The sequence below is a fragment of the Miniopterus natalensis genome, chromosome 7 (assembly GCF_054644295.1).
Source record: "Miniopterus natalensis isolate mMinNat1 chromosome 7, mMinNat1.hap1, whole genome shotgun sequence".
Lineage (NCBI taxonomy): Eukaryota > Metazoa > Chordata > Mammalia > Chiroptera > Miniopteridae > Miniopterus > Miniopterus natalensis.
In genome coordinates this window covers 74,816,250-74,887,026 of record NC_142087.1, presented here as the reverse complement: position 1 = coordinate 74,887,026, position 70,777 = coordinate 74,816,250, and the positions used below count along the sequence as shown (strand labels likewise).

The 70,777-nt window shown below is 47.6% G+C and overlaps 2 protein-coding genes across 3 annotated transcripts in view; both read left to right on the top strand.

Moving 5' to 3' along the window:
• Positions 1 to 9,039, top strand: part of PEDS1 (plasmanylethanolamine desaturase 1) — a 23,152-nt gene extending 14,113 nt beyond the window's left edge. The window contains exons 3-6 of the mRNA XM_016217399.2: positions 3,125 to 3,216; positions 4,324 to 4,468; positions 5,808 to 6,020; positions 8,046 to 9,039. Of these exons, the coding sequence (XP_016072885.2) occupies positions 3,125 to 3,216; positions 4,324 to 4,468; positions 5,808 to 6,020; positions 8,046 to 8,167 (572 nt within the window). The 3' untranslated portion in view covers positions 8,168 to 9,039. The remainder of the gene's footprint in view (positions 1 to 3,124; positions 3,217 to 4,323; positions 4,469 to 5,807; positions 6,021 to 8,045) is intronic.
• Positions 9,040 to 17,963: 8,924 nt separating this feature from the next.
• UBE2V1 (ubiquitin conjugating enzyme E2 V1) lies at positions 17,964 to 46,775 on the top strand. Of its 2 annotated transcripts, XM_016217401.2 has the most exons (4): positions 17,964 to 18,020; positions 33,625 to 33,773; positions 43,726 to 43,851; positions 45,055 to 46,775. In XM_016217401.2, the coding sequence occupies exons 1-4, from the start codon at positions 17,999 to 18,001 to the stop codon at positions 45,199 to 45,201; spliced, it is 444 nt and encodes a 147-aa protein (XP_016072887.1). In that variant the 5' UTR covers positions 17,964 to 17,998; the 3' UTR covers positions 45,202 to 46,775. The 2 variants fall into 2 exon arrangements, with proteins under 2 accessions (XP_016072887.1, XP_016072888.1); XM_016217402.2 differs by lacking the exon at positions 43,726 to 43,851.
• The last annotated feature ends 24,002 nt before the right edge of the window (positions 46,776 to 70,777 follow it).

Sequence of the window (70,777 nt, the reverse complement as noted above, 5' to 3'; positions counted from 1 at the left end):
TATGCAAGTGAAGATGCTGAGGCCCAGAGGGGGCAAGGGACTTGCCCAGGGTCATGAAGCAATATGGTAGCAAGAGCTGAGGCCCCCGATTCTTGATCTGGATTCATCTTAGCTCTTGGCCACATAGCCTCTTGTCCCTCCTAGGTATAGTGTGTATAGAGTATCCTGTAGTACGCAGTAGGAGCTCTATCCATGCCCCTGGACCTACTGAGGTGTAGTTTAAGGGCATGAAAGGGTGCTGGTTTTAAAAGCAGGTAGACCCGCCTCTTCCCATCCCATGGCTGCCACTTCTATGCCATGGGACTGGCGGGGAGGAATCAACTTCTCAGAGCCCCTTTACTCATCTAAGAAGTGGAGATAAAATGATACCATCTCAGGTGGTGACAAGTGCCATGATAGAAATAAAGCACAGATGCTCTACTGCTGCCTTGCTGCATGTCACTCTTCTCTGCTCTTAAGGAAAATACTCCCAGACAGTGTCACTTTCCAGTGTAACCTTAGCCTGCTTAGCCTGAGACAGAACCCAGTGGAAACGATGCTTCAGTAGCTGTTTCTGGTCCAGGTGCATCACCGTGCTGCAGTGGGACCAGGTCCTGTCTCTTAGCCAGCTGCCCATTCCGACGTCAGAAAAATCTCAGCAGCTGGCTAGTTTCCCCCTTGTTCACTCCCTACCCCCAATTGTTTTCATGTAAAAGACAAATAAATTATGACTCTTCCCTCTGCCCCCCCCTCAAAAGAAAGAAAGAAAGCACAGAGACATGACCTAGAGCACCTGCCTGAGAGGTTGGCTTTCACCAGGGGAGTTGGGTGATGTTTGCCCTGACTAGAAGGCTGAGGAGGAGCCAGCCACTCAGGGATCTTTAGGGAGGGGTGGGGTGCCAGCTGGAGGAACAGCAAGTGCAAAAGCCCTTGGCTTCCGTCTCCCTGGCCTCCCAGACTTTTGCCGGGTCCACCCTCCCAGCATTGTTACTGAAGTGCAGGACTGCCCAGCCTTGGGTGACACCCTGAGTACACAGGCCCAGAGGGCCCTGCTGAGCCCTGACCTCTTCCCAACCCAGCCACCTGTGTAGTGTTACCCTATGGCTTATCTTTCAGCTTTCGCATGCCAGGAGGTGGTGCTTGTCCCCACCTGTCCTTGTCACCAAGAACTTGCAGGTGCTTGCATAGAGCTGTGTGTCTCCCCTACCTCACCATCCATGGGGTGGAGGCTCCGTGCCTGTGGAAAGTCTTCATTCATGGCTACCCCTTAAATTGGGCCCAGGCATCAGAACTGCATATCCAGTGACCCGCCTGCCCACTCTTGCCCCCTCATGCATGACTCTCATTCTCCAGGGAGGCCTCCGGGGACTTTTCTGCAGCCTCCACAGTGGCCCTGATCTCTTGTCACCAAGGGACTGAGGACCCTAACAGAACTCAAAGAGCTCTTAAATGGCCTAGCTGGGCCTTGAACAAATTCACAAAGAGAAACTGAATCGGGGGGGGGGGGGGAATCACATGACCCAGTGGACTATACTTATCACTGAAAACGGCATTCATTCCCCGCCACATTTTATAGCTGTTCCTGCCTCGTGTCTCTGCCCCAGAGACGGTGAGCTCAATGCCTGATACACCTTTGGCTCCAGAGCTTGGTGCACAGCACAGGGTATCGAGGGCTTACAGTGTGCCAAGTACCATACTTAGTGTTTACATTGACTAATTCAATGAGTACTTACTGAACCCCTGGTAAGTGCCAGGAACCAGGATACAGCTATAAACAAAAGACTAAAATCCCTGCCTTTGTGGGGCTACCTTTCTTGTGAGGGACACAGTAAACAAAGAAAACTGAAGTCCAAGGTAACAGGTGCTTGGAAAAAAGGAGACAGGAAATAGGAAATGCTGGGAGGTGAGAGTAGGTACAATTTTAGATCAGGTGTCCCTGGAGGACTTTGAGTAAAGAACTGAAGGAAGTGAAGGAGTGAGATGTGTTACATCTTGGGAATGTTCCAGGAGAGGGGAAAGCAAGTGTGAAGACCCAGAGACATGCAAGGTTGTGCAAAGGAAAGGGCATACACCAAGAGGGTTGAGGTGCAGTGAGGGGAGTGTGATGGAGGTGGCTCTGGGGTATTACCTTGGACAGGTGGTTGCCTCTCTGCCTCAGTTTCCCCATGTGTACAATGGTGATGGTTCATCCTGCTGTGTTAGATTTGGACCTCAAGGCTGGTTAAGAGCCCAACCCTGCCACCTATGCCACCTCAGTCTAGTTACTTCCATTCTCCTAACCTCAGTTCCTATCTCTATAAAGTGAGAGAAAAAATGTACCAGCTTCTAACAAATTATGAGAATTTATTAAAATAAAGCATGTAAAGCACTTGTGTCTGACACCAAGAAAGTGCTCAATAAATGGTAGCTGCTATTTTTAAAACTCATCATCATTCCCATCCATCTAGAGGAAACTGGGGCACAGAGAGGTTAAGTAACATGCCCACTGTCACACAGCTAGTGAGCGACAGCTGGAATTTGAGTCCAGATCTAACAGCTCTTTACCTCTGTGTCATACTGAACCCTCAAGTGAGTGAATGGTGTTGGGGTCTCTAAGGGGACACCACTCCAGTTCTGAACAAATTGAAAACAAAGATAAGGCAAAGGCTGCTGGATGCCAAATTACCACGTTTATTGTTGATAAAAGCTAGGTCGGATTGGGGAGCATGGTATCTATCTGCACCTAAGGTAGTTCTTGACACCAAACTCCAGAAGGACATTTCCATCTAGTCACCGGCAACACTGTAGCAGAATGGGCTGCCCTCTGTGGGGTGATTGCAGGTTGGAGACAGGGGGACAGTCAGCTCCTAATAGGGAAAGGTTGCCTGATCTGAGCATGCCCAGTTTATTCTCTCCAGTCCCCGAATCTCCCCTGGGGCAGAACAAGTAAAGGGAAAGACCGAGACTGAGACCAGGAGTATTATGCCTGAGGCTCCATTCACAGGAAAGAAAGCTGCCAAGTAGAGAAGGCTCCCCCCTAACAAATGAGTGAGCCAGAGAGCAAGCCAGTGAGTAAATGCGTGACTCCCTGGTTTGGGGCGGGCAGGCGGGGAGATGGCCCTCTGTGTGTCCCGTCCCCCACCACTCACCCTGTTCTTGTGCACAGTTGCAGGGGCTCTCATTGCTGACTTCCTGTCTGGCCTGGTGCACTGGGGAGCCGACACTTGGGGTTCCGTGGAGCTGCCCATCGTGGGGAAGGTGCGTATGTTGACCCAGCCCAGCCCTCTCCTCTGGAAGGAGACTGGGCTCTGACATAGGGTGAGTTCCCTTTCCCGTCCGAGCCTCTGTTTCCCCATCTGAAAGGTGGAAACCATCCTTCCAGCCTGGCCTGCATGCCCCTCCTCCAGGATCAGAACAGGAATCCCCCGGAATTTTCTGGAAACAAAAGCATCAGGCATGGGACAGTCAGAGAGCTTTAATATGTGTCCAGCTCACTGGAGTCCCTTGACTTTGGGGCCGTGTCTTGTTCTCCTTTGCCTGCCCTGCTGCGCCTCACTGTTTGTTCGTTTTCATTGAACTTTATCTTGTACCAGTCAGGCCTTTTTGGTTGTAAGCTACAGAAAATCCGGTACAAACGGGCTGAACCAAGCAAAGGTACTGATTAGTGTACTGAAGATTTCAGGAGTAGAGCCAAATTAAAGACGTGGCTGGGTCCATTAAGACAGACAAACCTTACATATTCTTCGGACTCGGTCTCTGTCCACGTCGGCCTCTGCCCTCCTCTCTGTTGGCCTCACTCTCGTGTAGGCTTTCCCGCTGGTGAGGCGGCCCAGGCGGCTCCCAGCCCAGCGCCCACCCTCGCCGGAAGGAGGGTCCTTCCTTTCCGGCGGTTCCAGTCAGAGTCCCATGGCTCCCTCCCATTGGCCCAGCTTGGGTCACATGCCCAACCCTAAGCCAGTCGTTATGGCCACAGGGACGGAATGCTCTGATTGGCCAAGCCGGGGTCACATGCTCACTCTTAACTAGGAAGTGGTGGGGTTAGAATTCATTGTTCTAAGGGAAGAGGGAAAGGATGTTACCAGAAGGACGGGCTTAGATGCTGGGAAGAAATAGAGGGTCCCGCCTGTCACTGGGAGGGCCTCTTCAGCTGTCTTAGAGGGGACAAGACGGGCAGAGATTGTCTCCAAGAGCCCTCATAGCCAGGTGGGGAGACTGAGACCCAAAGGGGGGCAGTACCAGCCCAAGGTCCCTGCCAGGTCGTTTCGTCCTGTCTTCTGCTAGACCTAGACCCCCAAGGCTGGGTGGGACCACCATAGGCTGAGTGGCCGGATCTATTTCCACTCCTTCCTCCCTGTCCCACCCCAGGCTTTCATCCGACCATTCCGGGAGCATCACATCGACCCAACAGCCATTACACGTCATGACTTCATCGAGACCAACGGGGACAACTGCCTGGTGACACTGCTGCCACTGCTGAACATGGCCTACAAGTTCCACACCCAGAGCCCCGGTGAGCGTGCCCCACGGCTGATGGTGGACCTCCAGGGGGCCACTGGAGACAAACACTCCCCACAACCCCCATGAGCCTCCTGTGACTTGTGTGTGTGTGTGTTTGGCCTCTCACAGTGTTATAAAACATTTTTAGTTAGTTACATTCATGTAAAATTGGGATATTTGACATAAAGATTTGTGTTTCCGGCTTCCCTTAAACAATCCAATCTGGCCACCCTGGATCTTTGTTCCCACTTGGCTAGAGCTAAGCTGTGGGTGCCGCCTTTGGACAGGAATGCACACTCTCCAATTTGCCACAATCCCCACTATTCCCTCCTATCCTATGCCCAGCCTCCCTTGCTTATTTGTATTATCTGCTTGACCCTGAGAGCTTCTGGTTTTGCTGCCCTGGCTTAGTGGAGAGGTCATCAGCTGTGAACTCAGACAGTCCCTCGTTCAGATCTCTCCCCTACCTAATTTAGGGAGGGAACTTGTCCTAAGGCAGGGAAATGAGTCCTTCCTCTTCCAGGTCTTGCTCTAACAATTTGACACCTCGTTGATCCTTAGAGCAGCCTCCCGTGGGTAGATGAGTGTCTGTAGTGTAGTGGGTGCTGTGGGGCTCCACCCAATCCTCTTCCCGAGGGGTGGAACCGTCTCCTCACTGTTGTGAGGGGGTGGCTGCTGACAGCTCCCAGCTGCCCCTTTTGAGAACTGCTAGAGCAGGTCCCACCTCTCCACTGGGGGTAAGCCTGAAGCCGGTGACAGGAAATACCTACAAAAACCCAGCTCCCTCATTTCTGAGTGAGACCAATTCTATGGAGCCATTAAAACTCCAGAGTTCCCCCCAGGATCGGGCTGAGGCAAGACTCCCCCACCCCACCTTTGCTTAGCTCTTCCCTGTCCTGCTTCCTTCACTCCCTCAGATGTTTTTCCAGAAGAGAGGATTCTTCCCCACCCTCCGATAAATCACGTGCACCCGAATCCTTGTCTCAGGCTGTGCTTTTAGGGAACCTGGATAAAGACTTACTCCCATTTTGTTGATGAGGAAGTTAAGACTCAAAGAGGCAGAGAGCTGCTGACCCAGACTCATACAGCCAAGAAGTGTCGTAACAGGGATCTAACCTAGCACTGCAGCTCCCTGTTCTTAACTGTTGTTCATGCTTCTCATTATCTACCTGCTGAGCAGAGGGGAGTCGGAACTTGCCTAGGCCACGCGGGAGGCTGGAAGGAGGCCTGGGTGCTACCCTGGGATGGGAGCTGCCCAGGGCGAGTGGCAAGGGCCAGGCTGGTGGTGGGCCCCCACCCAGTGTGACAGTTATGTGGGCCCTGTGGGTACCCACCCTCTCCCCACCCTGCAGAAGCCCTGGAGCAACTGTACCCCTGGGAATGCTTCGTCTTCTGCTTGATCATCTTCGGCACCTTCACCAACCAGATCCACAAGTGGTCTCACACGTACTTTGGGCTACCACGCTGGGTCACCCTCCTGCAGGACTGGCATGTCATCCTGCCTCGTAAACACCATCGCATCCACCACGTCTCACCCCATGAGACCTACTTCTGCATCACCACAGGTGCGGCTGTAGGGTAGCATAGAATAGGACACCACCCCCTCCCCTCTGGCTACAACTCCATCCTCAGGGTCAGGAGGGCACAGGTCACAGTGGGAGGTCATGCAGTCCTTGCCCTGGGGGAACATTCTCTCAGAACACATTTATTGAGCACCTACTATGTGCCAGGCACTCTCCTAGATGCTAAAGACACAGCTGTAAACAAGACAGAGCCTCCCCCACCCCACCTTATGGAGTTGTGATTCCAACCATCCATCCATCCAGCAAATATTTATTAAGCACCTACTATGTGCCAGGCACTGCTCTGGGCTTAGGACACAGTACCGAACATAACAAGCAAAATCCTGCCTTCAAGGCATTTATATTCTTATAGGGGACATTCCAGATAATAAATAAATTAGTCCTACATCTGATAGTGCTAACTGCTATGGAGAATTGAAAATAAAGTAGAAGAAGGAAATGGGGAGCTTCGCACTTTAAGTAGGGTGGTCAGGGAAGGCCTCACTGAGAAGGTGACATTTGAACTGAGGGAGAAAGTCATGCAGATCTGAAAGAAGAGCACTGCAGGTAGCAGGAACAGTGGGTGCAAGGGCCCTCAGGCAGAAGCATGCACATTTGTTTGAGGAGCAGCAAGGTAGCTAGTGTGGTTAGAGTGGAGGGCTTGAGGGGCAGAGTGACAGTAGAGAAATGCTATGGGGGAAAACAAAGCAGGGTGAAGGGCATAGAGTCATGGGGGCAGGGGAGTGGCTGTTCATATATGAGGAGGCTAGAAAACTAAAATAAGTGTAGGAGGGCAAGTCCCTTGCAGATAAATAGGGAAGGATCAGTCCAAACAAGGAACAGCAGGTACAAATGTCCTGATGCAGGAAGATGCCTAGAGTGAGGAACAGTAAGGAAGGCACACATGCCATTAGTAATGGGCCAGTACCAGAGAGGTGAGATGAGGCAGGTGAGCAGGTTTTCCAGGGTCAGCTGGGTGTCTTTCAAGGTTAAGTATATAAGGTGCTATCAAGTCAGGCCAACTTAGGTTAACCTATCATCTCATCCATGTGTGCCTTTAGAAGACTAAAACCTCCCCAGATGTTATGTTTTTCATCCACAAAATGGAGCTGCAGTCCACTTCCTTCACATACCATATTTGCAGGGCTGGATGTGAATGGCAAGATGGCAGATGCAAGTCCTTGGCACATAGTAGACACTCGCTAAGCTACTGGGGTTTTTGTTTTGTTTTTCTGGAGGCAGAACTGAGAGCCACAAAAAATATATTTTGCATGTCCTAAAGTCGTGCTCTTTGAGAGCTGGTGGAAGAGCTAGAATTTGGGCCATTTAGTTGAGTTAAACTGCTTAGCCAGCCCTGGGATTAATCTTGGTTTGGCAACCAACTAATTGGGAAACTTCCCTCTAAGTCTCAGTCTTCTCGTGTGGAAAAGGGAACTGATAATAGTATCTGCCTGGTTTGGGTGGGAGACTGTAATACAGATGAAATAAGATTATGAGCAATGTGTATTGAGCACCTACTAACTATTAGGTACTCTTCTAGGCACTGGGGATCAACAGTGAAAGAACATGAGGTTATGCTGTTCAGAGCTAACATTCTAGTTGAAAGTTGGGGAGAAAAACCCACACAAAAAATGGAAGTGCTGAATTAATGAGATTAGTTACATTATCAGAAAGGCTATAAAGAAATAAAAGGGGGGGTGCCACAGGCCTGGTTTAAGTGGTGGCCAGGGAAGGCTTCCTGGGAGAGGTGACATTTGAGCAAAGTGATAAGAAATGCTTCCACCATGCCTAGTGTATAGTAAGTGCTCAGTAAGAAAATGAATGAGTGAGAGGATGCAGGCATGTCTGAGCAGCCCGAGACCATTGGTGGGAGGCCCTGGTTCCCAGATTCCTTGGTCAGTCCTTGTCCCCTCCCTTCTGCAGACACACTCCCTATTGCTCCTGCCACAGGCAGGACCAGCTCTCTCCCTATATTCCCTCAACTGCTCCTCTCCCATTCAACCCCTTGGCGCCCTGTTTCCACTGCAGGCTGGCTCAACTACCCTCTGGAAAAGATGGGATTCTGGCGACGCCTAGAGGACCTCATCCAGGGCTTGACTGGCGAGAAGCCTCGTGCAGATGACATGAAATGGGCCCAAAAGATCAAATAACTCCTCCAGCCTGCCACCTCGTTGCCAACTTCCCCTGGCCTCCCCAAACCGAAGCCATCTGCCAAATTCCAGCCTTCCTCGCACTGGCCCCTCTAGGTGGAGAGGATGCCTCCTGGGCTGGGCTTGGGCACCCCCCAGCCCACCCTTTGTGACACAGAATACTTGAGCCACTGATTTTTCCTTTCCTTTTTTTTTTCCATTTCTTTCCTTGGCTCCTCCTTAGATACCTGAGCTGCTCTGTCTGCCAAGCCTGACTGCAGAAAAAGGAGCCCCTTGGGTAGAGGGGAAGCTCACCCACTCCCCCACACTCTGACCTCCCGCAGTTCCACTGGGCAGCCCTTCAGCATGGCTGGTGTTGGAGCCACTAAGTCCTCTTATCTGTCCCTCCTTGTCTGTTCCCTGTGGTCTAGGAGCCCCCAGGCACACCTAAGTGTCCCTGGAGTATTGCTCTGCCATAACTCTGCAGACTGACCCTAACGGCCTTGGTGGACAACCGCAGACCAGCCTGTCCATTCAAGGATAGTTGACCAGAAGAAGCCAGAATCCCCTGCCCAGGTCTGGACCCTCCTCCTCCCCACCCCTCCCCCATCTGCCCATGTGATTCCAGCCAGAGCTGATGTTTCTAAGGGAAGGAAGGATGACTTCACAGGGCACAGCCCCTGCAATGGGTCTTGATCATTTGGAAGGGGACACAGTGTCCCTTCCAGCCAGGGGTATGTCACAAAAGGAAGAGGGCTTTTGGGGGTGTTTTTTTTTTAAAGGTGCTTGCTTGTTTAATGTAAATAATAGAAAGCCTTAATATCTTTTCTGTAACATGAAGTAATATTTTAATGTCATGTTTTGGATGTACATAATATATTTATAACAAAGCAGCAAGAGTCTACTTAACCTTGTGTAGACTGCCTTGTGTTTTCTGGTTGGCTGGGGGGAGAGTCTGGAGGGTGAGGCCCCACCCCTAGCCTCTTCCCAGCTCCACCCCAACCCTGGGCTCAGGATGGGGGCTTTGTCATCTGAGACAGTGAATTAATGTTGATATCCACACCAAACACTTGGAGGAGCCCCATGATTTGGTAAGGAATGGTCCTCTTGCAGGAGATCCTAAGCTGATCCCCATTAGTGAATTCCTTCAGCAAATGTTTATTGGCATCTAGTGTGTACCAGGCTCTGACCTGGACCCTGGGGCACAGCAGTGAACATAAACTGAAAAGGACTTACCCTAGTGGAGATGACCTCTTAGGGAAAGGGACAATAAATATAAATGCACATGGGCATTCAAATGTTGATTTGTAAAGAAAATCAAACAGCAACCACATTGGGGCTGTTTGGCAGGGTGGTCTGGGAGGGGCTCTCTGAGGAGGTGACATTTGAGCTGAGACCTAGAGGAGGAGATGGAGCCAGCTGGGGAGAGAAGTGGGGAAAGAGGCGTCTTGACTGGACAGTAAGTCCAAAGGCCCTGAGGCAGGAACAACTTGGGGTTTTTAAGAGACAGTGTGATTAGACTGAAGTGAGCAAGGGGAAGGTGGAAAATGAGGTTGGAAAAGTAGGGACTTGTTACACAGAACCTCAGGCCGAGGCAAAGGGGGAAGACACTGGACATTTCAGACAAATGAGTATCTTGTTCGTATATTCATTGGACAAATAATTACAAGGCACCGCCTATGTGCTAGGCGCTGGGATTCAGTAGTGAACACTACAGGCATTATAATCAATATCTAGTCTGGGCCAAAGAGTTTGCAATATTAGAAGAAAAAGCCTGTTGAGAACAGAGAAATGACAAGACTCTTAGGGCAGTCACAGATAAAGGACTTTTTAAGAAATGTGACCCATAACTTCATTTTCCTTAAAGTTTGTCCACCACTAGACTTTTGATTTGTGACTATCTCATGGGACTACAAAAGGTATTAGAATTCATCAACTCATACTTTTGCTTATAACTTTTGCTTATAACTTAAGCAAAAATAATTTTGTAAGTTCATGTAACTGAAAAGTTCAGAAGTGGTTTTGACTTAAGTTTTGACAGGACTCGGACTCACATGATTCATCAGAACTTGGTCTCTGATTAGCTCGTTTTTCTCTGAGCCGACTGGACCAGCTCAGCAATCTCAGCAGCAAAAGTCTTTCCCAGTAGTTGCAGCAAAAGCCCCTGGGGTAGGTTGTCATTGGCCTGGATTGCGTCATGTTTTTATCCCTGCATCAATCACCTTGGAGGGAGTAGTGGACTGGTGGAGAAAGAAGTGTTCTGATTGCCCAGGGCTGAAACATGTCCACCTGGAGTTGCAGAGGCAGGATCAATACTTTCCAAGCCACAGGATGTGAGGAGAGAGGGATGGTTCCTGAAAAAAAAGTAAGGTGTTATCACAAGAAGTCTACAGTGGAATGGGCCAACAGCCAAACCCTTTGGAGGTGCCAGATAAACAGCCTTGGGGCTGCAATGATTGGTTTCCCACTCTGAGGCCTGCTGGGGAGATTTTCCAGGCCCTACCAGCCTGTGTTAGATCCTGAGTCAGTCAAAAAACCCCAGCCTGAGTCCAGAGGTGAACTGACTTGCCCACAGCTAGTAAGGCAGAGCCAGACCTCATATTCAGACCCTCTCCCTGCTCTGGAATCCTAGGGGTTTTCAAAATACTTTTCAAAACCATAAGAAGGTATGTTTTGCATCAGGTTGGGAGTGTTAGGGTCATTTGTGAGATGGGGTTATTGCAAACAAGTGCCTATGAGAGCAGAGCCTGGGGAAATTCTAATACCTACTGAGTTATCTCCAGACTGTGGAGAACTCTCTGCATTGGGACCCATCAGGCAGTCCCTGCAGCTCTGAGAGGGTAGTACACTTAGCCCCCTTTGCAGATGGGGAAACTGAGGCACAGAGGTCATGTAACATGCTCAAGGTCACAAAACTGGTAGGTGGCAAGGATGGAATCTGAGCCCTGATCTGACCCAGAGCCACTGTGCTCAAACACCTGCCTGTAGCCCCAGTGGGGAAAAGGAGGGGAAGAAGCAGGTGGCCAGTGAGACGTGTCCTCTATGAGAAAACAGCAGGGTGAGAAACGGCAGCTGACACTAAGAACTCAGATGGCCTGGAGACATCAGGCCCCAAAGGGCCACTGCTACACACATCAGCTGATTAAAAAGGAGCTGAACTTTGGGTGGGAAACACAATACAATATTCAGATGCTGTATTATATAATTGTATACGTGAAACATATAATTTTATTAACCAGTGTCACCCCAATAAATTCATTTGAAAAAATAAATAAATAAATAAGAAGAGCTGGAAACCCAGATTTATTTTTTTTTTATCTTTTTGTTACTCCTCACCAGAGGATATTTTTTTCCATTGATTTTTTTAGAGAGTGGAAGGGAGGGAGGGAGAGAGACACACATCGATTGGTTGCCTCCTGCACGTGCCCCTACGGGGCTGGGGATAGAACATGCAACTGAGATACCCGCCCTTGATCGGTAATGGAACCCACGACCCTTCGGTCCAAGAACCGATGCTCTAACCACTGAACCAAACCAGCCAGGGCAGAAACCCAGATTTTTTAAATGCTGGTTCCATTTTTTTAAACATGCCTCAGGCAAAATAGAACAGGTACGTGTGGATCAACTTCGCCTGACTTGCAGGATGGTGTGGGGATAGCTGGGTTTTAGGTGGATTTGTGCTGCTATCTGGTGGTGGAGTGAGGCAGGTGGCAGTGCAGGGCGATCGGCTTTCCAGCTGGACGGAATGAATGTACATCGTCCTCTGTGCACACTTGTTAGAGGGCTCTGGGCGGGACGCTAGCCTCCAACTTTAACCCCACCCCTTTGATAAACCTAAAATTTCAAGTTCCCCTCTTAAACATTATTTTGTAAAAGTAATGCATGCATAAGGTAAAGAATTAAAATCAAACGATACAAAACTGTCTAGAGCAGAGGTCAGCTGACTGTGGCCAGTAGGCCAATTTGGGCACACCTGTTTTTCTATGGCCCCATGAGCATTAAAAGAAATTTTTTATTGATTTTGAGGGAGGGAAAGGAGACGAGGGGGATTGATTTGTTGTTCCACTTATTTATTAATTCATTGGTTGATTCTTATATGTGTCCTGATCGTGGACTGAACCCACAATTTTGGCATATCGGGACAATGCTCTAACCAACTGAGCTAGCCAGGGCCCCGTGAGCAATTTTTTAAAGTTGGGAAAAATATTTCCTAACACATGAAATTCAAATTTTAGTATCAATTGTAATGTATTGACACACACACCCATTTATTTGCATACTGTCTACGGCAGCTTGTTCAATACAGAGGCAGTCGGGAGACCAAATGGCCCGCAAAGCCTAAAATATTTACAATCTGGCCCTTTACAGAAAAACTTAACCAACTCCTGGTCTAGAGTGAACAGTAAATTGCTCCCCACCCATGTTCCTCCAAGCCCTCAGTTCCTCTCCTCTGAGGCCATCATTTCAACAAGACCCTTGCAAGAATCTTATATAGGCATAGAGGCATGTCTGTCCCCCCATTTCCACAAAAATAGGTAGAATATTATATACACAGTTCTGCACCTTGCCTTTTTTCACTCAATATATTTTGGAGACTGTTATATCAATGCTTCCTTATTCTGTGTAGCATTCCAGCTTCAGAATGGACCTGTGTTTTTTAACTCATCTCTCATTGGATGTTGAGTCATTTTCAGTCTTGGATAATACAAACAAATTACTATTATGTGCATGGGAGAACTGAAGTGTTTGTTCATAAGGGTCAGTAGACCCAAGGGGTCAATCCTGAGAAATGACTGGGTCAAGGGTGTTCGTGTGTTATGTTTTGATAGCTCAAGCCACATTGCCCTTCCACCGAGGCCATGCCCATTTAAACTCTCACAACTTTGAAGAGTGCCAGTTTTCCCACACCCTTGCCAACACAGTGTGTTATCGAGTGTTTTGTTCCTTGCCAATCTGATAGGTGGTTTTAATTTGCATTTCTCTTACTGTATTTCATTGAATCTAAGATATCATTGATTGTAAGATGCATCCTGATTTCACAGATGTTTGAATGTAAATATCTATTTTAGAATCACTGAAATACAGTATGTTGGAGGCTGGGTGTCTTATCTCATTTCCTTGCTCTGTACATGTCCTTTTCGTATTTTTCTTGGGAGGCAGGGTAGTAGTGGTTAAGAGCCTACAAGCCTGTGACTCTGGACAAGTTACTTAACCTTTCTGTGTCTCAGTTTCCTGCTCTGTAAGATGGGATAATAATGGTACCTACCTCATAGGATAGTTATGGAGACTAAATGAATACAGCAAAACATTATGTTTCTGGAACATACTAAATGCTCCAAAAGTGGTTGTATGGTTATCATCTTTCTTTGGGGTTATCTTCTTTTCTTAGTGAGTTCCAAGGGTGCCTTATAAATTTAGGAACCTCATCCTTTTTGTTTTCCCCCCACTCCAGACCCGTGGTTTTTATTCCTTTTTCCCTGACCACAAAAGTAACAGATAATACGAAAATTCTGACACTACAGAAATAAATTGTATGGGAGGAAACCAATGGAAACAACCCAGATGTCCAGCAATAGAGGAGTGAGTGAATGAATTGTACCATGATCCCCTACCCACCCACCCCAATCTCTCTCTGGTTGTATATTTTAGCAACTACATCAAACAGTAAATAAAGTATCTTAATGCTATACTGCAGACACACCCCAAGGAGACATAACTCCATGGATGTGCCACAAATGCCAGCTCCATCCAGCTCCCTCACCACAATGTGTCACACACTCCATCAACCACAGGCACCTTCCCAGGTATTTTACTCTCTGCTTTCTGGGTGCCCACAACACTTCCTGTCGTTTATCAGCTTTTTGTAGTTTGTATTATAAAAGCTATAACATGAGGTTGAGGTTTTTTCTTAACTATGAATTGGAAATATAAACAAAATTATATAATGTTGTCCACAACCTTGCTACTCAAAGTGTGGTCTGTGGGTCAACATTGGCATCCCTTAGGAGCTTGTTACAAATACAGAATCTCAACACCCCCAACCCCATGGAACCAGAATCTGCATTTTAAGAAGATTCCTAGTGATTTGTGTGCACATTAGAGTTTGAGAAGTATGAACTGCTCTAAAAAATAATACTGTAGGTTTTGTAAAGTATATTTATAAAATATAATTATTTGTAAATGTATAGTGCATTTTTTACATTTTGAATATACTTTTTCAAATTATTCATGCCTTTCACATCCCAGAGGTTCCAAAACTTCCCAGACGTTTCCCACCTGTTGAGAACAGTGTTTTGGAATGAATGCTGTGTAACGGTCCATGTCTATGTGTCTCTTGACTGGAGCGGAGCACTGTGCCAACCTCCTGTATCTATTAGGTATACTTTGGCTATACACAACAAAAACTTACCTTTAAGAGCAATTTAAGCAATAGAGGCATTTATCTCATATTGTAAGAAGCCTGTAGGTAGGCAACCCCAGGTTTCATTCAGCAGCTCAACTATATCATCCAGGTCTGGCTCTTGTCATCTTTCTGTGCTGGCATCTTCGGTGTGTCAGCTTTTTGGCCTCCAGGTTGTGCCTCACGGTTTTATCATGATTGCCACAGCTCCAACCATCACAACCTCATATTACAGAAAGGAGGAAAGCGGGCAAAAAAAAAAAAAAAAAAAAGGCTATTATCAGGGGAGTAAAACTTTCCGAACATTACCCTTCCCCAACTCACTGGACAGAAATAACTACGTCACAGGTACGCCACGGGATCAATCAATGACAAAAAGAAATGTCAGTGCCCGATACAGGCGTGGGTTCACACCAAGACACTGGTCCTTCTGGCCTCCTAAACAAAACCCAGATTCTGTGGAAACAGAAGGACATGGTGACTGGACTGAGTCAGTGGTGTCCAAGCTCTCTAGACTCCCCACCTCGTCTTGCTGTTACCCAATTTAATATCCTGGAGGCAGCCAGGCTGCCCTTGGTAAAAATGCAAACCTGCCACGTTTTGCTTAAAACCTCCCAGGCTCCATCCAGCTCCCTCAGCACAGAGGCAGGTGCCCCAGGATTAAGAGAACCGGGTTGCAAACCTGATTCTACTCCTTCCTTGTTGTGTGGCTCTGGGAAAGCCAACTAACTCCCAGCCTGTTTCCTCATCTGATAAATGGAGATGATAATAGCTACTTTTCAAGGGTCATTGAGGGTTAAATAATAATGGCAGATAATACTTATATAGCACTTGTTCTGTGCCAAGTCCTTTTCTAAATTCTTTAGTTCTATTAACCATTTTAACCTTTCCAACAATCCGATAAAACTGGACTCCCATCCTCATCAGCTGAAGCTACCGGCAGAAGCAGCGCTAGGACCCGGATCAGAGGCGGCAGAAGAATCCTGCGCTGGGAACTGGCTGTGACCTCCGGCGAGGGGGCGGAGCCTCTCCGAGAGAGCGTGAGCAAGGGGGACTACAACTCCCAGTAGGCCCTCCGACAGCGCTGGACTACAATAACCAGCATGCCCGAGCTGTCCTACTTAACCTATTTCCTCCTGCGAGGTGCTTTGCATAGAAATACGCTTTATTGTCAGTTTTGCTTGCCAGAAATTCCCTACGAGAACAAAGAGATCTATGCAAATAAACATTTATGAGCATCGTGGATAAGAGGCTGGTGTTTTAATCCTCACGTCTCCATCTGTTAGCTCGAAAATTCAGTTTCCTCATCCCTAAAATGGGGATATTTCTAGGAGTTGCCGCATTGAGTTGTGGGGATTAAAAGCTGGATATGATATCTTGGTAAATGTTAGTTCTTCTAGTTTCCCCTCCTCCCAGTATGCCAAAGGGTTTTCTCAAAGCATTTTATCTCCACAGCCACCCTATGAGGTTGATATGCTCACCCTTCTTTTCAGAAAGGGAAACTGACTCCCGGAGTTCAAGTCTCTTGCCTGAAGTCACACAGCCAAGTGAGTGGTGAAGGACTAGAACCCAGAAAATTACACTCTAGAGCTGAGTCCACATTAGGAGCCCAAATGCTTCCAACTTGCTACCTGACACTTTATAATGATCCAAAGTCCAGGGCAAATATTTTCTGTTCTCTTCAAGGTAAACTTGAATCATGTCATACATGGAATAATGTCAAGATAATTGCGTGTGGCTAGTGCTGGGAAGGAGATACACATGACACACTGAGAAATTCATGAGTGATGCTGGCTGTGAGAACTGAAAAGTGGGAATAGCATAGTCCAAGGCCCTGAGGAGGGAAAGGACATGTGTTCCGGCCAGTGTAACTGGAGAGATACAGCAAGCCTCAGAGGTGCAGGCAGTGCCATGGGGGGAGGGAGGTACCCAGGATGCCAATGTTAGGGAGGCACTCACGCATAGGGTCATGCGCGTGCAAAGCCAGGACCCCAGAGTGAAAGCTTCCTTAAATTTGGGGCCTTAGACACCACACTGGTCCTACATACAGGGTTGTGGGTAGAGTGGGCATCCATCCTGGTTTGCCCTGGGGAATCCTGGTTTCTTCTTGTTGTCCCAACAAGATTATATATACCAGGCCCCCTTTCATTCTGATGATTGTCCTTGTTGAATTATAATTCTATGGTCACTCAATTTGTAGTCTGTATTTTTATCCCCAGGGAGTGGGGAACCGCTGAAAGTTTTAGCAGAAGGGTTTTTGACCAGACTCTGCTGCCATGTAGAGAATGGACCATAGAGGCAGGAATAAGCTGATGGGGTCATCCAAGTGGAAGACAAGGGCAGCCTCCCCTAAGTAGGAAAAGTGGATGGAGTTGAGAAATGCTCAGGAAGCATTGCTGTCACAACAAGGTGATGAATTGGATGTGCTGGGTAAGGGCTTCTGGCTTTTTTGGTCCTCTGTACTCAAAGTTCTGGTTCTTCTGCCAGTGTTTAGCTGTGTGACCTTGAAACAGTCTCTTCACTTCTCACATCCTGTTTCAACAACATAAAAGCTTCTCAGACCATTTACAGTAAAGGTGGAGATATGTCCCCAGGGCCTGTAAACAGTTTCCTCTACCTCCTTCTCATCATTCAGGTCTCCCTTGAAAGGTGACCACCTTAGGAGTCTCTCTGACCATCCTCTGCTGCCCATTCCCTGGTTTACTCTCTATCCTATCATAATTGTGTTCTTTCCCTTTTGTTTACTTGCTCTGTCTCCGACTAGAATGTAAGCCCATAAGAGCAAGGACTTGCTTCTTCAGGGATGTATGTCCACCCCCAGCACCAAGCACAGTTTGGATGAACAGATGGATTGACGAGTGAATGAATGAATGAATGAATGCTTTCCCTGCCACCTTAATGCCTTCAAATCATTTAGCTGTCCAGCTACAAGCCTCCTCTGGCCCGGGAGCATCAACTCTGGAAGCAAGACGATATGGCCTGGGTTCAAACTGTGACTTATTCACTTAACAGCTGAGTTCAGATAAATCGCTTAACCCCTCTCAGCTCCATTTTTCACATTAATCCCCACCTGGTAGAGAGGTTGTGAGGATCCAACCAGATAGGAAAAATGCCCAGAGCGAAATAGGCGCTTTTTTGCAGCTTTCCTTCTCTACTTTCTTTTACAATCGCGCCCTCCCAAGACTGATCATCCCTGCCCTTCTCGCCAAGCACCTCAGTACCTCCCTCGCACCCGAGCCCGGAGGCACTTTCAGGTTGCTGGGCCCTCGCGCACGCATTTCCTCTCTCTAAAACAGCGGCGGGGGGGGGGAACCTTCCCCGCGTCGGGTCGCGTGGTCCGCAGAGCGGGCGTCAGCGGCGGCGTCTGCGCGTTCGCGCACGCCTGCGCAGAAGGGCCCGGGAACGGGTGGGGGGTGAAGAAGGGGCCGGCCTTCGAGCGACAGCGACGCAAGATGGCAGCCACCACGGGCTCGGGTGAGCGGGGGCGCCGGGCCCGACCGGCTGAGGGAGCGCGGGCTCGAGCCGGGGGTCGGGGGCTCTCAAAGGCCATTGCAGCGTGACCAGGGCCTCTGCACTGAATCTGCCCGCCGGGCTTTGCGGCGGCGACCCGGCCGGCCTGAGTGGGGAGGAGGAGCAGGCGGCGGCCGGAAGCACGGGCGGGGGCCTGAGGGGCCTGTGGGCGGCGCGGCGAGGCCCTGAAGCTCCCCCGGGCGGTGTGCAGCCCCCACTGAGAGGAAGGACCGGGCCCCGCGGGGCTGCTGAGCGGCCGGAGCGGGCGAATGACGAGCCCAGAGGCACTTCTAAGGAGCTTGAGGCTGGTGCTCTTTGGGGGCGATCGAGGGGTTCTCTAGAGGAGGAGGAGGCGGCTCCCCAAAGCGGATGGAAGTCCTTCACTGGGTGCCGTGGGTCCGGGTGAGGGGGGAGCCTTGGGATGTCCGTTTGGCTGGGACTTCAAAGAAGCCGGTCAGGATGGATGGGCGGAGGAAACGGGATCCTGAGGGATGACTGAAAGGAGCCCCCATTGGCTATGGGGACGGCTCCGGCGTTAGTTTGGGGATGGGGTTAGCTGAGGAAATGTCTGTTTTAAATAGAGAAGGGGAGCCTTGGGCTGGCTGCTCCTGGGAGGATTAAGGGCGTCTCCACACGATAAGCGAGAGGAGGGAAAAGGATCTCTCAGCCGAGGGTGCTTGTTGGTGCGGCCGATAGTGAAATGACTCCGTCATTGCCAGCCCGTTTGAGGACACAGATGTTAGCTTGTAGGAGGCAGGCTCCAATGGGGCACTAGCTGGGCACTTGTGATATTGGGTGAAAAGTAGGTGAATCGGGAGCCCCGGAGATGTCTGGCTGGGTTGCGGTGGGGGGGGGGGGAGGTCAACTGAGGGAAGCCCCATGCAGTGTGTACCCACTGCCAGGTTTCAGAGATGTATCTTTTAGAGAAAAAGAATCTTCTTTAATTGGGTGAGGGAAGCATCCCCTAGAAATGTCTGTTTTATGGAGACTGGCACTTCTTTCCACAGTGGGGACAGATGTATGGGTTCAGGTCAGAAATTTCTGGTAGACAGAATGGGCATGGGGAGAGGAACAAATGAGATGGGAATTCCTGGGTGGCCGCCTGGGGAACGAAGGCCGAGTAAACCTCCACTTTGGGGAAGCGGAGTTCTTCCATTCCCTGGTATGTTAAGAGAAGCAGCATATGTTTTGAGACTGGATTCCCTTCTCTAGACGCCGAAGGTGGGCCCAAGGAAGGTGAAATCCTGAAAGGCCTGTTTCAGACTTACCGTCCCACAGTTGGACGTCAGGGGATGGACTCAGACTGGCCTTCCTGAGGACGAGGGGTGAGGATTGGCTGGCAGAGGTCCCAGAGAGGCCGATGGAACAAGAGTCAGATTCTGGAAGTGCAGGATTTGGGGGTGACAGTGTCCCCTTTTCGTGGAGAAAGCTGTACCTGAAGTGCCTGCCAGTGAAGTTGGCCAAGGAGATCCTCCCAGATGATGGGTGAACTCTGATGGGTGAGCTCTGATGGAGGAAATAACAGGGCCACTAGCCTGGGTACTGAAAGCCTTTGGCTCTTTCAGGCCATACAGCAGCAGTACTGTCAGGAGAAGGTCGATGACCTAAAATGAACAGGATGAGGGGAATCCATCTTTCCAGGGTGATGTTCCTTTAGTAACCCAAGGAGTCATCCTTGTCTGATTGTTGGGTGGGAGTAGAAGGAAATGGATGTAGGGGATCTGACTAAAGTGTCCCACCAAAAGTTGCCACTTACACTTAAAGCAGCGGGGTCTTCCTGGAGGATAGAGGAGACCGTACAATCTTTGTAGATTTTGGTTTCAGTTGGAACAGTGCTGATTCAATTCATTTACCAAGATACTGTCATAGACACTGTTGAAAGAGAGAGGCTGAGTCCAGCTAGACTCCTGTGGTAAACTTTTCACCAGAATAACACCCCTGCCAGGTTGCTATGAACTGGGGGGGAAAGGGGTACCTCTATCAGTCAGCGTTGTAGTGGTATTGCATCTCGGCCCTGTTGTCAGCCACTTGAGATTGGCTACCCACAGTTTGGTTTAACAGCTACTTAATTCTAACTTCTTGAGGCCCTGCCAATTGAAGAGTGCTTCGTAAATGCAATGCTGGTCAGATAAAGCACTGTCAGCTGCTGTCTAGTGGAATACAGGAGCACTTGGCATGATTTAGATAACATGAACGGGCTTCGAGGTGCCTTACAGTGGGTTTCCCAAAACTCCTTTATCTGTTTATTCAACAAGCCTGCTGTGTCCCGTTGTGAATAGCGAACAAGATGGGCATAGCCCCTGTCCTTGAGGAGCTTCTGTTCTAGTCAGGGAGGAGGCCATAAGGAGCAAATAATAAAGACCATTTCAGACAGCAGTTAAGTACCAGGAAGGAGATTTACGATGTGATAAAGGGTGTCTGGAGTGGTGGTCAGGGAAGACTTCTCTGGGAGAGGGCACTCAAACTGAGACAAATGATGGGAGGAGCCAGTCCTACTTCATGTGTCACAAGCAGGACAGGGAGGAGACAGTGAGTGCAAAGGCACTGTGACAGGACCAAGCTTGGCATGTTGAAAGAAGAAAATAAAGGCCTCACCGTGCAAGGGCCTTACTAAGGATGGTGAGTTGTAGAGATGTGGCTTTGGGATTTTATTCATTGTAAAGGGAAACCACTGAACAAGTGCCTGGTATGAAGCAGGCATTCAGTAAATATTTGTTGAGTGAATGAATGAATGAATGAATGAGTCAAGGGTCTGAAAAACTGGGGAATGACAAGATCTGGCCTGTGCCCCTAGGCAGTGAAAGGAGTGCAGAGTGCTAAGAGTGGAAGCAGAAAGATCTTAATTGGGTCAAACTAAAATGAATGTACTAGCCTCTTTGCTTTCTGATCCTGAGAAGTCTCTTTGAGGTGTGGTCAGGGGCCCTGAGGCCTTCCTTAGTCAGGTTTAGAACAGGCCCCTTGATTAATCTGCTGCTGGTTGCCAGGAAACAGCTGTGAAGCCTTTGAGTTCCTGTAAGGGATGAACTTAGTTTTTTATGGTCACTGCTTTCACACTTGGCTACAGCACCTTCCCACCTCCCTTGGCTCTGCAGGGTGTTATTTCTGCGTCGATCCTAGAGGGTGGAATTGTGGATAGCTTACAAGAATCCCTCCAGATGCCTGCACTGTGACTGGTGCCTTGTCCAGGATTGCAGGACCTTATATACAGTGGCTCTTGGCTGCCAGGAACTTCTCACCCAGCATCCCACAGGCTTCCATGACAGATAACCAGAAACTGGGTGCCAGAGGGTAAGCCCTGGCTGGGCATGACTTTAAATTTGCATACATTGGCATGGCCTCATACACACACAGCTTATGAAAATTTAATCATATGGGCAATGGAGGTTAAGTAATCTTCCATTCCATTCAAGGGTGTTCCCCAGAGAGAGGTGGAGATGGGAGATGAGAACCTGTAGGCTCCTTAGTTGGTCTCATTCCCAAGTGTCTCACTGTGTGAGCATCTTGTTGTGCCTGTTGTAGCTAAGTGCCTTTTGTACAGCGTGAGCCTTGCATTCAAGAGAACTGCTTCATATAGTGCTCAGCCAAAGAAACAGCAATCTGCTCTGGTGGTGGAGGGGGAAACGCTTTGCTGAGCCAGTACAACCTATTGCTCTCCGTAGGGATTGTCAAGGTTAATTTTAATGATCGTGATTTTCCCCTTCACAGTAACTTTAAAACCACCTTTCCCTCCCCCCACACACACCACATTCTCTTTCTCACTTCCTCTCTCTTTCACCTGAATGTTGCTCTACAGTAATTTGATAAAAGTGGAATACAAAAATGTAAGGTGAGGAATCCTCTGTTTACTTCTGAAAAGCCCCAGTGAAGTACAGAGCAGCAGCACATTGGTGAAGTAACTATTTTAACACTATTACTTTTATATTGTGTATAGTACTTTAGAGTTTACCAGGCACTTTGATTTACCTGCTGTGTCATCTCATCCAACTCTCCACAACCCAGTGAGCTAACCAAGAGAAGTATTCGCCCCACAGTATTACTGAGGGAGATTGGTAGCTGGCTGAGGAGTGATTACACTCGAACTAGAGCCCAGGAGTTTTGACTTTATTTCCCTCCCCAGCCTGCTCTAGTACCTTAGGAAGGAGATGGAAAGGCATGGGTTTGGGCCTATGCTCTTCCTAGGTCTTGGGGTGGTCAGGCTTGGTGAAAGAAACAGTTTTAATGAGAAACATCTGCCACCTGTAGCAGGAACCCTTTTTATACCATCCCTGGCCCCTTTTTATTCCATTCTTAGTAATGTGAAGTCCATTTCTTTTTTTTCTTTTTTTAATCCTCACCCAAGAATATTTTTTCGTTGCTTTTAGATAGAGTGGAAGGGTTGGGGGGAGAGAAAGAGAAAGAAACATCGATTGGTTGCCTCCTGCATTCTCCCTGACGGGCCGGGGAACAAACCTGCAACCCAGGTACCCAGGTACGTGCCCTTGACTGGGAATTGAACCCATGACCTTTCCGTGCGCGGGCCAACACTCTAACCACTAACCCACACCAGCCAGGGCTAGTCCATTTCTAAGGAAGCTCTTGCTTATACATTATACTCAATAACTTACACTCACTCATTGGGCTTGGGACTCCCCTCATATCGTGTACAAAGTAGGTCCTCGTCTTCATTTACATGCAAGCCCTTCAGACTTTAAACTGCATTTCTAAGGCTTACTATGTGCTAAATACTGTATTAAATACATAATCTCGTTTCTCAGAGAAACTCTTTGAAGTAGGTAACTATTGTGAAAGTGAGGAAACTGAGGCTCAGAACCACTGACTTGCAGAGCCAGGGTACAGAACCAGGACATTTCTGTTCTAGGACACAAGCTCTTGGCTATATTATTCTTCCAGCCCCCTCTGCCAGTTCTTCAGCTAATCATCTCAAGTTCCTTCAGCTATTGGCAGGCCTATTGACATTTCTGCCTTGGCTGATTAGTTCTTTCATGGATAGGTAGTAGTGACTGTCAAGGAGGATTCTTTACTCATCCTCACATTCTCCCCATCACAAGTCCAGTAGGTGTAACCACACTACAGGTGCCAAATTCTCCTCTTCTCCATCTCCATTATTGTCATTCTTGTCCAACCAGAACCATCTTTCTCTTGCCTAGAAGACTGCAAAAGCTTCCTGCTTCCAGTCTTGCCCTTTTCCAGTACATTCTTAGAAAAGGCAGAGTTATCCATAGAGGAGACATGAAACAGAAACTGCCACTCCCCTGCAGAAAGCTCTTCCCACCGCACTTAGAATAAAATCAGTCTTTTCTCCATGGCCCACAAGGCCTTCTTGGCCTTGCCCTTGCCTGCTCCCTGACCTCACGTGATAGTACATACACCTCTGGTTTGTTCTTCTCCTTTTGGGAATTAATGCTCTGCTCCAGACCTTCACATGACGGACTCCTCCTTGTTCTTCAGGTCTCAGCTCTCCAGAAAGGCCGTCTCTGACCACTCCATTCAGTAGTCTTCTCAGTTACTGTCACACCTCTGTTCTGTTTTCTTCCAAAGTGCTTAACTTCATCTGAAGTTTCTTTTTTTTTCTTGAATATTTTCTGTGCCTTTCCACTAGGGCAAGATTTTGCCCTGTTCTCCACCATGTCCCTGGCACTCAGCATAGTCCCTGACGTAGAGTAAGTGCTTCATAAATGTTGAGGTTACAGTGAATTAATCCAGGCCTTACCTTGATATAGCCAAATGTATAAACTTGACACTTGAAGAAACAACGCGCCTGATAGGGCAGAAGCAAAAGTGGCAGTTCAGCCTTTCAAAAAGGAAAGCTCTTGTCCTGGTTAGTTGGTGTTTATAAAGGTACTTGAGCATAGAATTAATTCTGTCCTCTCCTTCCCTTTCTGTCCTGACACACTGCCCACATCTTATTCTTTGTCTCCACCCTGTCAGAGAAAATCTAATCTTTGGCCTTGGTCTCCCTAGCAGCAAAAAAAAACAGAGTTTTGCCTTTTGCCACCAGCTGTTTGTTGTCACATTGTCTGGACTGTAAAGAATGATTGCCACTGTTTCTTCCCCTTAGATTAGTGGTTCTCAAACTAGTGTGCATCAGAATCACCTGGAGAGTTTATCAGATTGCTGAGCCCCACCCTCCAAGTTTCAGATTCAACAGTTCTGTGGTGTAGAATAAGTCCTCTGATGCTCAGCCTGAAAATGTTCGTTTCTAGCAAGTTCCCAGGTGATACTGTAGAGAAAGAGAGAAAAAATATGCTCCTGGGCAAGCACTAACTAGGCAGACTGCACTTGACAGTTGCTCAGAAATAAAGGTTAACTTCCCTAAGTTGTCTAGTTTTCAGGAACATCGAATCCAGGTACATCACCTTCCAGGCCTCCTTATTTTCCAACCAGACTCCTAGCTCTATGCACTGTTTTCCCTGAATAGGCAAACAACCCAGTTTTAATTAGCAGCTTTCTTTTCAAGAGAAACATGTGAGGCTCTGCCATTTTTAATCAAGACCCAGGCCAGGCCAGGGTTTTCCTGATTGGCATGCTGTTATAGCTGCTGTTTTGTGGTCATGATTTTCCCAAAAGATGTTTCAGAATCCTTTTTGTACCAGAAATATTTTATTATATTGCTGTGTTTGAAATTACTGCATTAAATGTTTTACTATGACATGGTGTAAAACCCTATCAAATATTCATGCTTTTTCAACTTAGTTGTCATATTTTCTTTGTAATATCCTGCAGCTGCTGACTTTTCAGTTTATATTTAGCCAAGAGAATAATTGGATGACTTTTGATACTGACAAAGATCCAGGAAAAATTCTTCTGGAAAGAATTCTGAAGTAACAGGAACAAATGTTTTCTTTTTTTTTTTTTAATCTTTGGATTGCTGTGATATTTTAGCACCTTGGTGAAGTTATCTTAACATTTTCATGGTTAACTTTTTAATAGTTATAGTCTATTAAGATTGACGACAATCCATTTTTACATCCTCTGTATTGTCACTTGAAGCTGTTTCTCCAGCTGCCTGTTAGGAGTCAGGTTCACACATTAATGTTAGAAATCTTAAAGTTTAGGTTGATTCAATGGGTTAAAGTGCAGTAGGAAGAAAAATAGGTTACAGTATTCTTGAGGTTTTTTATCTTATATGCTTCTAGGGTTTTTTTTGCATATGTGGATTTAATTTTTTAATATAGTGACCGAAATCTTTTGTTAAAATTAATTATTATAGTTTTGAGCTTCTACTCTCCATTTAGGATGGGATGAAGTCTTCACTTGTGACTGATACACTCACAAGGTCTTCAGGATCTCTGAACACCAATATTTGGATTTATGTCTCTGGAGTACCCCTGAAAGTTCTAGAACTAGGATGTGATCGGCCATTTGGAGTAAAATGCTCTTGCTTTGTAGAAATAATTGATGTGTTACCTTTATATGCAGTTTATAAATGGTTTGAAATATCAGTAGCATACTAGCATATGTATTTTATTTTATAGTGAAGAATCTTTTGTTTTATGATTTGTTTCCCTAAAAGTCTCGCTCACACTTCATTAAAAAATAAAGCCGAAAACTAAAAATGTTAAAAGAAAGCTAGTTGTCAAGTAATAGTTAATCTCAAAATAGAAAACAGTATCAGACAATAAAAAAGGAAGAAAAGAAAATTTAAAGAAAAGAGTACAGCACATTGTGTGAGGGTAAAGGTATATGGGGGAGGGGAACCTCTGCAGAATGCCTGGCTTCTAACTTAAGATTTGTTTCTTCTTGAGATCTCTATATTCACAATTTAATGGGTAACTTTTCTTGGGCTATTTAAAATCCATACTAAGCCCCTCTGATAATCTTTATAATGTTAGACTTCCTTTTAATAGTACTATGATTGTTTCCCTGTTGTTTTTTCCAGAAATAAGCCAGAGTTAGAATTTTGTGACATTGAGCATCATTCATTCTGAAATAATATCGCTAGCTAACACTCAGCATCTGAGTGCATACTCTGAGCAAAACACTCTTCAAGGTATTGGAAAATCAGCAGTAAACAAAACAGATGAAGTTTTACCCTCAAAGAGTTTATGTTCAGATGGGAAAGACAGAGAGACAATAAACTAATGTCAAGTGGTTATGAATGCTGTGAAGAAAAATAAAGCAAGATAAGGGAATGGGAAGTTAGATCTTAATGAGGATTAAGGGAGCCAGCAACCTATTTACTGCTCTGGGACAGAATTCTAGGGTAAGAGAACAGCAAATGCAAAGGAAGAAAGTCAATTTGCTCATTCATAAAAGTTGAGTGGTATGGCTGAAGGACGGTGAGGAGCGAGGGAAAGGGTGGCAGGAAATGATGTGAGAGAAGCAGGTGCATCTCTGTGGTCGAGGTAAGGAGTTTGGACGTATGCTGGTTGCAAGGGTAGGTGGGGAGGGTGCTTTGAGTAGGGGAATGATGGATCTAACTTACCTTTAAAAGGTCACTGTGGACAGTAGGTAGAGACCCAGTAGACTAAGAAACCAGGTAAGAAGCTGAGGTGGCATGGATTACAGTGATCACTGGGGAGATGGTGAAAATGATGATAGTTGGGATATATTTGGAAATAGGTTAGGTATGGGATGTAAAGGAAAGATTTCTTATTATGACTCCAAGATGTTTGGCAAGAGCAAACTAGTTAATGTGCCATATACTGAGATTGAGGAGTGGGTAGTTTTTGGCGTAGATTGAGGAGTGTTGTAAGGGACTTCTGTTTGGAAATGTTTTAAGTTGGAGAGGCCTATTAAGCATCTAAATGGAGATGTCTAGCTGGCAGTTAGTTGAAAATATAAACTGAAGAGTCATTAGTTTCCTTGGTCTAGGTGAAATCACTTGGGTAGTAAGAGTAGACAGAGGAGCAGAGGTTGGTGGGCTGTGCCCTGAAGCCCAGCAGCCAGTGTTTGGAGGACAGGGAAGAAGAGCACCCGAGGCTAAGGGAAAAAAGAGTTAAAGGAGGGGATAATTGGTTGCTGCTGAGAGCTCCAGGAACTTGGGGTGGGGACTGAGAATTGACCTCAGAATTTGGCTGGAGGGTGCTGCTTGGTGCCCCTGACAAGAGCAGCTTTAGTGACTACATGGAAAAAAGCTTGATTGGAGTAGGTGCAAGAAAGTTTGCAGACAAGGAGTCTAGGCAGCCCTTTTGAGGTTTTTTGCTAAGAAAGAACAAAGATATGAGATAGTAGCTAAAAGGGGATGTGGGGTCATTGCGTGTTTTTTTTTAATCTTATGATAAATAATACAGTGCTGATAAAGGCAATTCAGGTATTACAGAAGGTGTTTTACAGGTTTTACTTCATTCATTTCTTCATCCTGCCACCTATAGAGGCAGGGAGTATTTTGAGATCCCTGTTTTGCTGAGGCTCAAGGTAACTTGCAGTCACACAGCTAGATGGCTAGAAAATTCGGGAATGAGAACTTGATTCTAAGCCTGTGCTCTTAATCCTCTGCTGAGAGATTAAAGATTTTTCTCGAAAGTATACTCTACTCTGATTCCTATTTGTGGAAGATAACTTAGCCATTACCCTGACCAGCCTTTTTAAAATGGAATGGTAGGCCACATACCTTGTTCGTGATCATAAAAACTATCAAAAGATCATTTAGGGTGGGTGTGGGGTAGAAGGGGTCAATGGGGGGGGAAAGGGGGACATCTGTAATTCTTTCAACAATAAAGATAAATTTTTTAAAAGAGGGAGGGAGGGAGGGAGGGAAGAAAGAAAACCATTTATATGAGTGAGTATACACATACAAAGAAGCCTAGGTTGACTTTGCGTAGTCTTTGTATAAAAGACTCCATCTTTTATAAAATGGAGTGTACATACCTTTTTATCCTTTGCTCAGGTTTTTTTTCAACAAATATTTATCTGAAGCCTATGGTGTGGAGGCCAGTTGTTTTTATGTCACATTGTAAAAATGGCAGCTACCAGTCATGCAAATTGTTATGCCCTGCCCTAAATCTCTTAATATTCCTTCTGTTGTCTACCTATCTATGCCTGTAAGAAGTTTGATAACATGTCCTGTCACATATTTGCTCTAAGCAAATGCCTCTGGCTTTGGAGACTGTTAGTAACACTTCCCTAACCTGGCCTCTAAGCCTTCCAGCCCATCCTGAACATTACCCAGGAGATTTGCCTTATCTCTTGTCCTACTCAGAGCCATTTGCAGCTCCCCAGTAATTACCCTCTGGATAAAGTCCAGTCCTTCCTAGTAGCATGGCCTCACCTCTTTAGCTTTCATCAAATTCAAAGGGGTCTGTGACACCCCCCCCCCACGAAGGTTGAGAAACATTGCCCTGTGATAGATTATATTTCTCATATATTTTAATACTGTTCTGTTTTTTTGAACTTGGTGTGTGTATATCTTGCTTCCATAGTGAGACTTTATACTCTGATTGTGAGGCCTGTTTTTCTTTGTTTAAGAGCCCCTATAAGGTCTGTCATGGTGTTGGATAATTATTGCACTGAAAGGAGGTGTGTGTATGTATGCATATGTTACTGGTAAATTTATGTAAAGGGAGGTTTTGACAAACAGGTTAAAAAACCTAGCAAACTTTTTTTTTAATTGAAGTCCTGAAATTTGTGGATTTTTTTGCCTATAAGTGTGATGCGAGCTCAGACTTGTGCACATTAAACATGGTGAGCCCCCAAGGGGTCCCTTACCAAGTAGAGAGTTCAGTATACTAGCAAACCTGATGCTAATTAACCACTTCTGTTTAAATATCAGAAAAAAATAAATGAATCACTTCATAATTTGTAAATTTTTTTTGTAATTCCTGGTTTATTCCCCAACTTTGCTTCTTATGAATTTTTGGATGAAAATAAAAGTTTATGGCTTAGAAAAAATGAATTAGAAACTAAGTCCCTTTAAATGCTATCCAGTTTGTGGACTTAAATTCAAGATTTAGCTATATAAAGGTTAACAGAGTACTTAACTGCCTGATGCCTAACCAGCACAATGTTTGTCAATTTTTTTTCTTATCCTTCTGACAAAAGAAAGGATTTAAAATATCTGCTGAACTAAACCTAGGATGTTGGGGTTCAAAGGGATTTTTGAGGACAGTTAGGTGACCCCAGATGTTGCAGAGTGTTGGACCATTAGCAGAATCTGACCCACAGATATTTGGCCAGAGCAAAGGAGTGACTGTCCCCTTTGGACAGGATATGTATTTGCCAGCTCACCTCAGTTCTTAAACCTGTTTTAAGCTAGACATGAAAGAAATTTGCAAAGTCATACTACTCTCACTAATTTTATTTTGTTCTTTGGAAAATACAGTTATCTCATAAGATATGTTACTTATATTAACATGCAATGGTTTGTTGTGGTTAGTTTTAAATGAATTAAGTATTTTAAAAATCTCTTAATTTCTAATTTAGTATATATCAGTAGCTAGAACCCACAGAAACAAATGCTCTTTGAAGTCCTCAGTAATTTTTAAGAGGGGTCTTGAGACCAAAGAAGTTTGAGAATTGCTATTCAAATGGAATAAATGCTTATTGTAATTAATTAGCATGTAGTACAATTACTCTGATATTTATATGAATATTCCAGCTCCTGCTTGGAATATTTAAGACTGCCTAATAGATATTGGCCAATCCAAAGTTTTTCATTTATTAAACTGTTTCTGATGTCTGCTTTATAATTAAATCAAATTATCCTATAGTGTCATGATATGAATATTATGTAATAACAAATGTAAAAACAAATGAATTAATAACAGAAAGCTGACTTTACTCTCTCTGCTGTTCCAAATACTAATCTAAAATAAGTTTGACTCTTTTTGTTGTGTTGTTCAATTGTGTATGTGGGCCTTGCACACTTTAAGTATTTGAATGCCTAACCCCATGGAAATGTTTGTTGGAAGTATAGGATTCATTACTAATATATTTTCTCCTACTTCACAAGTAGGAATCAAACATCAGAAAAATATAACTTGAATTCATCACCTGTTTTGAAACTAACAGCAGTGAGCTTGTGATATCTGGTTGTTAGATGAAGAGGTAACATTTCTAGCTATAAGGATGTTCTTTACCAAAGTTTACAAGAGGAATAGTCATAGCAGAAGTAGTTAATCCAGCCTGACTTAAGTTTTATCTGACACAAGAAAGTAGCACATTTATCTTGCCAAAAAGAGCAACTTCCATTCAATAATGAGGGACTTAGCCCTGGAAGCTGCTGTACTTTGCCATTTCCATTTGATTTGAACAAGTTTGGTAATATTAAAAATCCCCAGACACTTACAATTAGTCTCTTAGGGAATACCATTAAGTGAGAGTCCCACTCTCAGAGAATCTGTGATCCTTATTGCAATCAGGTGTCATACAACTGAAGCCCTGAAGAAGGTGAGGGAGCATGACTTAGATTTCTGGGGGAAGAGTGTTCCAGGCAGCAGGAATAGCAAGTGCAAAGGCCCTGAAGGACCTTACCTACAGTGTGGTTGACATGGTTCCTAATTGTATTTTTATTGTTTTGTTTTGGTAGGCATATAACGAGAGGTAAAAGAAGTCAGGAAATACAGAAAAAATCATCCATAATCTTTGTACCCAGAGATAACCACTATCATCTTGGTCTCTATCCTTTCCAGTTTAAGCTTAAGATCTCACTTAGTATCTGTATTAGTTTACTAGAGCTGCCTAACAAGATACCAGACTGGGTTGTTGCTTGCAGATGGTTGCCTTCTTACTGTGCCCTCATCACATGGTCTTTACGCCATACAAAAATGTGCCCTTGTTGTTTCTTTGTGTGTCTAAATTTCTTCTTATAAGACATCAGTCGAATTGGATTAGGGCCCGCCCTAATGCTCTCACTTAATCAGTTCTGTAAAAGCACTGTTTCCTCCCTAGTCTGTTTGGCTCATTGGTTAGAGCATCAGACTGAAGGATCCCGGGTTTAGTTCTGGCCAAGGGCATGTACCCTGGCTGCAGGCTCAGTCCCCATTCTAGGTAGGGGCACATGCGGGCGGCAACCAATCCATGTGTCTGTCACATCAATGTTTCTCTCTCCCCTTCCCTCCCTCCTTTCCCTCCCTCTCTCTCTCTCCGTCTCTCCCACTCTCTCTGAAAAAGCAATGGAAAAAATATCCTGGGGCGAGGACTATAAATAAATTAATAAATTAATAAATAAATAAATTAATTAAAAGCACTGTTTCCGAATACAGTCACATTCTGAGGTGCTGAGAGTTAGGGCTTCAGCATGAATTTGAGAGGATACAATTCAGCCCATTACACCATCTATGAACAGGTACCTCAAATATTTATCCGTCTTCCTATCAGTATGATTCTGTGTTCTTCTTTGACTGTTTGTATTAGTTTAGGTTTATAAATTAACCAATAGTAATGTACAGTGATTTTTTTCCCCCTAAGCCAAATTAGTTAGGATTATTAAAGATTTAAATTTAACTCTTTCTGAACAAAAGATGTATCCTCTGGCTTTTTGCTTATAATGTCACAGACATCCTTCAGTTTTGTGTTTGCTGGAGGAGACTTAATCCAGAAGAGTTAAATAATCCAGTTGGCTGTTCTATGGATAAAAAATGGCAGTGTTTCCCAGACAAGCCATTCAAGAATGCTGTGCATATAGCACAGGGTTTTGTTGTGCTATTTGATATTTTTCTTCATTCAACTGACTCTCTTGCTTACATTTATTTTAAAAGGAAAAATTTACCATCAGCATAAATAGGAAGTTAGTATAATATTACTTAACCTAAATAATTTATTCTTAAAAATAAATACATGACTGTAAAAACAAATGTTCACTCATATGCACCTAAAATCATCTAATGTGTTGCTGAAACCAAAAGCCTGGGAGCCATAGTTGACTCCTCTTTCTCTCATGCGTCATAGGCAACCTGACAGCAAATCTTATCAGCTCAGACATCTAAATATCTAGAGTTGTGCTACTTCTCACCACCTTTATTGCCATCAACCTGGTCCAAGTCAGTATTATCTTTTGCAGGATTCTTGGAGTAGCCTCCTAACTGTACCTGCTCTAGCTCCCTTCACTGTGTTCTTCACACAGTATTCAGAGGGATCCTGTTAAAAACAAGTCAGATCCTGTTACTCCTCTGTTTAGAACTGCAGTGGCTTTTTAATGTTACTCACTAACAGTTGGAGTCCCTAATTTTCTACTACAGCTAAATTGGCATCTTTACTCTTTGACACCATGCTCAAGGTTCTCTAAGGGGCTTTTGCACTTGCATGTTTCCTCTACCTGGACCCCTCCCTGCCATCCATAAGTCAGGCTCCCCTGTCTTCAGGTATTTAGTCATGACTCCTGATTGCAATAAGACTTTCCTTGATCACCCTATTTAAAATTGTAACTCCTCCTCTCATTACTTTCTGCTCCAGAACACCACCATCTATCATACTATATAATTTACATATTTATTTTGTCAATTATATGTGCCTTCATGTAAGCTCCGTGAAGGCAGACATTTTTGTTTTGTTTACTGCTTATTCCCTGGTGCCTAGAAAAGTATCTAATATATAGTAGATGCTCAGGTATTTATTCAAATTGAATTAATAGTAGCATGCATCCCACACTTTGGGAAATACTGAGATATACTGGGAACACCTTCCACAGTCTTGAGTCCCTCCAGTGGGTCTTTGTTCACAGTCATAGATTGAGCTACTTGCCTCTGAGAGTCCAGCCAGTTGGGGGCTCAGCATTTAAGGCAAAGAAAGCTCGTAACTTTCCTGGATCCTGAGTTTTATCCGGAGGAAATAGTCCAAATTCCAGGGAAAGAGGTGGGAGGAAGGAGAGGTAGGCAGGACTGGTTGGGAGAGCAACCCTAGGAGAGTTGCTCTGTGCCTTCCCACAGCCTCATCCTCTCTCTGGCCCCAGTACCTAGGCTCTGTTCTGGAAGACACCCAGGAACAGCTTAAGCCTCAGCCTGAACTCGGGAGTAGTGGCTGGAACCTGTGAGATGTGTTTGTGTACTTGCTTTCATCAGCTACTTGTCAGGCTTTGAGACATTTGGAAACAAGCAAATTAGAGAACTGGCTACCCTCTTTTTATGAGAGAAACTATGGCTTAAATAATTGAAAAATGTTATCCTAGGTGCCTTTGATTGACTTTTAGTTGATCAAGAGGTCATTGTTATTTGATACAGCCAGGACGACTCTTTCTCCTAAGGTAGTTTGAGAGTTATTCCAACAAATGAGCACAGAGATGTGTAATAAGAACAAAACAAATCTCTTTTTTTCTTCGAAGGCACTTTTGTTAGCACTTGATATTGATGGTTTCATCTCAAACTAGTGGATCCAAATCAATCAACATTTCCACATTTTAGCCCTTTATGAAGTTTGTTAAAGCCATGGCGATGGTGTGGGGTGTCTTTCCAGGTTTGAGCATGTCTGTCTTGGTTCTATCATCACTTCACCTGTAACAAAACCATAAGCCCCTTGGTTGTGCTGGTCAATTATAAATATCTTGGAAAGCAGCAAATTTGAGATGCAACAACTTTTCAGCATTATTTGCATGTTAGCATCTTCATTCCCTGGTAGTGATAATGAGCAACTAACTCTAGGTTTACAAGTTCCCCTGGAGTTGCTAGTATCTTGAATTTTTTTCCATTTATTTTAGGAGTTAAAGTCCCTCGCAATTTTCGACTGTTGGAAGAACTCGAAGAAGGCCAGAAAGGAGTAGGAGATGGCACAGTTAGCTGGGGTCTAGAAGATGACGAAGACATGACACTTACAAGATGGACAGGGATGATAATTGGGCCTCCAAGAGTAAGCGTCGAGCTACGGCTATAAATGTCAATGTCTTAAATTCACTGTGCCTCCTTTTAAAAAATATTAGCCTTATCACGGAAAAAGCTCACCAATGGTATATTTTCTGAAATGTGGCTATTCTTTTTTGACCAGTTTCAGTTTATATATTTGAACCTCCTCTGATGCTGTTTAATCCCTCTAAATGGTAAGCAAAAACCTGTTTAGACTCATAGTGTGAATTTACATGACAATGTAGACAGTGAGGTGTGAGGTAATTGTACCCTCAGATGTAGTTTAGAACAAACTCTTGGGCTTATCAAATAACAAGGCTCCAGATGTAGCCAACATTCCTGAAGACAGTGTCCAAATGAACCTTGGAAAACCTTCACAGTTGTGGTTTTTATTCATTGTTTCCCAGTTCTAATATGCATCTATATCCTAATTTTGGGGGGCCATTCAACAAAGGGTTATTGCCTGCCTGGTCTCTTCCAGGCACTGTTAGGCCCAGAGGCTTTTGCAAAGAAGACAGTGAAAAGTGACCCTTCTTTTAGAGCTTTTTGATTTGTGAGAGTTCCTAGTCTTCATAATGTCAGCTAACCTTTTTTTATGACACATAGTAAACCCTCCAGAAATGTCATTTAATTCTCACAAGAACCTGTTGTTAGGTGCTACTATCGTGTAGTTGCATTCCTTTTTACAGACGAAGAAACAGACTCAGAAAAGTAAAGTTACTTGCCCAAAGTCACGTGGTTGATAATTCCCAGACCAGGTCTGACTCCAGAGCCTATGCTCTTAATCACTATGCTACATTGTCTCCCTCCTGTTTATAGTTTGAGTTTTCCTCTGTTCCCGTTATAGAATTATCCAGTGTTAAGTAGTAGTGTGATGTGGGAGTGAAGAAATAAATTCCCAGAATGTGATACATTTTTCAGACAAGCAGTAGGAGATTCTGCTGGGCCTTGCCTGTGTGCTTGTGCTTAATTAAGGATGATGCTTTCATTCTCTTCTCTGCATGTAAGCTTGCACCACCTCTGTAGGAGGTAGAAAGTCACATGGGATGTGGCCTCAGCTGAAACCAGGAAGTGTCATGCTCATAAAGTGTTACGACAATTTAATGTTGATTTTAGACAGTCAAACACTCATGGCAAATGACTGGCTTTGCCATTTAATGTTACTTTTTTATTTTTTTAATATGTTTTTATTGATTTTAGAGAGAGAGGAAGGGAGAGGGAGAAAGAGATAGAAACATAGATGAGAAACATCGCTTGGTGGCTTCCTGCACTTCCCCTACCAGGGATCAAGCCCACAACTCAGGCATGTGCCCCAACCGGGAATGGAACCGGAACTGGTGACCTCTTGGTGCGTGGGACAAAGCCGGACTAATGTTACTTCTTGAGTCATTTTTGTAACAGTATAGTTTTGTTTTGGGGTTTTTTTAAAAAAAAAATCAATCTGTCTTTACTCACTTCTTGATCCTTTTTTTAAATCTGTGAAAACCAGGATTTCCTGGATCTGTTAAGTACTGGGAAAACCTAATCTAGAAAGCTCGTTTCTTCTGGAGATCATTTTTCTTGCTGCTTCTGGAAGTCCAGTGTGTGATGATGGCTTCCTTCGTGGCATTTCATCTCCTCAGAGTGGTTTAGGTTTGAGGATGAGAGCTATTGTTCCCTACTCCTTACTCCAGGGCGCCTGAAAATGACTGAGAACAGACTAGATTGTTCAGTAGATTTGCTAATCAACAGAACGGTTTTCAGGTTCTAGCCACTTCATAGTGAACCAGTACACAACTTTGTGAGTACACTAAACACCACTGAATTATACACTTAAAGAAATGAAATAAAATGAACCACTAAGTTCTGTTGAAAATATTCTGTTCTACCTAAAACACTTTAGATCACCTTGAGTTTCAGTTTCTCTCTTTCAGCAGGGGCTAACTTTCATGAATAACTTCAGTATGCAAGATGCTTTTCATACTTCCTGTTGTTGTTTTTTTACCCTCTCCCTTCCAAGTTTTTCTTCTTATTTATCTTTATTGTTGAAAGTATTATCCATACACCCTGTTTTAAAAATAACAGCTTTATTGAGATATAATTCACATACCATAGAATTCACTTACCGTAGGATACACTTTTAAAACATACAGTTCAGTGGTTTTTATTATACTCAGAATTGTGCAACTATCACTAATTTCAAAACATTTTCATTACCCCAGAAAGAAACCCATTCCTGTTGGCAGTCACTCCCATTCTGTCCCCACTCCTCACCCTTGACTCACTAATTTACTTTCTGTGAATTTGCCTGTTCTGGACATTTCATATAAATGGAATCATATAATATGTAGTCTTTTGTGACTGGCTTTTACTTAGTATAATGTTTATGACTGCATAATATTCTATTATATGGATATTCCATATTTGTTTATCCATTGATTAGTTGGTGGACATTTGGATTTTTTCCACTTTTTGCCTATTATGAAAAATGCTGCTATGAACATTTGTGTACAGGTTTTTGTGTGGACAGATGTTTTCAGTTCTCTTGGGTGTATATACCTAGGATGGAATTGTTGGATCATATGGTAACTCGGTGTTTAACATGTTAAAGAACTGCCCAAACTGTTTTCCAAAGTGTCTGCACCGTTTTACATTCCCACCAGCAATGCAACAGTTTCCATTTCTCTGCATCCTCACCAATACTTGTTGTTATCTGTCTTTTTACCCCTATAGTTTTGATTTCCCTGGCTCCCCAAGGCTAAAAGGAACTGTCTGCCTCTAGGTGCTTTCTGTGACCAATCTGTTTGAATATTAGAGTAGAAGGTGTATGCCATTATTAAATAGAGCACTTGAGTAACTCATTTCTCTATTACATTTTTGTTACTGTATTATTCAAAAGAAAATCCATCAAAATTTAAAAGATGTATACCATATGATCCAGCAATTCCGCTAGTAATTTACTCAGCTTATCTTGAATGTATTGCCCAAAGTCTAGGTATGCAAAATTATTTCATGCAGCATTTTCAGTAATAGCAAAATACTGGAAACTGCCTCAGGGTCTTTCAGTTGACCATATTACATACTGTTTAGCTGTTCAAATGAATGAAACAAATTTTATGTATAGCTGAAAATGGGATGATCTCTATGATATTTAAGTGAACAAAGCAACTGAGGTGCAAAGCAGTATACAGAATATGCTGCCACATGGGATAGGGGGCCATGAGGGGAGAGGAAAAGGTCACAGGTAATACTTGTTCCCTTGTGTGCTTTGAATACTTTTGGAAGAGCTTAAAAGAAATTGGTGACAATAGTTGCCTTCAAAAGGGATATGTCTGGGTGGCTGGAGCCAGAGTGGAAAGGAGACTTACTTTTTACCATATATCTTTTTGTACTCTTTGAATATGCTTTAATTATATGTGTGTGTTAATCTATTTGAATGCCTTTTTTTTTTTTTTTTAATAAAGGAAAGCAAGTTCTCCAAACCAAAGCTCATCCACATGCCCCTTGTAAAATTCAGGCAAATGTCCAACTGTTCACAGCATTAGAAGTGGAGTATTTCTGTTCTGATCACAAAGGTGCTAACAGTAGCCAGGTTATACAGCAGGGTTTCTCACCTTCAGCACTGATATACTAGAATGGATCATTCTTTGTCGTGAAGCTGTCCTGTACCTTGTGGGATGTTCAGAAGCATCAGTGGTCTCTACTCCCTATATGCCAGTAGCACCTCAGTTGTGACAACAATAAATGTTCACGGAGGGGGTGGTGGTGGCAGAAATTGTCTTAGTTGAGAAGCGCTGTTATGCCTCTAGGGTTCTCCAGATAGTGTTTTTATGTGTGGGTTAGAGCCCGGGTGTGTGTTTATACACACACTTACCTAAAAGTACTATGTGCATGCTTAAGAACAAAAAATAATTTTAGGAGTTTCTAAAGGAAAAGGATCCTTTCCCCATTTCCGTGTATGTCCCACAGAATGAAAACTGGTTGGTGTGTGGTGTTTCTTCTGGGTGTTGCTGTGGGTACACAAACAAATACATATCCTTTTTAATACAAATGAGACCTTGCTATGCATAACGTTTTGCAACTTTTTTTCACTTAACAGATGATGGACCTCTTTCCACATCAGTGCATATTGACCTGTCTCTTTTTTAATAGCTTCAAGTTACGTATCTGATGTATGAATATATTCTCAAAAAATTTTTAAACAATACAGAGTATGGAGTAAGAAGTTCACTTTGTTCCCCTGAACTCTGCATCAGTCAGGAAAAGAGAAACCATGCTAGATATTTCAACAAAAATAATTTCATTTAGGAAGTTGATCAAATAGGTGTTGGACTGAAAAGGGCAAAAAAAGGACACTGTGGGAACACAAAGGTAACACTACAGAAAACAGTAGCCACTCCCTGGGTCTGGGAGGACAGGTAGGAAGCTAGGGCCATCAGAACCTAGCACTGGAGGAGAGGTACCCTCTGCTGCTGGTGCCTACAGAGGCCAGAGGGACTGGTTAGGGGAGTGCTGGAGGCCAGAAGCAGCTCTTGCTGCCAAGATGAGGGGCTGGTGCTGGGGTGACACTGACAGAAACAGAAAGCAAATGGGAAGGAGCCAGTGCCTCTCTTCTTCTTTGTACTTTATTAGTATTGTGTGGTTAATTTGTTTTTTTGTTGGTTTTGTTTTTAAATATATCTTTATTGATTTCAGAGAGAGGAAAGGAGAGGGAGAAAGAGAGAGAGAGAGAAACATCAATGATAAGTCCTTGATCGGCTGCCTCCTGCACGCCCCTGACTGGGGATTGAGCCCGCAACCTGGGCATGTGCCCTGACTGGGAATTGAACCCCGATCACCTGGATCCTAAGTCGATGCTCAACCGCTGAGCCATGCCTGGCTGGGCGAGTGTGGTTAATTTGACAGTTTAGTCTTTAGGTTGTAGAATATTTCTGTGGCACTGGGATTGAATTAGAGAAATGAATAATTACTATGGCCTCTAGATTGGCCCTGTGGCTCACTCAGAAGGATACTCTGGTGGAGAGAGGGAGAGTTTCTGTACAAAGGAAAATGGTATGTTGTCACTGTCTAGAGGGTGCTGGTTAGTAAGCTCCTAGTCCACCTTTCTCTGCTCTGCTTTGGATACTGCAAACTACGTTTTTCCTTTGTCAGCTGGTTTCCTGTTATGTTTCTCTGTTCAGGACACAGGAGAGGACCTGAAAGGCAAGGAGAAGGGACTGTTCTGTTTATGCCACTCTGGTAACAGCCCTTCGTTCTGGCATCACCTGTGGGTTCCAGCCTCCAGCTTTTGGAGACATTCCCAGCACTGGCCTCACAGGGACCTCTCCTTTAAGCCTCTTGGTTTGATCAACTGCAGCCTGTACCCTTTGTTCCCCCAACCTTAAGGGTTACCACCTGCTGCCCGCAGTTATTACCCCTGTGTTAGCTCAGGTTCCCTTTTTAAAGATTTTTTCAGTCCAGTGGCACTGATGTAACTGATTCCCTATATTGAATTCTCTGTTAAAATACCTAGTGTGGTGTCCTTTTTCCTGGTTTATCCCTCACTGCCGTATCCGCTTTTTCTCCTCAGATTCACTACGAGCAGCAGTTTGGTGCATCTCCTTCTGCACCTTTCTCTGCATTTACCTACCTGTCTACATCCTGAGTCATTAAGATGATCTTAGACTCTACACAGTTTCACTTTTTAGAGGGACTACCCTTCATTCCTTTTTTTTATCCTCACCCGAGGATATTTTTTCCATTGCTTTTGGGGGGGGCATCAGTGTGAGAGAGAGATACATCAGTTGGTTGCCTCCTGCACACGCTCTGACCGGGGCCAGGAATTAGGTCTGTAATCAAGGTATGTGCCTTTGGCCAGAATCAAACCCGGGGCCCTACAGTTCGTAGGCTGATGCTCTAACCACTTAGCCAAACCTGCTAGGGTACCTTCATTCTAACATAGCATGTTCCCACAGTAAACATAATTTTTATATAACTACATAAGATTTGAAATGAGTAGGAGGTGATGTTTAGTTGACCTAATGTCACCATTTTATTATATATTAATTTAGGTTTTGTAATTTTCTTTGCACATTTTTAAGTCAGTACCTTTTTCCTTTACTCATTCACATTTTAAAAATAAATTTTAATTTATAATAGTTTTACAGAAAAGTTGCAAGGGTAGTATAGAAAGTTCCCATACACCTCCCCCCCATTTCCCTAATTGTTAATATTGTGTATTAGTGTAGTACATTCATAAAAACCAGTGAACAAATATTGATACATTATTATTAACTAAAGTCCATAATTTATTCAGGTAGTCTCAGTTTTTACTTTATGTGTATTTTCCTTTCCAGACGTCTACCCAAGATATTACAGTATATCTTGTCATCATATCCTATGCCTGTGTCAATTTCAGGTTTTCCTTACTCTTGTCAGTTTTGAGGAGTACTGGTCAGGTATTTTGTAGAATGTCTCTCTGTTAGAATTTGCCTGATGTTTTTCCTCATGATTAGGCTGGGATTATCTCATATATATACATATATATATTTAGGCCCAGGAAAAACGTGTGGTCTCTAGGCTCTGGACCCGTTATGCCTAATGGAGAAATATCCTGTGTGCACATAAATATACCCAGAACTGCAGAGAGGCATTGGTTTGGTTTTATAGATTGTACATATTCTACAACTTGCTGGCTATACCTACCAGCTCTGCCTTGGCTCTGTGGATGTGCACCTCAGCCTTTGAAGAGGCTACAAAGTATCCAATTATATAAATATGCCATATTTAGTTACTCCCTTGCATGTAGACATTTAGATTTAGTTATTTTTGCTATTGCAGACAGTGCTTCACATTTTTTGTGCACAAGTAAGTCTGCCTGTAGGAGATTCCTAGAAATGGTCTTGCCAGTCTGAGCATGCCTGTTTCACATTTTGGTAGGCACTGCCAAATTGTCCCATGAAGCTTAAGCCACATCAACAATGTGGAAAGTGTTTGTTTCATGATCAAGTAATGAGTCTGTGTTCCTTATAGAGACAGAATGTCCCAGCAGTTCTCCGTCAGCCACATTTCCTTTCTGCCATGAAACCTTTTTAGGAGGCCCCAGAGCACTTGCAAACAAAAGAAAACTATAACCCTGTATTTTGTAAAAAAATCGTACTTTGAGCTTTTTAATGACCCTTCAGGGGTCTCTATGTTCACTTGACTTGAGCCATTTTTTACTGTCTTCCAGTGACATTTCCAGTTGAACATAGGTGTTCAGAATTCAATGTTTCTTTTTTTTCCTTTCTAAGAAGTTAGTCATAGCATAGATTTTTTTAAAAATTAAACTTCATAGTGTCAAGAGTAATGTTAAGATATAATCTGTGTAATAATCAGAATCATATTAATTAATAAGCTGCCCACCTTAACCATTTTTGTTATTGTTAATCAATATCAGTGAAATTTTATCAATACTGATAAGCCACAAGCCATACCAACAGATAAATATATTGGTGCATCAGAGCCTCCAAAATGTGGTATCAGATATTTTAACAGACTTTGTGATTTTGGCAATTACCTTGCGCCCATGCCCCCAAGGACTTTTTTATGTAAGAAAGTCTGTCTTTGAATTGTGTGACAGACAAAACTACTGAGCATGAATGCAGGACACACAAAGGGATGTATTTGGGATCCATGCAGTCAACAGATACTTTGTGTATAGTTGCTAGTGGAGACTGTGCTAAGTTCTGAGGATAGACCTTTTATATTTTCCATAAATCTGTATGGAAATCATATCCCTGTTTGCTTCCTACTTGTTGTTTACTGAGTGATTTTTTTCCCCCCCTCTGAGGAAACCCCTTAATGGCAACAAGCTGTTCATTTTACATTAACGTGAAGGGCAACATTCATTCATTCAACAGACATTGGAGTACCAATTCTGTTGAGGCCTCTGCCCTTCTTATCCTCTGTTCAGGGAGGTCTGACACTACACTGGGTATGAGTCTTCAGGTGGGGGATCGGGGAGACTTGTGAGAAGAAAGTTCACTTGAGCCCGAGAGCTGCAAGATGCAGCGGAGGGACTCATATAGGGGCCCCAAGATAGAACTTGGCATGTTGGATGAGTCAGGAGGCCAGAGGGCCATGGGGGAGAGGGGCAGAAGAATAAAAGGAGAAGGAAGGCAAGGTTGCATAGGGTTCGATCCAGGAACTTGGGCTTCCTTCTCAGGTAACTAGGAAGCCATTGGAAGGGCTAAGCCTGCAGGGACAGTTTCCGGATTTAAAAGGTCAGTCAGGTTGCTGTGTGAAGAATAGATTGTAGAGAACTAGAGAGAAAGCAGACTTGGGAGATTCAGATGAGGTACAGTGGTGGAGGAAAGTGGATGGGTATGAGACTTTTTGATGATTGGAAGGTAGAGGGCACAGGAAAAGGGAATCGTGGATGACTGCTAGGGTTTTGCTTTAACTAACTGCCAGATGGTAGAGCAGGTTGAGGGTGGGTAGAAATCCAGATTTGAGTTTTGGTTTTGTTATAGTATGTAGTCTCTGTTAAGTGGCTGTGAAAGGTTTCTATGTGTATATTATGAGTGCCTTCTGAATCTTAAAATATGTTCCAATTTATTAGGGACAGCCACTATTTAGACACAATGTTTTCAAGAGGTTTAAATCACATCCTCTGTAATTTATTTCCCCAAGGACCGCTAGATGTCACTGTTTATACAGGAGCAGTTATTTGTGCAGCAAGCAATGAGGAAGGAGCACAGGTGCCTAAGAGGGGAACAATAGGAGGGTGGCCCCTGCCTTTGAGGATGCCATCTGATGGGGAGATGTCACCACAGTGTGGTCTTCAGACATAAGTGATAACAATGCGATTTCACATAGGACAGAAAGCTGTGGATTAGTCTGCTGTCCTGTATGATATTTCAACTGGGAGGTATTTGACTAGGTGATTGAATGGGGTCTTAAAGGCTGTGTGGTAGTTCACGTGGGGCCAGGGTACTGTGGGCAGAAAGAACAGCCTGACAATGGCAATACATTTATTGCTCATTGGGAAGACACTTCATTGAAAAGTTCATTGACATGTGGGGGATTGGACTTTTCCAGTGTTTCCCAACAAAGGCATGGCTGGTATTTGAAGAAGGAATATTTTTTATGTAGGCCTAGTGTCCTTCACGTTCCCCCCCACACTAAATACCAGTAATCTCTTGGGCCATTGTAAAGACAGCAGGGGAGGGTTGGTACCTTCCTGTTGAGATCCCTTGTGCAGTGCACAGCCCCAGAGTAAGGACAAAGTGGGAAAGCAACTTTCATATCTACACCCATCTGTACCCCCACCCCTATCTTCTGCTTAATTTTGAAGTTCTATAAAGAGATGCTTGTTCTGTGCTTTAGACATAGTGGCACTTAATGCATTGGCTATGATCCTGGAGTGGGTAGACATTTAGTGTGGCTTCCCAGAATAGCGAATGCCTCTTATACACCATCCCCATAGGGTAGGACAGTTCTGCAACGTAGAGAAATTAACATAAAAACAAGTCCATCTGATTGGAGTTTATAAAACTAACTTAAAACTTTAGTGCCTGGCTGGAGTTGCTCAGTTGATTGAGCGTTTTACTGTGCATTGAAAGATTGCCTGTTCGATTCCTGGTCAGGGCATATACCATGGTTGTGGGTTCTATCCCCAGTCAGAGAACGTACAGAAGGCAACCGATCAAAGTCTCTCCCTCCCTCCCTCCATCTCTCTAACCTTGTCTTTGGGTGAGGATTTAAAAAAAAAAAAAAAAAGAACAAAAAAACTTTAGTGATGCTACAGTTTTCTGTGGTCTTTTTTATTCCTGCAAGACCAGAATACACAGACACTAGTGTAGGGACTAGTTACCACTGACTTATCAAATAACAGGTAGACTTTGTGTAATGGAAGCAGGTGCACCTGTTCTGTAGCCAGGGGTAATAGGCTTTCAGAAGGGGTCTGCCTTTTTGAAGTCTCTGTAATTGCCTGACATCTCTGTACCCTTCTTTTCCAGACAATTTATGAAAACCGAATATACAGCCTTAAAATAGAATGTGGACCTAAATACCCAGAAGCACCCCCCTTTGTAAGATTTGTAACAAAAATTAATATGAATGGAGTTAATAGTTCTAATGGAGTGGTAAGTTGTGTTTTCTGCCCCTACTTGTTCCTCGGGGTTAAGAAATGCCTTGTACTTTTGGGCCTGATCCTATGTGTTCCTTGGTTATTGATGATAAAATATATTACAGTACGAACATGGCAGATTTGGGGTAGGGGTCTGTTTCCAATTGTATTTGACCGTCACCCATCACTTAATCTGGGCCAGCGCTGTGCTCATCGCTTTGAGATATAAACTCACTCAATCCTCATGATAATACCCCCATGAGGTAGAAATGAGGACACTGAGGCACAGAGGTGAAAGATCTTGCCCGGGGTCACACTTTTACCTCGTGGGCCTGATTTGTGGACCAGTGGTATATAATTTTTTTTTTTTTTTAATGTCCTTGCTTTTTTTTTTTTTTTTACTTTTACTACCATAAATGGAAACTAGTCTCACTTTTCATAAGGCAGTAATGGCAACAAGAAATACTACAAAAATAAAGCAAAATTAATAAATTATTCCTCCTTATGTTGCTTGCCAAGGGCTTGGAACCTTTGAGGCCTGCTCTCCTGTTCAAAGGGCAGACCAACAGGTGTTTGAGGGTGTTGCACGTTAGCATCAGGTGAGCTTAGCCTTTATTTTGAGGTATCCCGAAGATTTTGGGGGGGAATTGAAAAGAGACGAGCCTTGTTACTGTGTGTTCAGTGTTTAATGTTGTATCCAACTTCCACCTGAAGTCCAGAACCCAGAACTTGACCCACTCTTTGGGAAATTTCTTTTAGGGAATGCTGCGTTAACTTGAGAGATTATGACTCTGAGGCAGGCCCTTGTCACTAGAGCTTGGGTCCAGGCCACCCTGCACATCTTTGTCATCCACCACCTGGGTGTAGAGTCGAGAAAGGACAAGCCCTGAGCAGCGGCAGCAACCCGCCCAGAAGCAGGTCATTGTTTTAGAGCTGGTTGGGTTGAGTCTGACCAAGTATCGGGCCATTTCTCTAAAGGTGGCTCTCCTTATCCATAATTTCCTTCTCCCAAACAGTGAGGGTTTGGGACATAAAAAGGGAAAAACAGACTGGTGGGAGGGATCTTGCAGATATTCTGCATGTCAGATATTGTGTGATCAGCGTGTTCAACTTGAAAAATGCATTTTACTCAAGTTTATACTGTAGCTTAACTTCAGTGTTAAGCTGTTCTTTTGTTTGAGAGCCCAACAGTAATTTGTTTTTGTTTGCCTTTTTGTAGGTGGACCCAAGAGCCATATCAGTGCTAGCAAAATGGCAGAATTCATATAGTATCAAAGTTGTCCTGCAGGAGCTTCGGCGCCTAATGATGTCTAAAGAAAATATGAAACTCCCTCAGCCACCTGAAGGACAGTGTTACAGCAATTAATCAAAAAGAAAAACCACAAGCCCACCCCTCCCCCATTCGATTTAAGCAGTCTTCATTTTCCACAGTAGTAAATTTTCTAGATACGTCTTGTAGACCTCAAAGTACTGGAAAGGAAGCTCCCATTCAAAGTCAGTTTATCTTAAGATACTGTAAATGATACTAATTTTTTTGTCCATTTGAAATATATAAGTTGTGCTATAACAAATCATCCTGTCAAGTGTAACCACTGTCCACATAGTTGAACTTCTGGGATCAAGAAAGTATATTTAAATTGATTCCCATCATAACTGGTGGGGCACATCTAACTCAACTGTGAAAAGACACATCACACAATCACCTTGCTGCTGATTACATGGCCTGGGGGCTCTGCCTTCTCCCTCCCCTTTCCCCCTTCCTCCCTGCAACAGCCCTCCAGCTTGGGGTGGCTTGTTAGAGTAGATGTGAAGGTTTCAGGTCACAGCCTGTGGGACAACTGCTGGGTGTGTTTGGGTGCTTTGCTTGCACCCCTGGTTTCTTTTTTTAAGTCTTAAATGATGCCCCCCTTCCAAGCCGTCATCCTTTCCCCACTCTCAACTACCACCCTTGGCCGAAACATACATAGATTGTAACCCCCTCTGCTCCCCTCTGAAATTGGCCTTTGGTGAGGAATTCAGGGCTTTCCCCCTATCTTCTCCCTCCCTTACCTTTATATCGAGGGGTGCTGCTTTCTCCTTCCTCCTCAAGTCCCTTTCTTGCACCATCACCACCCAACACTTTCCATGACACTCCCTTGCTTTGGCCAGAAGCCATCAGGTAAGGTTGGAAAGAGTCTCTGACCTCCCTCATTTAGTTCTCGAACTACATTCATTTACTCTGTACCAGCCCAGGAAATGAATATTGGGTCCTCAGCCCTGCCACCCTCTGCTGTCACCATCAGCTGATATGTTGTTTTTTTTAGCTCAGGAAGGCCACAGAAGACACTTGTAAGCACACATGATCCCTCTGAATGAATTTTTTTTTTGTTCCTATCATTGCTTTTGCTTTTACAAATTGAAGTTTTAAACAGGGCTCTCATTTGGTCATCTTTGCAATCCATTTGGGTCTAGTTTGGAATCTGACAACTGGAACAAAAAGAACCTTGAATTCGGTGCATACTTTGGTTTTGGTGCTGCAGCTTCTCACGGTCCTCAGCAGGGATTAAGAAAGAACTCGGTGTGCACGGCAGAACCCCGAAATTGGCGGGCTTGACTTCCTGGCAAATTGCTGCGTTTTTCCACTTTTCTGTTCAGGACCACTAATTGCTGAGATGTGAATGCAAACCGAAATAAAAGCAATTCATTGTGTTCTAAAGGAATTTTTTTTTTTTTTTTTTTGGTAATTTAGTATTTGTGTAAAACCACCTTTTGAAGCAGCAACTATCAAGTCTGAAAAGCAATTGATGTTTCCATTAATCTTTTTCTGGAGAAAACCTTAGTTGTAAGGATTTAACTTCCTGTAAGTAAATTAACAACAGTATTCCATAAGCAGCCTTTTTATTGTCAGACCATTGCCTGATTTTAATATAATAAAAAAAGTGTGCGTTAATATTTAAGAAACTCTGCTCTTCTTCCTCTTGGCATATAACTTAGGAACAGCATTTAATGTTTTAGATCCTTTGGGATTCCAGTTGACGTCCTAATGCTGGGGTTGGCAAACTTTTTCTACAAAGGGCCTAAGTTAGTAAATAGGCTTTGTGGGCCAAGAGATAAGATCGAAGATACTATGTAAGTATTTATATAATGAGAGAAAACAAATTTCCACAAATTTTTTCATTTGTGAAATTCAGAATATAATTGAGTACAACTTTTTTGAAATATTACAGGCCTGCTCATGAGAAAATGGGAATTCTTTCCTTAGGAGAAGACATTTTGCGTAGTTGGAGTACAAAGTTAGTGTCCCTGTTATCAGATCAATTGCAAGTGTTCATCTGTAAACTCTTTCTTCATTCAAGGGGCCATACAAAACCAGTCAGTGGCCGGGTTTGTCCTGTGTACCATAGTTTGCCAACCCCTGTCCTGAAAGATTATAATAAGCAAAGGGGTGGCATCCTTTGCATTAAGGAGCTTTGTGGGACTCTAGCTATTAAGTCTCCATTAGAAGCTGTTGGCTGGATTTAGTCTATTGGAAGGGGGTGGTGGTCGCAGATATTTCTGGTCTGTGAAAAGAGACTTTTGATCTGATGATTGACAATTTGTCAACCATTCACTGTGTGAGGGGTGGAAACATCTGTGGCTGTTTTTACCCAGGATTTGAACTTCCTGCTGTGGTCCCAACCGCCAACAGGCACACCCTTGGTGTCCTGTGGTGGGAGCCAGGCCATTCCCTTGGGGCTGTTGGGGCCAGCTCAGATGTCAGAACCTGGCTGTTTGGAAAGAGCCAGGTTCCTAATAGGCCACCCTCCAGAAAGCACTGCCCAAATTTCTGCCCATCGGTCCTCTATCTGAGCTCTCTGGAGTGAATTGCTGCCTTTCAGCTCTTCTGAAAGGGGACTGGGCCAGGGACATTTTGTGGGTTCTTTGCCCTCAGTCAACTTCCCAAAGGGAAAAAGGACAGGTTCTGAAATTATTTCAAAATGCTACTGGAAAACCCCAAGGCAAGTTCAGGGCTAAATCTAAAGATGGCAGCTCTTCTGTGCTGAGTGACCTCCAGCAAGGAGATGAGTCCTGTCTGAAATCCTACTATGCCCCTTTTACCTCCTTAGTGGGCTTCAGGGTACTGGGCTTTGAGCCTCAAACACAACTAGGACTTTGTTGTGACAGCTGTTTGAGTCTGCGAGCTGTGGTTATTGTGTCCCATGGTCGTGTGACTTGCTCTTTATTGTTGCTGGTGGGTTCACAGGTCAAGTTTATGGCTGGAGTTTAGGCCTAAACTTAGGGCAGAGAAGCAGGTAGCCTGGATCACACTCCAGTCTCCAGCTCCTTCCAGGTCTTCTGCTTCTGAGAGAAAGTATTTCCACGATTCACTGTAGAACTTGGGGGTGTGAGGGTGCAGGGAGGACGCCATAGTGACCTGACGGGGGTAAAGCTCCCCCTCTGACCCAACAGCAAACCAGTGATGGGTTTCCGCTTCCCTATGACCTCTGATCATAATCTTAGGGTGAGGGCGGGTTCCTTGAGCTGTGTGTCTGCTGAGAAAGCTGGGCCCTTTGGGTGGGGCGGGGCACCGCTGATACACAGCTTTCCTAATTGTGATGTGGCAGCATGGATGAAGTAGACCCTGGCGAGTGTCGGGTCCTCCAGCTGCCGGCGGGTCTCTGCTTGGCCCCTTGCCCTTTTGCCCTCCCCCTGGGGAGTGAGTGGGCATTTGGTCATGTTCCCTTGCTTGGTGTGCCCGCTCCACTCTATTCCCTCAGCACAGAACTCCGTGGAAGGACTCAGGATGTGGCGCTAGGGTCTCCTCTTACTCCGCAGAGGAGGCCTTCTGAGGAAGGGCAGCTTGCGGAGTTCTGAGCTGTGGGGGTGACGGGTCATACCTCAGAGGCTGTGAGCATTGTAGGAGCCACCTGCTGCTGTTTTTAGTCAGAGCTGCTGCACATTGACCGTGGTGACCTTGGAAGGAAGATCTGAATGCTAGAGCCAACCTCATTGCTGTTGCTGCTTCTGTCACCGGGAATAAGACGACACGGGCCACATCTTTGGGGTTCTGGCATGTGACTGACTGGTGACGGTTGAGTGTGAAGGTGCTGCTCAGTGCCAGGGACATGGGCTAGATCTTTCCAAGAGAAGCTGTGAATGTAGATTTTTATGTGAAATCTCCCAACTTTGTGTCAATAATAAAGAGCAAGTCACACAACTGAGGGACACAAACTCTTCATTCCCTTGTGCAGAACAAAGTGCTGTCACTGCTCACAGGACACCGTTGAGAACATCACGGTGGCCTTTGACCTCCGGGAGGCCTGTGATCCTGGAAGCTGCCCACAGACATGCAGTGGGTCCTCGGAGCACAGCGGCACCGCCTGTGGCACAGGTGGAAGATGCCACGGGACACACCCACATTTCCCTGAGCCCCCGTGCTGTCCACTGTGAGATGCACCTTAATGTACCACCAAGAAAAAGTGCTGCCGGTTATAAGTATAAGACAGGTGATTTTAAGCTAGCGTCCCAATTCTGGATTAAGATGCGTTTGTTTTAGAACTGGCGAGAAGTGGGTGTATTTGCAAGGGGTGATGATGGAGGTGGCGGCCACACTGGTGGCGAAGGACAGAGACCACGTCACAGCCCCTGTTCCAGTGAATCCGCCCTTACATGCAAATGGGCAAATCTGAGCTGCAGATCCCATTTCTATTTTCACTAAATAGAGAATCCGTGAACCTAGAAGGTTCTTCAATCAGTAGAAAGGAATGAAATACTAAATGAAAGTTCCCTCCTGCTTCTGACCCCATCCTTTCCAGGTACCTGTGGGTGGGGGGCTCTCCCCCACTCTCCCACCCACTTTTTTTTTTAAACCAGTTGGGAATGTGGTCTCCACTTTGCTCTTCCCTGGATGCTTTTCTCCCTCACAGGACCTCTCGGGGTCACTGCACAGCACCCAGTAGCTGGGAGTGCCATTACTCGGGTGACCAGGCCCTGACTGATGGACCCTGAGGTTGTTTTGCTCACCAGCCTCAGGGCATGGGTGTGTATGCACGCATGCGTACTCACATCCATGGAATGAAGTCCTAGAAGTGAACTTCTCTATCCAGGGATGGGGCATTTTTAATTTTGTCGCTTTCAAGTTGCCTACAAATTTGACCCAGTGATCCCACTTCTAGGAATATATCCTGAGAATCCTGAAACACTAATCAGAATATATGCACCCCTATGTTCATAGCACAATTTACAACAGCTAAGATCTGGAAACAGCCCAAGTGCCCATCAGTAGATGATGGAGAGAAAGCTGTGGGACATTCACACCATGGAATATTACGCAGCCCTAAGAAATAAGGAGCTCTTCCCTTTGGGACAGCCTGGAGGGACCTGGAGAGTATTATGCTGAGTGAAATAAGCCAGGCAGAGAAACACAAATACCACATGATCTCATTCATATGTGGAATCTAAGGAACATAATAAACATGAAGAAAATAGATCCAGAGACATAGGTGCATGGAACAGACTGAGGGATCTCAGAAGGAAGGTGGAGGGGTGGGTGGGTGGGGAGAGATTAACCAAAGAATTTGCATGAATATATGCATAACCCATGGACACAGACAATAGTGTGGTGAAGGCCTGGGGCGGGGAGTGGGTGCAGGACTAATAGGTGGGCTGGTTATGAAGTTTGGCAGTTCCAGGTGAGCACGTGAATGAATGAGTGGGTGGAAGGACAGACACAAGTGGGTGAGTGAGTAGATCTTCCGCGATCTGCAGCACTGGTCCCAGCGCAGGACCGGGAGCCGGGTAGGCCAACCCCAGCTGGTTGGGCAGGTCCTTAAACTAACTCTCTGTGCCTTTTGGTGTCCACAGGGTTCTTGTGAGGGTAACGTGGGTTTTTAGGCGTGGTGGGATTCTCACAGTCCTCGGTACAAAAAGCCCACCAGGGAACGTTGGTTAGCCACTGTCAGGACCCTATTCCAGGAGGAGGGAGGCTCCAGGCCTCCGGCGTTGGGCCCGCCCTCTGTGAGCCAGCAGGGGGCGCCCGTGCGCTGCCCACCCGCCGCTCTCCGCCCCCGCCCAAGTCGGCACCGAGCCAGGCCCCCGGGGCTGGGCGTGGAGGAGGCGACAGATGTGGCCTCCACCCTGGGAAACACTATCTCTGAGCTGGGCTCTCCCGCATCTTGCTGTGTGCGTTCGGCGCGGAGGAACCCTGCAGAAGACCCGAGGGGGGGCGGTGCAACCCCACTCCCAGACCTGGAGGAGCTTTACCCTGCCTAATACACCCGCGCTGCCAGCCCAGTCCCCTGTGCCCCCCCTACCCCGCAAGGTCAGGCTGAGGCCCAGAAAGGGCGTGGCTAAGGTCACCCAGCCCAGGTGTGCCAGCGGGAGGGCATCTTGCTGGAACTGCTTCGCTGCCCTGGCTGAAGGATGGAAAACTCAAAGCCTTAAGGGCCTGATAAGGGCCGCTGTGAACTGTCGGACTGACCGTATTTGCCTCTGGAATGCCAGCTTGGGATGCCCAAGTGTTTCGATTTTTCAAGAAAAGCCAGACACCAGAATTTAGTAAAAATCTCAATTTTTACAGTGGGACCAGTTGCCACCCTGAGCTACCTTTAATATTCCCTTGGAGGAAGGCATTTTGACACAAAACCGTCTCCCCCGTTTCTTCACTTGCCCAGCCAGTCCCCCTCCTTCAGGCCTCAGTTTACAGGTCATCTTCTCCAGCTGGGTTAGGAGCCACACCCCATCCCTGAGCTTTCCCCAGTGGAGTTTACACCACTGGTTCGTCATTCATTCATTCATTCATTCATTCATTCATTCATTCATTCATTCATTCAACAAGCATTTATGGAGCATTGTGTGCTGACCCCTGTACCAGGAACAAACCAAAACCAAAAAACCCTACCTTTGTGGAACTGATTCTTTTTTTTAAAGATTTTTTAAATTGATTTTTAGAGAGAGGAAGGGAGAGGGAGAGAGAACCATCGATGTGAGAGCAAAATAGCGATCGGCCACCTCCTGCAGGCCCCCACCTAGGATCCAGCCTGCAGCCCGGGCATACGCCCTGACCGGGAATTGAACTGGCAACCCTTTCAGTGCACGGGAGGAGGCCCGACCAACTGAGCAACACCTGCCAGGGCTGCGGAGCTGATCTTTGATTGGAGAAGACGGACAATAAACAAAGTGATTTTTGAAGCATTAAGCACATACCCAAAGGAATGGAATGGGAGGGCGGCTCTGGGCAGGAAGGCGACTTAAAGTGTGTGGAGGACCTGCCGTGCCCAGAATCTGACACAGTAGATAGTTCCAGGTGAAGAGACCAGCAAGAGCAAAGGCTCTGGGGTATGTCGCACTGTCACATTGTCACATTAAAAGCCCACAGCGCCTAAAGCACAGCAGACACTCTGTGAACAGGTGGATCAATGAACATGGATGTGCCAGGCCAGGCCAGGGTGGGGAGGGCGATACCTGATGTATGAATGAGTGCATGAATCCAGGATCTACCAGAGTCCAGCTGCCCCTGCCCTGGTTTCATCAACTTGATCCCAGGCCTTTTCCAAACATGTTCTGGCCTCATCCACAGCCAGCTAGGAATGACTTTCCAGTCCCACCTCTGGCTGGAAGTGCCCCTGCACAGCCAAAGACATCCCCTCCAATCTGGCCTGAGCCCCCTTGTCTATGGCCTAGAAACTGGGTCAGAGTCCACGTGGCTCGTGCAGGGGTACGGGGTGGGGGGAGCTGAGCTGACAGCTAATTTCCCTGGGCCAGGCTGGGCAGGTCTCAGGAACATGGGGCTTTTCCTCAGAGGAAGGCAGTGATCTGGGGCCACAGAGCCCCTGCCCCACCCTTGTCCTGGGCTGGAGTCTAGTCTGGAGGAAATGAGGTCTTTCCTGAGAGGTGCCTAGTTGGCACATCCAGTCATAAGAGGCACAGAGAGAGGACACGCCTCAGGACCATCCTAGGAAGCGCCATCGGTTCTTTTAGGTTCTACCTATGGCTTGTAACACCGGCAGCCCCCTCTGTTGACCCCATTGTCCCCAACAGGGTCTGGGGGATGGGAGTGGACACTGCCTGGCATGAAGTGTCAGCTTAGCTAGCTCCAGGGTCCCTGAGGGTCCAGGGACCCCAGCCTAGAGCAGTGGTCTTCCCTCCCCCCCAGATGTGCATTGGCTGCCATGCCCCAACCACTTGGGAGCACCTGGTGGGCACTGAACCTCAGGTGGGGCCACCACCTGTCCAAGCCAGCCCTGCCCCTCCCCCACCTCCCTCCTCCTGCAGTGGCTCCAGCACCCAAGACATGGAATGTGATTATTTTTCTTCCCAGATAATTCAGGCTAGAAGACTGGGCCAGCCACTTCCGGCCTCGCTGTCCTCACTGCCTTCCTGACCCTTTGCTCCACAAACTTGACACTGTGGTCAGAGGCTTAACACCAGACCCATAAGCCCCCCGGCCCTGGCCCCTGATCAGCTCCCAGCTCTGGAATCTGACTGTAAATACCCAGGACCCTCAGCTGCCCGTTTCCCACAAACTCCAACTGAGAACATGCTGACTCAGCCATGGCATCCAGTGAGTACAGCACTCTACAGTTTACAGGGCTATTCCAAATCAGAGGGCTCCCAGGGCTCCCTAGGCTCCCCAGTCAACCCAGGGACACAGCAACACCCACATTCCAGATTCATTCATTCAACAAGTATTTAATGAGTGTCCTTAGGAAAAATAATAGTGACAGTGTCAGTAGCTGAGCACCAGCCTTGCCCAGGGGCTGGGCCACCACGTCACATAAAGCACTCTGGTCACCTTCTCCACAATCCTTTGAGGGAGAAACTGTAATTATCCCTCTTTTGGCAGAGGAGGAAATTGAGACACAGAGAGGTTAGGCAACTTGCTCAAAGTCACACAGTGAGTAAGTGGCAGAGCAGGGAATAGAACCCTCGATGCACTGCCCACGGCCCATTGTCCAACAACTGGGTCCCTTCATCTTTGCTTTCACTTCCTCTAAAATCAAGTAAAGGGGTTTTCAGTAGTTTTCCCAGTTGTCTTCTCTAACACTTGAGATGACTAAGTCTTTGGTGGGATTCAGATCATTGCTAAAATGGCAGGTGCTCCAGTACCTGCCCGGGCCCCAGACACCCTGCTTTATGATGGGTCCCAAAGAGAGGCCAAGACCGCTGGGAATTTCACGCCCCCTCCTGCCCTGAGCAACTTCAAAACCCTTCGTGTCACGAGCGCTGCTTTGATTTTAGGCATTTTATGGGCATGAAATCTAAGCCTCGGTCCCTCTGAAGATACTGAGCTCCTTGGGGGGGGGTGGCCTTGTGGGGCCACTGGACAGGCCACGGGACAGGGGTCGGGTCTTTGAAAGAATCTGAGGCTGGGAAAGTCTAATCCCCTCTTTAGGATACCGGGCTGTGTCCCAGGAGATCAGGACCCGGGGCCCACTCATCTTAGTAAACACCCATGGGCTAGGGGCTCCACCAGCCTGGGGTTGGCTTCATGTCATCCACTTCACAACAGCTTCCTCGAAGCCAGATGACTGTCCTCCCATTACAGATGGAGAAACTGAGTCTCAGAGAGGAGCAGCCACTCACCCATCACTCAGCACAGAGCCAGGCTCTTTCCCTTGCATCCCGCCACCTTCCGATCTCCAGAGGCCACAGCGAGAGAGACTAAGGACGGACAGGTGGAAAACTTCCCTCCCAACAGCCCGGGCTGTGGGCTTAACTGAAGGTGCTGAGAGTCACTTGGGTGGACGTTCTGAGGAGCCCCCATGGTTGGGGGACAAGCCCTGGCTGCAGCGAATCTGAAAGGCATCAGCATCGGTGGGGGTCAGGCCCCCGAAACCCTGACCCTGGGTGTCCAAGCTGAGTGTGGACATGGGCCTCTGGGGACGGGGGTGATGTCTATAGGACCTGATTTCCTTATCACCTCGGCTGGATGACCTCAACAGCTCCTCACACCCACCCTGCTCCTGGCTGGACCACCTCCCAGTCATAGGGATGAGGGGCTGTCTCAGCCACACATGAAAGCTGAGCTGGTGCCAGTTCATTCCTTCACTCACTCATTCATCCATATGAATGAAATATGAGTTTCCTGTGGCCGCTGTAAGAAATTGCCACCAACTTGGTGGCTTAAAACAAGATACAAGTATTCTCCCACAGTTCTGGAGAATTCCAAAATCAACGTGTCAGCAGGGCCAGCCCCCTCTGAGGGCTCCAGGTAAGAATCAACCCCTGCCTGTTCCAGCTCCTGGCTCCCAGTGACCCTTGGCTTGTAGATGCATCACAATTTCTGCCTCCGTCTTCGCATGGCCTCTTCTGTGTCCCTGTGTCCTCTCCTTATAAGGACACCAGTCACCCCAATCCAGCATGATCTCATCTCAAGATCCTTAACCGAAGACATCTGCGAAGACCCTGTTTCCAAATACGGTTGCATTCTGAGCTTCCGGGTAGACATGAATTTGGGGGACACTGTTCAACTCACTACAAGTGCCTACTGTGCTCCAGGCCCCTGGGGACAGAGTGGTGAACGAGACATGGAGCTTGAATTCAGGGTGAGCTGGGGAGAGACAGGAACAGCTCACTGCAGAAGCAACACTGCAGTAAATGCCACCCAGAAACATTGGACTTGGGGACACATACGGCAAGGGGCTTGGCCTTCAGCTGGGCTCGGGCCAGCCCACCAGCTGCCCCCCAGGTCTGTGCGGTGGCCGGCGCAGAGCTCTTCCTGCCCGCCGTCAGTCCGGCCCATGAGGCCTGGGGCCTCAGCTCAGGGCTCACCTCCTTCTGGAAGCCTTCCCTGGCCCACAGGTTCCCCCTCTGGGTTCCCAGGCCCCCCGAGCTTCCTCCCAGCATTGGTGGGTGGTAGGGTTGTGTTTTTTCATACTTGGGAATTCTTCATGTCTATTTATTTACACAAAGAATGCTTTCTGTAGAAAAAGAAATTTAATTAAAAGCATCGCTAGAAAAGTGCACCGACTTTTTTCTTTTCCCAAATCCCCGGTCTGGGAGTTCTCTGTCGTGGCAGGTAGGTTCACTCACTGGCCACTGGTACACAGTAGGTGCCTCATAAATGTTTGACTACTTGGTGGCTATTGAGAGGCCCTGGGGCAGCGAGATGATGAGTCACTACCCCTGGCCCCCAGGAATTCACTGAGGTACAGTCCCAGTCGAGAGTGGGGCACACAGCCAGTGCTCTATAAGTGGGGAGTTGTCTGTGTGAGGATGGCCACTGGGTCTTTTGTCCTGCTGCCTGGACACCAGGATCTTGGGGTAGGGGTGAGGGGCCCACTGGTCAATCTATTAGCACTTATTGAGCACCTACTGTGTACTAGAGGCTGTGTAACCTGCACAGCCGTGAATAAGACCAGCCTGTTCCTCCCTCAAGGAGCTTATGTTCTGGGCGGGCTGTTCACAGACAAATCAGTAGGACATCTGGTCCCGGGTGCCAGGGAGAAAGAAGGCAGAAGGGCTCAAGAAGTGGCCGATATTAAATAAGGAGGTCAGGGAGGCCTCTGGGAGGAGGTGACACTTGACAAAGTCAGGAGGGGAAGGAGGGAGTGTCAGATGTCTAGGAAAAGCAGAGGAAAGGTCTGAGGCAGGAGGAAGGGAGAGGCACTGATGTGGCTGGAGCTGCGGGGAGGCCATGGAGCACCTCCTCAGGGCGTCGTGGTCATGGGAGGACTTTGGCTATTCTCTGGATGAGGTGAGAGCCGTGGGAGGTGTGAGCACAGGAGAGCTGTGACGTGACGTGGGTTGAAAGTAAGTTTCTCAGCCTCAGCACTAATGAAGGGGCTGGATCATTCCCTGTCCTGGAGCCATCCTGTGCACTGTAGGGTGTTTCACAGCACCCCTGGCCTCCACCCACCAGATGCCAGAAGCTCACCCCTCTGACAACCTAACATGTCCCCAGACATTGCCACATGTCCCCCAGGGGTGGGGGCAAAAGCTCCCTGTGAGCCAATAAGGAGAGACTTTCAGGGAGGAGTCTGGGAGCAGGGTCATCAGTAAGGAGGGGATCATGACAGTCCAGCCAGGGAAGCTGGCGGTGGGCGGTAGGGAGCAGGGAGGCTTCATTCTCTAAGTCTGTGATTTCTGTATTTTCTAAAGCTTCTGAACATGCTTCTCTTTTGCAATCAGAAAGAAAGAGTTTGGGGGGCTTGTGTTTTAGGACTCTTGTGAAGCTGTTCCCACTCACCCGTAAGAACAGCTGACTATTTGTGCCTGTTTCCTTGTCTGTGGCTGCATTGCTCGTGGGACAATACAAGGACACAAGCCTCAGGGAGAGCCCCATGAAGGGATGGCTCAGAAGAGTACACGTGTCTACCCTTCCAAGAGTTGATCAACTAGAAAATACTTGCCTGAGTTCCCAAAGTCATGTACAAAGGGGGTTCGTCTCATTGTGGTCTGTGGCAGTGAACATGGGCAGAAACCTAAATGCCCACCAGAGCCGGCCTGGAGAATAAGGCAGGTGGCTTCACGCCATGGAATACTATGCAGCCGTGAAAAAGAAGGGCTGCATTGTACAGTGAAAGCAGCCAGGTGCTGAACAGTTTACACTTTGATGCTATTTGTAAAACAAGAACAAAACAGGAAAGAGAATAGGTGGACTTTTGTGTGGCTTCTCAGACAGTCCCTAGAAAATATCAGAAGACACAGGGCAGGGGCTGAGAAGAGCAGGAGGAAGTCTTAGTCTTTCTCATTTTCTTCTCTAGTTATTATTCTTTGTTGATACAAAATAGTTCAGGCCAACAAAGAAAATATAAAGAATAACATCCCCACTACCCAACCCAAGAAAGAAAATATAGAGAGAACTGGGCCCCTGCAAACCCTCCCAGTTAACTTTCCTCCCCGCCATTCTGAATCTGCAATTTACCTTTCCCACGAGTGTTTTCACTTTAGCTACTCACTTAGCATCCCTGGAATTTTATTGAGTTTTGCACTTTTTTTCCTGTGTGGATTACCTTTCCTCTGCAGGGATGTAAAAAATAAATTAAAAATAAGTTTTCTTGCATTGTCACCCCTCCAGATTGCTCCTGGAGCTTCGGCTTCCTGGGAAAGGGACTGTACCCTTTGCCTGGACCCCCAGAGGACCCGAGGGAAACAGAGGAGCTGGGCTGTGGAGCAGATGAAGACCTAGGCGCAAAAGCCCGAGTGCAGCTCTCTGGCTTCTGCAAGCCTGGGGCTTGGAGCCAGCAAGCTGGAGCCAGGCAGCCTCCCGGGCCTCCTCACAGCCGCTTTTGATAAAGCCCCTCTGTGCACAGGGTGGGGGGGCCCGGCCGGCTGGAGCCAGCTCACATCTGGAGGCCAGCACAGGCCCGGGGCAGCCGTCGCGGCTGACAGCGGCGCCACCCCGAGCCACACGCCCGGCCCTGGGTAAACACGCCCGCGCCCACCCAGCGGCTCACCTTTCGCCCACAAGGCTGCCTTTCTTCTCGGACCCCAGCCGAGGCCACCACGAACATTCCTCCTGGCACAGGGCAGAACAAGTACTGACCTCAAGGCTGGGCCTAAATCTGAATCCAGGCACTGAGCAATGTAGAAGGGGCTATGGAAAAGCACCTACTATGTGTCAGCCCCTGAACTCATTTCAGACTCATTGCTGCCCTGGGAGTGGTTACATGTAGTTAAGAGTGTGTGCTCTGGAGCTAGAAGACTTGGGTTCAAATTCCAGCTCCAGCTGTGTGATCTTGAGCAAGGCACTCAATCTTTCTGAGCCTCTGTTTCCTCATCTGTAAAATGGGAATTATAATAGCCCCTCTTCCAGCAGGTTATGTAAATATTAAGAAGGCAACCGTAAGTTAGTTGTTCAGAAGAGTCCCTGGCCCATAAATGCTCGGTATTATGATTACTCAGTCACTCATTCAACAAAGCTGTCCTGAGGGGTGCTGTGCCAGGCACTGGAGTTAAGATGGTGAAAAACGGGCCTCAGTCATCGAGGATCTGCATCCTTTTCAGCCGGGTGGAAAGAGATGATCAACAGGGAGCCCCCCGGAGAGCAGATGGTCCCCCCCTTGTCCTGCAGCCTGCTCCCCTGGGACGAGGCTACTACCCAGCCACCGAGGGACATCCAGGGCCAGCCTGGATGGGAGCAGGGGGTCAGGCCAAGGCTCTAATCCTCTTTCCCTGGGGGTCATGACCCAGGACCAGACTGGGGGCAGCAGACCCGGGTCCTCATGTCCTGTGCCAGGATGTGGGCGCTCAGGTTGGTGGGTGGGGGCCGGAGAAGCAGCCAGGTCCCCTGTTTTCAGACCAGGTGCTATGTGACCAGAAGTACACAGCCAGCTCTGCCTTTATCCTGACCCCCATTTCTTCATTCGCAGGAACAACTGGGTGGGGACAATAGCACAGGTGTCTCCTGACCTTCCATTGCCTTCTCTGCCGGAAGGGCAATAGCATGAGCAACAGTTATGCCACAGTGTTGGGGAGACCCTGTGAGAGAGGCCATGGGAAGGGCGCAGTGCCTGGCACAAAGAGAGAGGGCAGCTTTCTGGAGGAGGCCGTGGTGCACTAAGGTGGGAGAAGGAGCAGGAAGGGAGAGAACTGGGCACCTGCAGCGCACGCAGCCTGCCACCCGAGCAGTCCAGGGAGCTGACAAGGCCTGTACTCCAGCCTTTCCTGTTTCACAGGTGACAACTGAAGCCCTTAGCCCTGGCGGGGTAGCTCAGTTGGTTGGAGCGTCATCCCGATGCACCAAGGTTGCGGGTTCAATTCCCAGCCAGGGCACATACAAGAATCAACCGATGAATGCATAAGCAAGTGGAACAGCAAATCAGTGTTTCTTTCTCTCCCTCTTCCTCCATTCCTCTCTCTCTCTCTAAACTCAATAAATAAAAATTGGGGGAAAAAGAAAAAAGAAACTGAGGCCCAGGGAATGAAAGTCATTTATTCCCTCAGGGAGTAAAAGCCAGAGGCAGAATTTGAACCCAGAAGGCAATTCTACCTCCCTCCCTCTTCCCACCCTCCCTCCCTCGGTCTTTACTGTGTGCTGGATTCATGGAGACGAAGCAAGCCCAGTGTCAGCCCCCAGGAGCCCCCTCCTCACATCTCTGTCACTAACCTTGAATAGTCGCTTGCCCCTTCTGGGCCTCAGTTTCTCTCCTCCAAGCAATGGGTTCAGCCTCTACAGTCCCTTCTGGCCCAGTGTGCCTGACTCAGAGCAGCATGGATGAGAGGCAGCAGGGCCTCCCTTCCCCAAGGAGGCGGGGTGGGGGTCCTCCACCTGCTGCCACCCCCCCAGTCCCCCGTGAACCTGCTCGCCAGGCTGGAGCCAGCCGCCATCTGGAGCGACGGCCTGTTTATGGAGCCAGGCGGCGGCGGCCCTGGCCCTGACCCGGCCAATCTGGAAGCGATTAGCGGCTGGGGCTGGGGAGCATTTGGAGTTCTCATCAGTTGGTCGGGTCCCCCCCAGCCCCCACACCCCCCGCCACCCGGAGCCGAGGCCGCTCTGGGGGTCTCCAAGGAGCCCCCTTTCTTGCAGGGCACTCCAGCTCGGACCTGCTCCAAGGCCTAGAGCTCTGAAAACCAGCAGTGGTGGCGAGACTGGGCCACACACAGGCCAGGATGCGGGGGTGGTGGGGCGGAGATCTGGGGCCTTCCCAAGGAAGCCTCTTGCAGAACTGCTTTCTGGCGGGTTTGGTTTTGAATGTACATACAAGTGCATAGGGGAGACACCCCAACACACTGCTCAGACAGCACAGGGTGGAAAGGGCACAGAGTGAAAAGTCGGTGTCCCCCCCTCTCTCCCCATGTCCCCCACCAAGGAATGCCATGTTACCAGTGTCTCAGATCTCCTGAGCTGGTGTCAGCGTCTACACACACAGCATCTAGTCATTTTTCTTGCCATTTTCTACAGGTGGCGGCCACTTCACATTCTGTCCTGCCCCTTCCTTTTTTGTCCCTTGGATTAATCCATATTTCTACCACGACTACTGCTAATAATCATAATGTTAATAACAGTAACGGCAGCAGCAAAGGTTTCTCTAAGTCTTACTATGTGTTGGTCACAGTTCCAAATGCTTAACATGGGTCAGTTTATTAATCCTGGGGTGAAGGGATCCTATTAGGGGCCTATTATTCTTGTCATCCTCATTTTGTAGATGGGGAACCTGAGGTATGGAGTGGCAGGGCACCTGCCCAGTGCCACCAGCAGTGACTTGCAGAGCTGGGATTCAGGTCTGGCTGTCAGGCTCCCAGGTCTGTGCTCCGAACCTCTGCACCTCCTGCCTCTCCCAGGCTCCAGAATATTCTGCGGTCTGGGTGGATCCTGGTGGATTTGACAAGACGTTGAAGATGCATCGTTGGGCTGTTTCCATCTTGTGCTGGTGCCGACCATGGTGAACACTATGATGGGACTCATGCCACATGGCATTGGGGTAAAGGGGGGTGTCCATTCCCAGAAGGGCCTGGCCAGTCATAGGACAAGCAATCTGAGGGCCAAGGGCCACTGCCTAACTGTCGTCTGTGGCAGAGATGCTGCTGACTCCTGATCCAGTCCCCTGGGAGGAGAGAGGGAGCCCCCTCAGCAGCCATATCCTGGGCTTGTTTCCAGGGAAACCCAGGCCCCGCCCGGCATGTCTTAGCTCTTCGGTCTGTGCACAGCCTGCTGCCGTTCTCCTCTGATGGGTGGACAGGCCACCAGTCTCATTGCAGTCAGAGCAAACCTTGTAAAATCTAAATCAAGTCAGGCCTCTCCCACCTTACCCCCATCACCCTCAGGACCAGGCCTTACCTCCCTATCCAGGCCAAGCCACAGGCAGGTCCCCAAATGGCCATGCCTCTCTCACCCCCAGGCCTATCACAGGCCTGTCCCTCCAAGAGCACCCTCCCCAGCCTGCATCTAACTTCTCCTCATCGTTCGGGTCTGAGCTCACAGCCTTCCCCAAAGCCCCAGGCTGGGCTAGGCAGGTGCCTCCCTGGTTCCTCCTGCCCGGGCCCCTGTGAATCTTAGCTTGGATCACACTGTTGTCAGACATCTGTCCCCCTTGATAGAATGTCAGCTCCAGGAAGACAGAGATTTTTGCTTAGTTTTTTAGTTTCGGTATCCCCAGAGCATAGAGTAGTCTGGAGCACAGTAGGTGCTCAACAAACTTCCTTGAATGCATGCAGGAATGAATGAATGAATGAATGAATGAATGAATGAATGAATGAATGAATGAATGAGTGGGGAGCCCAGATCTGTCAGGATAAGGGCAGTGGAGTCCAGGCCTAGCCCGGGGGGGGGGGGGGGCGGAATATAGTGGAGAGAGGAGAAAACAAAGAAGAGTTTATAAAGCACCTAATGTTCATCAGGCCTTTCTCATTCCTGTGGACTGCAAGACACATTATACAGGTGGGAAAACTGAGCCCCCTTCATTTACTCTGCACACCCATCCCACGCGTCTCCAGGCCTTGGGCTGGGAGCTGGGCTGACAGAAGAGAATAAACCAAGCTGGACCCTGGTTTTTCAGAGTTGATGGGGGAAGCAAACCCAGCAGGAAGTGGAATGGAATGAACCAGAATTGGCGCCTCTGCACCTCAGTGGCACCACTCCCAGCCAGCCTCTGCTGTGAACCCTGGCACCACCATGACAGCTCGGTCAAAAGTTTGTATTCTTGCCTGGCCGGTGTGGCTCAGCAGTTGAGCATCGACCTAGGATCCAGGAGATGGAGGTTCGATTCCCTGTCAGGGCACATGCCCGGGTTGCGGGCTCGATCCCCAGACGGAGGAGTGCAGGAGGCAGCCGATCAATGACTCTCTCATCATTGATGCTTCTATCTCTCTCTCCCCCCTCTCTTCCTCTCCCTGAAGTCAATAAAGATAGATATTTTTTAAAAGTTTGTATTCTTGACACAAGTGATGTCTGTCTGCCTCCTGTTCTGGGTGTCGAGTGGCAATAACAAGCTATGCGACAGGCCCTCATCTAAGCACTTTACACAAATGAGCTCGTTTAATTCCCACCAGTCCTCTGAGGGTAGGGGGTTTTATCATCTCTATCTTACGGATGAGGAAACCGAGGCCCAGGGAGGGTAAACAACTTGCCCAGAGACACACAGAGGTAGACCCTGGAACGTAACATGAAATTACACACAGGGTCATAGACGCCAAATTCAGGATGAAGTCACCTCTGGAGGGAGGGCGGGGGATGCACAAGGATCTCTGCCACGTTTTAGTTCTCTTTTGGAGGTGGGAACATGGACACGCAGGCATCATTTCTCAACTCCTTTTGCAAGTCAAAAATAGTCATCACAGCACATAGCCATGTAGCCACATTGCGTGGAGTGACTAACAGTAGACACGGGGCAGGCCTTTGACCCAGCTCTGTCTGATTTGGGGCCCCTCCAGGCTTCCCTCATCCTCCCAGGCCTCCTGGCTCTTAGTAACGTAGCTGTGGTGGAGTTTGGCAACCGACTGCACAGAGTTACGACAGCACCTGCATCTGCCAGCTGGGGGGTGGGGGGAGGGGGTGGGGGCTGCCCCTGCCTCTGACCACTGAGCCCCCCTCCAGCAGCCCAGCCAAGGTGCCCAGACGCCCTCTCTCCAGCCCCTCCAGCTATACCTTTCCTCATAGTACTTTGCACTACCTGACGTCACAACTATTTGCAGTGACCAGAAAGTCAGCACCTTGAAGGCAAGAATCACGCCTGGGTTCATTACCACTCTCTCCCCAGAACTAGCGTACAGCTGGCGCTCAGTAAGTGTTCACCTAGTGAACAAATGAAAAACTGGATCAATGAATTGCAAGCCCTCCCTCTCTTTGTTCTTTCCTTCCTTCTTTCCAGAGGTAGTTGTTAAGCACCTACTATGTGCCAGGCACCGTAGTAGGTGCTGGGGACACAACGGTGAATGAAACGGGATCTCTGCACTGTCATTCCAGAGAGGATGTTGGTCAGCAAAGCAGTCACGTCACAAACAAGAAGCAGCGACGCCGCAGCAGAAAGAGTGAGGAGAGCGGTTCCCGGGCCTTGGGCACCTGCGGCAGATGCTGACGTCCAGGGAGGTGGGGGTGTCTCCCCCAGGAGGTGACTCTGCAGAGGCTCCTTCACACATCCACTGAGCACCTCCCACATGCCAGGTAAAGGAGCACAGCCTGTGCCTCCCCGGGATGCTTGGAGAGCCCCCGGGGTGAGAGGACACATGTTAGGAAAGAGGAAACTGTCGGTCAAAGAGCAGGCGCGTCAGGGCCTGACGTCGCCTCCAGCCCGGAAGCATCCCCGAGGAAGTGACGCTCGTGCAGTGCCCGGGCAGGGGCACCAGCCGGTGCAAAGGCAGGAAGGGGTCCACATCCCTCCAAAGCTGCTGGCTCTGCGTGGGATCTCTGGCCTCAGTTTCTCCTTTGTGAAAGGAAGCTGTGCCCCTGCCAGGCAAGGATGCTGGAAGGTTCTCTGGGAGCCTTTCAGGGGCTGGGGAAGGCCCTTGATTTAAGTCCTGCAGAGGGGCTTGTTTTTCCCCAGCCTTCCCCGCCAGGCTATCAGCCCTGTGGGAGAGGGCCCAGCACCACCTATGCACAGCAGGTGCTCAGGCATTAAATGAGCCAGTGAGCCTCAGTTTCCCCATCTGTGCGGTGGAGGTAACACTGGTGTGGCCATGAAAAAGGAATGAAACGCTCTTTCCACTTCCGTGCTGTCTCCTCTCCCTGCCTCCTGGCAGCGGGTCAGGCCTCTCTGGACTCCTGAGTCCTCAAAAATGACTCTCCCTGGAGGCTGGGGGGTGCGGGGAGGGGCGGGGAGGAGATGAAGCTGAACAGTTCTCCAGCTCCAGACTTTGAGGCGTGATCCTGAGGTGCCTAGAAGGAAATGACAAGCAGCTTCATTTACAATGGAAGGAAACTGAGGTAGAACAACAGTAATAATAAAAATCGAATGTTTACTGAACACTTGCTCCAAGCCAGGCACAGTGCTCAGTGCTAAGTCCTTTGACCCAAGTTGTTTCATTTAATCCTTTCAACAATCATCGCTGTGGGGAGCTAATACCATGACAGCCACTTTACAAGTAAGGAAATGAAGACTCGGGGAGGTAAGTCGAGGCCACACCATCAGCTAATGGGATGGGAACACAGGTCTGGCTCCAGAACCAGAATCTTAAATCTGGCCCTCCCTGTGGTGGGCTGGGGGTGGGAGGAGGGAGAAAGGGCACCTGGGAGAGACTGGAGATAAGTCCTCATCTGGGGGACCAGGTTCTGTGGAATAAAAATTGCAAGAATGAGGGGTCAGGGGTCAGTCTCATGTTCTTTCTATCCTAGAAGGCCCAGGGCAGCTTAAAGAAGCCCCATCCTAGTAACCTGAAATTTACTCTGCTTCATTCATTCATTCAATCAGTCAACAGGAAACAGAGTACAGGGTGACATATAGCCCAAGATATCCATGTAAACAATAAATGTAAATGGGTTATATGGGTCTATTAAAAAAAAAGACTCATATTAGATCAACCTTCACTCATAAATTCATGGGACAAATACTAAATGTCTAAAATATTCTAAGTTCTGTTTTAGATTCTAATGATAGAATCTAAAAATAAAATTTTTGTTAAAGAAGGGAAAATATGGGGAAAAGGTGGTCTGGGGAGAGAGACCTGTTGGTACAAATGCTGTGAAGCTGCCATGAGCTTGGGGAATGGAGAAACAGAAAGGGGGCTGGCGTGGCTGTAGAACAGCATGAGTGTGCGAGTGTGGTGGGGGTGACGTGGGAAATACCAGGGACCCAAGAGCATACACAGGACAGAGGCTGAGGCCAGGACACCAGCCCCAAGGAGGGTCAAGATGCAGAAGATCCGGGCCCTGTGGGTCAGTGACTGCTCCTCGCTCTCCCCGCAAGCCCAGTTGGACTCTTGACCCCTCCCAGCCCCCACCTTCCATGGATGGGGACCACAGCCCCTCCCCTGGGAAGAAGGTCTACCATGAATTGAAGGTCTACTGGGTGCCAGACTCCACCACCCATGGTCTACATGTTTAATTAGCTCATTAAGTCCTGACATCAGGTTAGTTTTCTCCCCATTTTGGAGAAGAGAAAACTGAGCCTCAGAGAGGTAGATGACCTGCCTGAGGCCAACAGCTGGTGGGTGGCAAGGTTGAGGTATGAAGTCAGGGTCCCCAACACTGTAATGTGCCTTCTTGGCCCTGAGGAGCTGTCTCCTAGGAAATGGCAGTAGAGAGACCTCGGCTGGCCCTGTTCTGACCTCTGTCCACATCTGGGAAACGGCCTGTCCGGTCAGTGTCAGAATCTTGATGACTCACTCCCTTCCTCAGGGTAGTCAAGTTCCCAAAGTGCTGAGCTGGCATTTCTCATTTCACCCTCACAGTGACTCCAATTGACAAAGAAGGAGACTTAGGCTCAGAGGGGGAAGTGATTGTTCAAGGTCACAGCCTAGGGCTCTCCTGAGGACCTGGGACTTTTTTTGAGTTTGTTCATTGCATGGTAAGAATGGAGACACCCAAGGATGCAGAGACTTTAGGGCGGGATGGGGGGGGCGGGGACAGGAGCAAGGACACACAGACAATAAGGGAGAGCAGGCCTGGAACCCAGGACACTGACTCCCAGGCTTCTGCCACTCGCTGCATCCTGGGAAATGTGGGGGCCTGGCCCCTTGGTCCAGGTTATCTCCTGAGAGGGGGAAGGGGCCATGGAAAGTGTCCCTGAATCTCCCTGCTCAGATCATGTCCTGGGTCCTGCCCAAACAAACAGGAAATGCCAGGCAGTCCCCCAACCCCCACCCCAGGGCGTGGGAAGGCTCCCCCTGGATTCCAGTGATTCCAGCATAGCCCAGCCTCCACGGTGATCTGGGCCCTAACAGGCCTACGTGACCCTTGGGCAAGGCCCTTCCCCTCTTGGGGCCTCAGACCCCCGCACCCCCTGTAGTCACAGACTCTAGGTCAGACAGAACTCTGCCACCTCCTGGCTGTGTGACTTCAGGCAGGTGTGTGTTCCCCTCTGAAGCCCAGCTCTCTTCTGTAAAATGGGGACAGTACACAGGGCATGTACTCCATCATCTGAGCTAGTATTACCCCAAGCAAGGGCGTGATGGGGAAGGCTGGCCTTTAGAAAGACCTCTGTGGTCCCCTGGGAAAGATGTCCTTGGTTCCTTGGGCCCAGGACTACTCTGGGCACCTCAGTTTCCCAGTCTGTAAAAGAGGCAGAGCTGTGACACAGGCTGAATTGCAGGGACTGAGTGACAGGAGAAAGAATGGCGGGCAGGGGCAGAAACAGGCCTGGGGCACGGGTGAAGGTGGCTCTGTTCCCTCTCCTGTTCGTTCCAGGCAGGAAGCAGGTGCTCCCAGGTGCCAGGCCTTCCGTGCATAGTCCTCACTCCTCCCCAGACCCCAGCTCCAGATCCCAGAAGCCTATCAGACAGCGTGATTCCATGGAGTCATTCATGCCCGGCAGCTCAGAGAGGCACAGCAACTTGCTCTAGGTCACACAGCAGAGTAGCCACTTCTTCTTCAAGAGCTCTCTAGAGACAGCGGGATCCCAAGTGTGAATGGGAAGGAAACCACCCACCAGTTCCACGCTGGGGGACAACATGGGCCCCAGACCCTAAAGAGACTTGGGGAAACTAAGTGCCAGGGAGGATCCTCTGGCTTTGAGGCACCAAATGTGCAATGAGCTTCTGTATTTGGGCCTGTCCACCTCCCTGTGCCAGGCCTGTCCTGGGAAAGAAGAACCTGGGAAATGGGCTCAAACTCCTGCATTCCACCCTATAACAGGCACTAAGTTACTGCCTTTCTCAGAACCTGGGGTTCTGTGCTATAAAGTATAAAATAAAGTGTGGTAAGGATGAGAGATACCGGATGTCAACCGGTGCCCAGAGCACAGCTCAGTAACCTGGGGCTTTGCTGTTGCTGTTATTGTCAGAGGCCTGTTCCTTAATCCCTCGGAGCCTCAGTTTCCTCATCTGCAAAACAGGTGTGACAGAGCCCACTGAGGACTTTAACAGTTATCCCACATAAAGCACTTATTGTGTGCCTTGCTTTGTCTTCCACTTCTATTCCAACACCCAGCACAGTGTCTGGCACATAGTAGGAGCTCAATATGTCATGGCTATTGTATTATTATTATTATTATTATTATTATTATTATTATTACCCTGACTCTCCCACTCCCCAGCTGTCTGAGATCTTGGGCAACTCGCCAACTTCCCACTGTGCTCAACTTCACTTTCTTCCCTCATAAACTGGAAATAACAATAGTGCCTGCCTCTGGAGCTGGGTGACAATCCATTCATGCATTCCGCAAATACTTATAAGTGCCTACCATTTAGAAACTGGGGGTACAGCTGGGAACAAAACAGGAAAAGAACAAACGACCCTGCCCTCATGGAGCCGACGCTGTAGGGGGAGACAGGATGAATGGGTGTTTTATACACTGTGCTGGACCGTGATGGAGCAGGGGAAGGCGTGGGGGAGCAGGGGAAGGGGTGAGGGAGCAGGGGAAGGGGTGAGGGGGCAGGGGAAGGGGTGAGGGAGCAGGGGAAGGCGTGGGGGAGCAGGGGAAGGCGTGGGGGAGCAGGGGAAGGGGTGAGGGAGCGGGGGAAGGGGTGAGGGAGCAGGGGAAGGCGTGAGGGAGCAGGGGAAGGGGTGAGGGAGCAGGGGAAGGCATGGGGGAGCAGGGGAAGGGGTGAGGGGGCAGGAGTGTGGACTGTAGGAGGAGGGGGGAGGCAGGCAGAATGGTGCTGCCATGGTCCAGGTGAGAGGGGATGAGGCTGGACCAGGCCAGTGGCAGGGGAAGTGGGGAGACACAGTAAGCTCTTGGGCCTGTTTTCATCCTCAGATCTTCCTCAGAGAGCTTTTTTCCCCCTCACCCAAGGATATTTTTCCTATTGCTCTTTCAGAGAGAGTGGAAGGGAGAGAGAGGGAGAGAAACATCGATGTGAGAAACTCCAAATGGTTGCCTCCCGCTTGCACCCCAACTGGGGCCAGGGATTGAGCCTGCAACCGAGGTACGTGCCCTTGGCCAGAATCGAACCCAGTGCACTTCAGTCCCCGGGCCGACACTCTAACCACTAAGCCAAACAGGCCAGGGCCCTCAGGTAGATTTTTATCCCCATTTGGCAGCTGAGGAAACGAAGCCTCCGAGCTGCTTCGCCAGGGCCTTGGGCTGTGGCCCAGACAAGCCTCCGCTGGGCCTGGGAATCCTCGCCTGTGGGGCCTCTCCTTGCCCAGACCTAACCTGAAGGAGCAGGTGAGGGGTCTGGCCGGCCCCGCAGCCCTTGCCTTCACCCCGCAGACTGCCAGCCCTCCCGCGTGGGACACAGCTTCTCGCCAGGATGCTGAGGCTCGTCACTGTTATTAGATAAATAATAAGCTCTAACGATAGGACATAGAAATCAAAATCTATGGTCTAAGGATGTTGGAGATACTACCATCAGCTCCATTTGAGGCCTGAGGGCTGAGGACAGAGTGTGGGGGCAGGTCACGGCCTGAGGTCACACAGCAGCAGCACTGGGATTCGAACCCCAGACCAGCGGATCCAGAGGCTGAGCTTTTGTCAATGACACAGAACAAAACAGGCTGTCCAGAGGTTCCAGTCAGCCTCCCCTTCAGAGACAAATGGGGAAACAGGTCTGAACAGGCTCAGTCACCTACCTGGCCCTAGCCGCAGAGAGACCCCAAAGCAAAGTCAAGAGACTGAGAGGCCCCTTTCCACAAGCTGGGGGGCTCCGGGCCCTGCAGGAAGTGGCCGCCGCTAGGACAGGCCTGCTGCTTTGATCAGCTTTATGAGCCATGCTGTTTATGGAGGCCCAGCCCCCACCTCTGCTACCGGGACTGTGTCTCGTCACTGGCACTCGGGATATTAGCAGTCCCAGGGGAGTCTGCCCGCCGGGGTCTTGGCCCCATTTCCTCCAGCCTGGCCCATGCCCTGCCCCTTGGCCTCCACCCCTGGGAACAGGGTAAGAGGGTCCCCTCAGGCCACATCCCCTCCTGGAGAGGCCGCCTTGCTGTTTGCAAATGCAGAGCAAGCTGGTCCACCTCAGGGCCTTTGCCCTGGCTGTGCTGGCTGCCTGGAGCCCATTTCCCAGCTCCTGCCATGCTGCTCCTCCATGTCACCTCCTCAGAGAAGCCCCCTGACCTCCCCGTCACCCTCCGGCACAGCTTTCATTTAATTCTTCAGTGCCCGTATCACTGGAATTTTCTTGTTCATCCTTTCTACTGTGCATTTTCTGACTTCTTCCCAGGACAGGGATCATCTGTCCCACTCACTCCTATGTTCCCAGCGCCTAGCATGGTTTTGGCACACAATAAGTGCCCAATAAATGTTTATTGAGTGGAAGAGTAATAAAATCTTTGGGGGGGGGGTTAAGTTGTAGCAGCCTAAGTCTCCAAAGCATTTCTCAGAGCCCCCATCTCCCACCCTTGAATGTGCCTGGAAAATTCACAGGCACAGATGCTGCACACAGAAGGAGGTTTCAGCCCCACTTTATGGAAAAGGAAACTGAGGCTCAGAGAAATGATGTGACGTGCTCAGTGTCCCCAACTTAAAGGAGCAGAGCTGGGATTCAATTCCAGGTTCCACTGCACCAGACCTCATGGTCTCTGCTCCCCCTCCCCGCCTCTCTCCTCCCCCCTACACCCCTCATGCCCCCTCCCACCTCCCACCTCCCCACCCTTCCAGCCCCCTCTCCCCCTTCTCCCCAGACCTGGCTCATGCCTATGATGGCTCCTGACAAGAAGCAGCGGGGAACAGGTGTCAGACCAGCCAGGCCAGTTCTGGAGCATGTTGGGGGGCACTGCCCCCACCCTGGGGCAAAGCCGAGGGATGACAGTGGACACCTGCTCCCACACCTGCCCCTGCCTCCTCGCCCTCATTCAGGTCCTGCGAGTCCCCCAACACCCACAAGGCCACAATGGATGGTTTGTTCTCAGAGACCCCAGGACGCCTGCTCCCCACTCCCTCAGCTCCGCCTGTGCTCTGTGACCTGGAGCAGGTGCACCCAGCTCTGGCCTGGGGAGGGAGCAGCAGGCAGGAGTTTTCCACCCCTCTGCGCAGACACCCTTGGCGCCAGCCTCCCCACTCACTCGCACC

Excerpts from the sequence above, each read along its gene's own strand:
- UBE2V1 (XM_016217401.2), top strand. The coding sequence starts at position 17,999 with ATGGCAGCCACCACGGGCTCGG. Across the intron at positions 33,774-43,725 it reads TGATAATTGGGCCTCCAAGA|ACAATTTATGAAAACCGAAT; the intron begins GTAAGCGTCGAG and ends CTTCTTTTCCAG. Across the intron at positions 43,852-45,054 it reads TTAATAGTTCTAATGGAGTG|GTGGACCCAAGAGCCATATC; the intron begins GTAAGTTGTGTT and ends GCCTTTTTGTAG.